Source organism: Physella acuta, unplaced genomic scaffold, assembly GCF_028476545.2.
Source record: "Physella acuta isolate Inbredline_101_S28 unplaced genomic scaffold, ASM2847654v3 ptg000543l, whole genome shotgun sequence".
Classification (NCBI taxonomy): Eukaryota; Metazoa; Mollusca; class Gastropoda; family Physidae; genus Physella; species Physella acuta.
In genome coordinates, this window is record NW_026732062.1 from 360,536 (window position 1) to 421,483 (window position 60,948).

The window sequence follows — 60,948 nt, forward strand, 5'->3', positions numbered from 1 at the left end:
TGTTCAGAGAGGACAACATGGGTGATGTCAACCATGTTTGCATGTGTTACAAAACATCACGTGACTGCTTCCAAAAACTCCATTCATAGATGACTATACACTTATAAAGAACATAATTGTGTTCTCATTACTGATATTTTCACTTTCTAATGTACCAGATCAACAAAGAAATAAGAATATTGACATGACTCACAACGCAACCTATTTTCGATAATTTTCCCTTGGCGCCCATAGTGACACAAATGTCCCATGCTGTATCTCAAAAACTATTTAAGACATCGAAAAAAAGTTAACATTATTTAATTCTACGTGTCATTTTACTACTAAATGAGAGCACAGATATCTGAAATCATGCGGCCAATCGTTGTGGTCCTTGACTAATGCGAGACTAGCACTATAAAACAGACATTGACTAATGCGAGACTAGCACTATAAAACATACCTTGACTAATGCCATACTAGCAGTATAAAACAGACCTTGACTAATGCGAGACTAGCACTACAAAACAGACCTTGACTAATGCGAGACTAGCACTATAAAACAGACCTTGACTAATGCGAGACTAGCACTATAAAACAGACCTTGACTAATGCGAGACTAGCACTATAAAACAGACATTGACTAATGCCATACTAGCAGTATAAAACAGACCTTGACTAATGCGATACTAGCACTATAAAACAAACATAGACTAATGCGAGACTAGCACTACAAAACAGACCTTGACTAATGCGAGACTAGCACTATAAAACAGACATTGACTAATGCGAGATAAGCAGTATAAAACAGACCTTGACTAATGCGAGACTAGCACTATAAAACAGACATTGACTAATGCCATACTAGCACTATAAAACAGACATTGACTAATGCGAGACTAGCACTATAAAACAAACATAGACTAATGCGAGACTAGCACTACAAAACAGACCTTGACTAATGCGAGACTAGCACTATAAAACAGACATTGACTAATGCGAGATAAGCAGTATAAAACAGACCTTGACTAATGCGAGACTAGCACTATAAAACAGACATTGACTAATGCCATACTAGCACTATAAAACAGACCTTTACTAATGCGAGACTAGCACTATAAAACAGACGTCGACTAATGCGAGACTAGCACTATAAAACATACCTTGACTAATGCGAGACTAGCACTATAAAACAGACCTTGACTAATGCGAGACTAGCACTATAAAACAGACATTGACTAATGCGAGACTAGCATTATAACAAAATAGCTTGACAAATGCGAGACTAGCAGTATAAAACAGACATTGACTAATACGAGACTAGCAGTATAAAACAGACCTTGACATCGCCTAAGACCTGGGATACGAAGCTGACCGCTGGCTCTAGGGGGTGTAGGGTCCCGTCCTCTTGCTCTGATATGTGTAGGATGACGGAGTAGCCCTGGCCGTATTTGTTCTTCAGATGCTGCGGGCTGCCCAGACACAGCATCCGACCTTTCTTGAAGATGGCGATCTTCGTGCATAGCGCTTCACATTCCTCCATGCTGGAAGTAACAGGGGGGGGGCGTTGTGTACACACTTTCATATTGTCAAATGGGCGGCCCGTTTTTTACACACTTTAACATTGTCAACTGGTGAGGTGTTTGCCTACCTGAACAAGATGACGTTTATGGAGGTGTCAGCCAAAGAAGACACCAACATACAGGCTCTCTTAAGTACATTCATCTAGCCCGGGGGTGGGCAGTTGGTTTTTTTTGGGGGGGGGGGGGCGATGCTTTGTCCACAAAGCTCGAATAGTTTCCTTAACCACCATTTCATAGCCAGCTGAAAGTGTTACGCATGAACGATCTAACCATGACACATGCGACGGTGTGGTTATGTAACTTCTTATTGATTATGCAACAGTGTAACCATGCATGATGTAACCGCTTGATTATGTGAAACATGTAACCACTTGATTATGTGAAACATGTAACCACTTGATTATGTGACATTGTAACCATGTAGCCACTTAATTATGTGTGAACCATGTAACCATCTATCATTACTTGCCATATCATATGATATCTATACATACAATAAACAGCTAACGCTGATAAGATTTTGTGGGTTTTTTTCTCTAGTGTATAAAAGTAAGCTGACCAACTTTCAGTGTTTGTTAGCTGACCTACATAGAGCGTCCAAATGCTAGTTGACCTACATAAAGTTTCACTGACCTACATAGAATGTTTAAATGTTAGCTGACCTACATAGATCTATCTACTAAAGTACTACAATAACATAACTGAGTTGATAAAACCTCTAATTTATATTGCCTGTACGTTACCTGCATAACAGCCAAGTTACCTGTATACGCATATTGTGCTATGTGCATCAAAACATATTGAGTAGCAAAGAAAATCTCCACAATAACAAGATTCTGAAATCTGGGCACCACGGGTCAATACCCAGTCACGTGACCGTACTGTGAGAACTCTTTGAGTCACGTGACACTAATTGAAATCCATAGAGTGCCACCCACCTGCTCATATAGAACATTAAGGTCTTTAACTTGTATAACATGTCTACACACAGAGTCGAGATAACATGAAACTGTTGCCGTCAGTACACTTGTGTCAGTTTTTAGGCAAAGTTTAAACTGTTGCCGTCAGTACACTTGTGTCAGTTTTTAGGCAAAGTTTAAACTGTTGCCGTCAGTACACTTGTGTCAGTTTTTAGGCAAAGTTTTAACTGTTGCCGTCAGTACACTTGAGTCAGTTTTTAGGCAAAGTTTAAACTGTTGCCGTCAGTACACTTGAGTCAGTTTTTAGGCAAAGTTTAAACTGTTGCCGTCAGTACACTTGTGTCAGTTTTTAGGCAAAGTTTAAACTGTTGCCGTCAGTACACTTGAGTCAGTTTTTAGGCAAAGTTTAAACTGTTGCCGTCAGTACACTTGAGTCAGTTTTTAGGCAAAGTTTAAACTGTTGCCGTCAGTACACTTGTGACAGTTTTTAGGCAAAGTTTAAACTGCTGGCAATGTCCGTCGGTACAACTTCCCCACACAAATTTTAGCCCAAGTGAAAACTGTGAGAGCTGGCACAGGTGACCGTCCCCCCCCCCTTCCCCCCCCTCACACAGTGTACTCAGACAGTTCCTGCCCGCCCCCCACACAGTGTACTCAGACAGTTCCTGCCCGCCCCCCACACAGTGTACTCAGACAGTTCCTGCCCGCCCCCCACACAGTGTACTCAGACAGTTCCTGCCCCCCCACACACAGTGTACTCAGACAGTTCCTGCCCCCCCCCCCACACAGTGTACTCAGACAGTTCCTGCCCGCCCCCCACACAGTGTACTCAGACAGTTCCTGCCCCCCCCCCCCCCCACACAGTGTACTCAGACAGTTCCTGCCCCCCCCCCCACACAGCGTACTCAGACAGTTCCTGCCCCCCCACACACAGTGTACTCAGACAGTTCCTGCCCCCCCCCCCCACACACAGTGTACTCAGACAGTTCCTGCCCCCCCCCCCCACACACACAGTGTACTCAGACAGTTCCTGCCCGCCCCCCACACAGTGTACTCAGACAGTTCCTGCCCCCCCCCCACACACACAGTGTACTCAGACAGTTCCTGCCCGCCCCCCACACAGTGTACTCAGACAGTTCCTGCCCGCCCCCCCCCCCCCCACACACAGTGTCCTCAGACAGTTACTGCCCGCCCCCCACACAGCGTTCTCAGACAGTTTCTGAACTTAGAGTTAAGCATCCAGTACACGGCTAGGTTCATGGAACAGTTCAAGGTGCCGAAAAAGTCGGACACGTCCCAGATGAAGCCATTCAAGTGCCGGTAGTCGCCGCCGTTAAGGCCGGGGATGAGGTGGTGGGCCGCTAGTCCGATAAACCTGGGCACATTGCAGGCCGTCATGACCAGGGCTAAAAATAGCACGACCTTGACCAGACGCTTCTCGCGGTCAGAAAGTTTTGAGAGTTTGTGAGACGCCGGGAGGTTGGAGTCATTGCCGAGCTGACGCACGGAGTCAGTATTGATCTGACGCACGGTTGTGGATGATTTTAATGAGTAGATCATCCAGAAGGTGCAGACAAGGAGGATAACTTGTGAGAGGATGGACAGACTTACGGCCCCTAGCGTGTCGATGATCACTTCCGCTTGTGCGGACTGGTCGTTGTAGTCCACGGCTAGGACACGTTTATAAATAGACGAGCTATGATTGGTCAGAATCTCAGAGCTGTTCATCCAATCCAATCGCTGGATAACGTACACCGGAAGAACGAGTCCGATATGCGCAATGTAGATCACCATGACAACGAACACACAGCGCGCGCGCGTGAACATGGCCTTGACCTTGAAAGGGGAGACGACGCAGAAGCACCTCTCGACGGCGACCATGGTGGTGACCCAGCAGGAGATGTAGTAGCAGGCGTACCGCAGCCAGCCAATGGTGAACGTGCCCAGGTTCCACAGATCCAGGGGGCTGGCCGGGCACAGGTAGTGGGCCAGGAAACACGAGGACACGCCCAGCTGGAGGCACGTGATCAGGAGGTCGGTCAAGGACAAGCTGAACACGCCCACGGCCATGCTGTTGTTGAGGCCGAGCCTGAGGAAGACCCGGATGTTGATGACGTTGCTGACCAGCCCGAGGCCGGCAACGACCAGGTGGACGGGGATGGTCAGCGCGAGCTCCCAGCGCTTCAGCTGGTCAAGGTCAAGCAGTTCGGCCTCGCTCGCCATCTTGGACGTTAATCTGTTGTATTTTTGGGGAGGGGGGTGGGAGACGGCTTATCCGATGGTTAGGATTAAGGCCAAGTCATTTGCAGGACAACTCTGTCAGAGTCTGGCAGGATTTTTGCGAAATTAAAAACAGGGTTTTAGTGCATAGGCGAGAACTGGGCGATGGTCTACTGGACGATGGTCTATTGGACGATGGTCTACTGGGCGATGGTCTACTGGACGATGGTCTACTGGGCGATGGTCTACTGGACGATGGTCTACTGGACGATGGTCTACTGGACGATGGTCTACTGGGCGAACTTAATGCTTTCGATAGACCAAGGTGTATTAGATGAGATGATATTACCTTTTTAAAAGTTGATCGACTTGAAAGATGCCGTCATAATTCTAATCTAAAAAAAAACACTCTTGTCTTTTTTACTATGGAATAGATTTATTTAAATTGTTTTTAACGTTTTTACTTTTTATGAGTAAAAATGTGGCTATTTCAATCCACACCTTGTAGCCAAATATAAATAGATCATTAGATTTTCATGACTGCTGAGTAGTCATGAAGTGTTATGTGAGAATATTGTGTTTTTGTAATTAAGCCTAGCCTACTCCATTAAAATGTTGGTAAAAAAATTGTTTAAGGATATCGTTTGTTATTATAAAACCTGAGCTCAGTCTTATACACACGCATCTACTAAAATGTGGTTTTAACCACACACACACGCATCAACTAAAATGTGGTTTTAACCACACACACACGCATCTACTAAAATGTGGTTTTAAAGCCACACACACATCTACTAAAATATGGTTTCAACTCCACACAATTATGTACTAAAATATAGTTTTAACGTCACACACACGCATGTACTATGTCTTAAAATCTCTATTCGTATATTATATAAAACATTTTATTTTAAATAACGTGGTCGATGAAAAAGATAAGTATTAACAAAGCAAAGTGGTCATATAAATGTGTATAGCTAAATCACCAACGCTACCACTGATAAATTACAGTTTTAATTAGTTTTAATGAGTCTTAATTTACCCAGCCCACGTATTTAGTACTGACCTTGAAATGTTAAACTCACCCCCCCCCCACGTCATCAGATCTAATGGTACTAGTCGATCAATACTAATTAGTGATAATTGTAATATATTGACAAACGCCGCTATTAATGATAATTATACAAACTAATTGCCTACAATTATGACTATAAGTATTTTTATGTAAACTGTAATAGCATGACTTGTGCCAACTGTAATAAGAGCGTCTACAGGTAAAGCAAATATCTTACATGAAGCTAACTGCTTATACAACATACATGTCAATAGGCTGGATGTAAATAACTGAACAACTATAATTAGAAGTGAGTCATTATTCGATGATCGTCAATGTGTACTCGATGCTGAGTGGATGATCATCTATGTATCCTACATTCCGATTGGCTGTTGATCTGTATGTACTGAGTTCTGATTGGCTAATGAAAAGAATGGTTCTCACAACTTAGAAAAGTCTCAAAAAGTGAGCAAGAGATGCCTAGTCCACGCCTAATCCATGTGTTATGGAATAACTTGGATTATTTATTAATCAATAACCTTTTTTTTTTCAATTATATTTTTCCTAAATGTATTCCAAAAGTTACATGAAATTAATGAGAAATGTAAACGAGTCTATCAAAGACAGACGACTTGTGCTCATTCTCGGGCAGAACCAGGTAAAGCAGACGATCAGACTGCGTTTTTGATGTTGTTTTTGTTTATTTTTGTAACAATGTAAATTATGCATCAAGTCTAACATGTAAAGTATCGACACAATTTTATTTTAACACATATGTATATCCAGCTTGACCGTTAGATAAAAACCACAACCCGACATACATTGTTGACGCTTTATATCAAATCACGCAACTTGTGATGTCAATAAAACATGTGTTAAACCCAAATAGAAAATACTCAGATATATCCTTACATTTTATTGTTTTTCTAATAGAGTTGCCTAGACTTACTGCTTCATATTAACATAGATAAGTTTTAGCTATATATATATATATATATATATATATCAGGGGCGTAGCGAGGGGGGGGGCGGGGGGTGCGGACCGCACCGGGTGACACCATTTAGGGGGGTGACACCAAGGCAAAAAAATAGCAAAATATATAGAGAAAAACTCGAGCGGGGGGTGCAAATCGAAAGTTTGAGGGGGGGGGTGCAAATCGAAAGTTTGAGGGGGGGGGGGTGCAATTTGAAAGTTTGTCCCTGGGAAGGGTCTCTATGCCTCTGGGGGGTGGCACCATTAAGTGCCGCACCGGGTGACACCCGACCTCGCTACGCCACTGATATATATATATATATATATATATATATATATATATATATATATATATATATATATATATATATATATATATACAATTGTGGAGAGGTGCGGTCGCCCCAACGCTACCACGCTGGAATTATTTTTTAAATACAAATACAACTAAAACAAACCAGAGTGAGAGTTTTGTAAAAAAAAAAGTTATTTTGAACACAACAGAAGATAAACGATGTTTATCTGGCAACCAACAAGTGACAGGTAGATAACTCGTACGGCAGTCGGTCTTGTTCTGTGCGAATTGACTACGACAGGCCTCACATTTCAGCTTCCTACGGATTAACTGGCCCTAATCACTGGCAACATTCGATAACAGACTAACTGGACCTACGACTAACTGGACCTACAACAGACGAACTGGACCTGCAGACTACAGTCTAATTGGACCTACAGACTACAGTCTAATTGGACCTACAGACTACAGTCTAATTGGACCTACAGACTACAGTCTAATTGGACCTACGACTACAGATTAGCTGGACCTACGACTACAGACTAACTGGACCCACGACAACAGACTAACTGGACCTACGACTACAGACTAACTAGACCTGCGGCCTACGACTATACAAAATCTACATCAAACAAAGATTGCGCTACAGCTAGACGCTTATTGTACCTACCACTCGACTGGACTAACCCTCGACTGGACTACACCTCGACTGGACTACACCTCGACTGGACTACACCTCGACTCGACTACACCTCGACTGGACTACACCTCGACTGGACTACACCTCGACTGGACTACACCTCGACTGGACTACACCTCGACTGGACTACACCTCGACTGGACTACACCTCGACTCGACTACACCTCGATTGGACTACACCTCGACTGGACTACACCTCGACTGGACTACACCTCGACTGGACTACACCTCGACTGGACTACACCTGGACTGGACTACACCTCGACTCGACTACACCTCGACTGGACCACCTCGACTGGACTACACCTCGACTGGACTACACCTCGACTCGACTACACCTCGACTGGACTACACCTCGACTGGACTACACCTCGACTGGACTACACCTCGATTGGACTACACCTCGACTCGACTACACCTCGACTCGACCACCTCGACTGGCCTTTGACTACAACCGTAGACTAATTTCCCCTACAACATCAACTCGACGTGCATCAGCTGCTGATCCTGTTTGTTCAGCTTTCATTCATGTACTTATTTATTTGTGTGTGTAAGACACACAGGAGATTGTTACGACCCCTTTTCTCTAATCCTTTCGAACTAGTCAGGGAATCGTAAACAAGAAGAAGAAAATAAAAATAGATAAACGCCAACGTCAGTGATCTCTATTTATTGCCACAAAATAAAACACTTAAAATTAACCCGCCACCACATGGAACACAATAGGAAAAATACACAACTATCTACAACAACTAAAGTCCTTAATTCGACTGCCCTACTTGTCCCAAATTGTCAAGCCTAGCCTAGGTCTACTACATGTCGTGGCTTTCCACTAGCCCACAGAGACGACCCATGTCTGTCTCCTCTAGACCTAGCTATCCGAGACGAGTCCGTCCGTCTCCGAGTGTGTCCCGAGTGTGTGTGTCCGCTAGCCTCCTGTCTACCCTCCTAAAGTACTCGTCCCCCGTGCGTCACCGTGGGAACGATTTTAATTAGGGCCTGATCCTAGGTCAGATCCGTCCATGACGGTCCCCTCGGTCCCGTCCGATCTGGAAGGTTTTCCCAGCCGTAAATCACGGGCTGTTGGCCACGTTAATAGCTGGGACCCCAAGACACCAGGTATGCACCGCCCACAGCGTGGAACCCAATCCGCGGTGTGGCCGACACGGCCCAAAGGTTCACACGGCCAGCACTGGTCAGCCTCTGACCACCGCCAGGTTGATGGATGAGCGTGAGATCGCTACCCCAACATACGGGTCAGCCCAGGTCAAACACCAGGTGGTCGTAACAATATGACATAGACAAAAACACATTTTAATGTGAAAAATTATCTCGTCCCTCACCGAACAAAGCAGAAAGGTCATTGGATGGTATTAACATGTCATATTCCATTTAATGGCATTAGTATGTCATATGACAATGAACAAGTCGGGAGTTGACTTTTACATTTCTAAATCTGGAGCATCAATTATGGGCATTTTAGAAAACATTTCTCAGAAAAAGTGAAAAAACACTTAAATAGTAAAGTATACACCAAAATGACAGAGAAAGAAAAAAAAGTGTGATATTTATCGTCTTGTGTGAAGAAACAGTGAACAAAGAAAAGTATAAGGGGTAGTGAATATGTGACCATCAAATGTGACATCTAGGACTCGTATCATACGCCATGTAACGTTATACAACATGTTCATAGAACCAAAGAACACCTTCATACATAGTTGTGTAACATATGTTGGAGTCATCTCTCTTCATTTTAACAAATTAATAAAAATATTTCTAAACAGATTTTTGTGACTTTTTTTCTGTGACTTTATTTCTGATACTTTTTTCCGATAAAATTTTTCCACTGTTACTATTTTCTTTGACTTTTTTCCTAGCAAAAACTGACTTTTTTCTGGGTTTTTTTCCTGTGACTTTTTAGCGCAATTTCCATTCTGGAGAATTGCGTCTATTAACTCGTCATTTCTGGGAATGGATGGATGTCCGCAGCTTTAAGTCGCTTTAAGTCGTATCTCCTCCTCAACGAAGCAATATCGCGCAGATCTCGCGAGGGGGCGGGGACTAGCTCTGCTCGTGTGGTTTAATTTATAATTTATATGAGAGTGATAGGGAGTTACAATCACAAGGTTTTGTTTCGATAGGCCTAATCATTTGTTCACATTTTTAAAAACAAACTTGATCACTATCTATTTTTAGACTATTATTTGCCCTCAAGGTTCTTTGGCCAAACAAACATGTCTTCCATGGAAGGTTTCATTCCTGATAGACCTGGATAGATAATGTTTTAAAATTATAATTACTTTACGACAGAGCTATTTTTAGATAACACTAGAATACCCGTCATCCGTTGGATAACTGTGGGTTTCGGGGGTCATCCATAAAAAAACATCACGTCTGTCACTCAGAGCATAGCGACCCTTCCCGGCGCCCGGGGACAAACTTTTCGATTTTAACCCCCCCCCCCCCCCCCAAGATTTCGATTTTCAACCCCCCCCCTCAAACTTTTGATGTGCACCCCCCCCCCCCCCACTCAAACTTTCGATTTGAGCCCCCTCAACCTTTCAATTTATTTTTCCAAACCATTTTGGCGCCCCAACATATGTCCCCCCGCCCCCCCCCCTTCCCCCCTCCAACCCCCCCCCCCCCCCGCCTCCCCTCCCGCCCCCCCCCCCTCCTCGCTACGCTACTGCAGTGTCACTTATCGTCACAAAAAACAGACCCCACATTCAAAAATATGTTTCTTATCTGTTAAAAACACCAAAAAACACCGATTTCGGACTATCCCTTCATATACTGACGTCACATGTGACCTACTCAACTCTACTTCACCTGCCCAGTGTCCCGCCAAGTCTCAGACAACATGTTTTTATCGTTTAAAAAACGATTCCAGCCGAGCATGTCTCTGACCACACTATCCTTTCATATGCTTAGGACAAAGAAACAGATGAACTCTACTTCACCTGCCCTGTATCCTGCCAAGTTCAGATAGGCAACTTTATCATTTACATCTAAAAAAAAAATTGAAAAAAAATATCATTGACATATTGGTCTAGAACCTGTGCCACCCGCATGAGAGCGGACTACGCTACCAACTTAGCTATTTACTCGTGACGTCACAAATGAATTTTTATACTATACTTTTGAGTCTCCGCGCATAGATCTAGATCTAAGTCTAGTAGTAGTAACTTTCAAATTAAATTTTATCTTAAATTAGCCAAACAAAGATTTATATAAAATAATTAAGGCCTGAAATAGATTCTAGATGTATTAAGGCCTGAAATAGATTCTAGATGTAGAATTTACATTAAGTCTAGATCTAGAATTTACATTGAGTCTAGTGACCTAGATTCTAGATCTAGGCTAGATCTAGATCTAGGCTAGATTCATAACTTTCCTTCGACAGCTGATCTTTAGATCTAGAGAAATTTATTGTAAAACTAAATGAAAAAAGACAGTTTAAAATTGATATAAGTGTTGGAACGTAATAAATACAGCAAACGGACGTATTGTTAAAGTTATGACCGACAGAAAATTAGATTTAGAACGCGTTAAACTTTTGAATGGGAACACAATTTTCTTCGATAGACGCCGCCATTTTATTGTAAACAAAAACCTGTGACGTCACTATTCCCACAAAGTTTAGTCAATGTTTTAACATTTTAAAAAAATGAGTTACTCTACGTATGAATAAATCAATAAATTAATTAACGTCTTTAAATAAATGTGTGATTAACAGTCTGTCTGCATTAAAAAATTATTCTCTACCTACATACTATTTTACAGCTCTCCAGATAGAGTCGAACATATCACAATACTCGATCGGACAAACAAACAAAAAAATAAATATTCAAACATGTAAACAAACTTGACTTTTAGTAGTATTAGATAAGGAAATTGCGCTTAAATTGTCACTAGACTTTTTAATAACTTGTTTTCCGTTCACCATTTTACAGAGTTTCTTCCAGGCATCTCTTCGGGGGGGGCGAAGCCCCCTCGAAAAAAATTTACCGCCCCCCCCCCCCCCCCCCCCCCGAACGAAATGAAATTTATATAATTTATATATATAAAATATATACTTTTAACAGTGTCCGCCCCCCCCCCCCGAAGAAAGTCTACCGCCCCCCCCCCCCCCGAAAATTTCAAGTGCCCCCCCCCCGGAGAAAAAAGTCTGGAAGACCACTTAAATTAAATCCCCCTCCCATCACCACCCACCCCAGGCTACTCGTTTCTCATTGATTTGCAAAGGGTATTATTAATTTTATAACTGACAGACTCTTTTATAGTCTTTATACTTTATAGATTTATAATCTAGATAGTAGAACTGTCTTCAGTCTTCTTTTAATTGTTTTAATTTCATTGAATCTACAAAAAAGGTTAGAATATATTACTTTGAGTAGTTTTCCTTTTTATAAAAATTCGGTGCTAGAGTCTGGTAGAAAAATGTATTTCATTGAGAAAGATAATCGACGAAATTTTACAAAAGCGAAATTCCCCGGTTGCCGTTCTTTAAAACAAGATGGTGGTGATGCCGACAACGATACGGTGAGAGATCAAATAAATCTAGATTCTAGAATCTAGATCTAGATTTTGTAAACACTTAGATCTGGCCTATCGCTCGTTCTCTAGATGTGAAGAATCTATTCTAGATTACCAGATCTAGTAATAGACTAGTATAATTATTAATTCAGTTAAAATTAAGCAGAATCTATAAATAGATCTATATAAACTAGGCGCCTTTTACGTCCGAGAAATTGGTTGAATCCAGATTTTTTGGCCTTTTATGTGTCTTTGACCACCTGCTTACGTCAAGCCCACGTGGTATCAGCTATGGTGTTCTTCCTATGGTTTACGGTGGGGTGGGTATTTTAGTGCTATTTCTGGAGTCACCAGAGGCGAAGCTAGTCATCTCGTCTTGCCACCTGCAAGGAAAACCTTGCGGAGATCAAGCGGGATTTCTAGTGACATCATCCCATGGCCCGGATTTAGCCCTAAAGTACACACCCCAGAACACTCTAATGCTAAACACTAAGCTTGCCGATTACTACAGGGATTTTTGTTTAAGTATTTTTGGTTAATCTACTTTCAATGTTTAGGTCTATATTATCCTCATTTCAAGCCGTCCAAAAAGGTTTTCAACCCCCAACCAATCAAACGCGAGGTTTCTCGTGTTTTGGTTGGCGGCTGACAACACGCAATGCGTTTTTGGAGCTAAAATGGGCAGATAAAGTATCATAAAGCCTTTTTTTTACGTTTTTAAAATTGGCCTGAAAAAAAATGACTTATAAAAAGGGGCCGTTTTGAGACCATGTCAACACGTGACGGTGTCAAACCACGTGAGATCTCGGTCATGCATGAGTGGTTTTTGCATGTTCTCGTGAACTAAATACCAGGTTCCTGACTAATTGGAATCGTGAAAATAACGACCCTAGGGGAATGGCTTTTGAAGATTATTAAATAAAAATCAATGTATTGGGTACATGTGTTGGAAGTGCTTATTTTGGTCAACAGTGATCTAAATTTAGATTTTATTTGTAGGCAAATCTATTTTTTTGAACTTTGGAACAGAATTTTTACTGATTTCGGAAACATAATTTACTGTCTAAATGAAGCTAACTGAAACTGAATTAATGAAATAAGCGTTTGTTGTAGCATCTACCTTAAGAACATATAAGCACAATGTTTGTTTCCTTGAAAGCCCATTCTTGGAAATAAGTGTATCATTTATTTTGTTTGCCATTTACAGAAAAAAGCACTACCTCATTTAAGTATTAAACAGGCCAGATAAACAATCTATATTTAATTCAGTAGTTGCTTTCAATAAATAATGTGATTCTTGTCCAGATTTTTAACCTAAACTAAAAATGTGTTTTATCAACTTTCTTTATGTTTGTGTTTACTTTTTGCAATTTTAGGCAACTATGTTTTCCATAATTAACTTTAATTTAAAAATACCTATTCAATTACCAGCTCTCTATATTAAATTTTGCTATTTAGTTTGTCCTTGATATAAATGTTAATATAATTTGATATGTAAAGAATATATTTATCTAATTTAAATTTTTTCTTAAAGTGTTTTAAAGTAACAAAAAATCTGGTGATGGAGTTGGTCCAGAACTTTTGGGTGGAATCAGAGATGCTTTTAAAACAGCCGGTGTGCTGAAAAAAAAAGATGTCCAGCATCTTGCGCAGCTGGACAGGTTGACCAAGGGAACTTACTCAGTGCAGCTTCACCAAACAAAGCAACAAAACTGGCCACAGGTTTGACTGAGAACTTACTCAGTGCAGCTTCACCAAACAAAGCAACAAAACTGGCCACAGGTTGGACTGAGAACTTACTCAGTGCAGCTTCACCAAACAAAGCAACAAAACTGGCCACAGGTGTGACGGTAAAACCGTTTAGGCTTACATATATTTTATTCTTCCACCACCCTCTACCGGCTCTATTACTCTCCCCACCCCCCTACAACTACGTACATTCTTATCTTTCGTCCCCCTCACAGGCTCCTCTCTAGTTGGCTAGATTGTCCACGTGACACACCGCCAATGTTTTAATGCATATAAGGGGATGCAACAAAGGGATTCTCGCACTCTTCCAGCACTGAGCTCAGCTGGTGGTGTCGCACGCGGCGTTGGGGCCGTCGGCCCGACCTCCACGTGTTTTCTCTGGGTTTGGTTTTACTAATTATTTCTTACTTTTACTTAACTTTACTTTTTATATGCATATTTGATTAACAGTGTAACAAGGAGTTTTAATAAATACTATATATAAATATCATCTTGCTGTCATGTATTTTTACATAAACACTTTACATTGTTACTTTACATTGTGACAGTCGATAACTTACCTGATTTACGTAACTAAACTTTACACTGTCCGTGTCTTAGCACACAAGGCATTTAAATACTTATTTGACCTAAGCTATTCCTGCCTGTGACGTAATTCCACGTGGCAGTTGAGTAGATATTTCAGTACCTTTTGTCCTACTTTTATCCTGCACGTGTATCAGCCACGGAGCAGTAGATATAATATTATATACTGCATCATTCTATTTTACTACAGGCCGTAAACTGCGGGCATTGAGTTGACCCGTAGTCATCGGACCTGCTATTTTATTTTATTCACCGGCCGTAAACCCTTGCCTGAGACAAGAGGTCATCGGACCTGGTAAAACCCATTATTATTCAAATAAGGCTGTAAACTTTGGGCATTGAATTGACCCTTAGTCATCAGACCTTAATGATATTACCTCTAGTAAAACTATACTAGAATCTATATTCCCGGTAAAGAAGCGGCGCAGACCCTCTTACCGGTTGAATACCAGCCTTTTACTGATTATCCCAATTCATACGCTACCAATATTAACACTTTATTTCCCAATACCGTTAACAACAGGTTGGACTGAGAACTTACTCAGTGCAGCTTCACCAAACAAAGCAACAAAACTGGCCACAGGTTGGACTGAGAACTTACTCGTGCAGCTTCACCAAACAAAGCAACAAAACTGGCCACAGGTTGGACTGAGAACTTACTCAGTGCAGCTTCACCAAACAAAGCAACAAAACTGGCCACAGGTTGGACTGAGAACTTACTTAGTGCAGCTTCACCAAACAAAGCAACAAAACTGGCCACAGATTGGACTGAGAACTTACTCAGTGCAGCTTCACCAAACAAAGCAACAAAACTGGCCACAGGTTTGACTGAGAACTTACTCAGTGCAGCTTCACCAAACAAAGCAACAAAACTGGTCACAGGTTTGACTGAGAACTTACTCAGTGCAGCTTCACCAAACAAAGCAACAAAACTGGCCACAGGTTGGACTGAGAACTTACTCAGTGCAGCTTCACCAAACAAAGCAACAAAACTGGCCACAGGTTTGACTGAGAACTTACTCAGTGCAGCTTCACCAAACAAAGCAACAAAACTGGTCACAGGTTTGACTGAGAACTTACTCAGTGCAGCTTCACCAAACAAAGCAACAAAACTGGCCACAGGTTGGACTGAGAACTTACTCAGTGCAGCTTCACCAAACAAAGCAACAAAACTGGCCACAGGTTGGACTGAGAACTTACTCAGTGCAGCTTCACCAAACAAAGCAACAAAACTGGCCACAGGTTGGACTGAGAACTTACTCAGTGCAGCTTCACCAAACAAAGCAACAACACTGGCCACAGGTTGGACTGAGAACTTACTCAGTGCAGCTTCACCAAACAAAGCAACAAAACTGGCCACAGATTGGACTGAGAACTTACTCAGTGCAGCTTCACCAAACAAAGCAACAAAACTGGCCACAGGTTTGACTGAGAACTTACTCAGTGCAGCTTCACCAAACAAAGCAACAAAACTGGCCACAGGTTGGACTGAGAACTTACTCGTGCAGCTTCACCAAACAAAGCAACAAAACTGGCCACAGGTTGGACTGAGAACTTACTCAGTGCAGCTTCACCAAACAAAGCAACAAAACTGGCCACAGGTTGGACTGAGAACTTACTCGTGCAGCTTCACCAAACAAAGCAACAAAACTGGCCACAGGTTGGACTGAGAACTTACTCAGTGCAGCTTCACCAAACAAAGCAACAAAACTGGCCACAGGTTGGACTGAGAACTTACTCAGTGCAGCTTCACCAAACAAAGCAACAACACTGGCCACAGGTTGGACTGAGAACTTACTCAGTGCAGCTTCACCAAACAAAGCAACAAAACTGGCCACAGGTTGGACTGTAGAGGAACACACCCCACCTCCATCCACATGTTCTGTTGCCCCAATTTCCCTGGCAGGGGTGGGAAGGGAACTGAAATTGTCAGAATACAACCCTACCAGTGCCCTGACCTTGAAGAATGACAACCCCACCAGTACCCTGACCTTGAAGAATGACAACCCTACCTGTGCCCTGACCTTGAAGAACAACAACCCTATCCATGCCCTGACCTTGAAGAATGACAACCCTACCAGTGCCCTGACCTTGAAGAATGACAACACTACCAGTGCCCTGACCTTGAAAAATGAGGTAGAGCAAACAACTGGGTCTAAAGGTTTTATGACTTCAAATGACCTAAGAGAAAATACAGGCACCCGAACCAAATATTCTGAAATCTCTATCTACCCTACTAGGCTTATCTAACTAACTATTGTCCGGTCAGTGCAAGCCCGGATAAACCCAGACTGGTTAATAACCTAACCTTAGTCTAAATAATGAAAACAAAAAAAGCTTTAACAATATAATAAAATTTATTAAACAAAATATGGAACCAAAAGTTATTATAAAAAAAAAACTAGAATCTAGATCTAGACAAAATAAAACACTCAAGACATACAAGACAAACAGAACTCAACGAAACAAAACACCCAATCTCGGACCACCGTCACCACATAAACGTGACACAGAAACTCTTCAACACACAGGCCTCGACATTCCAGCAGAATGTCCCTCCCTGTCCACACACCAAAAGACAGAGTTGAACCCGCCGGAAATCGACTTCCACACGCCTCACACACTACACGTAAACAAATAGTCCCTAATTCACGGATAACAAACCAAACGCCACGAAACATGCAACAGAAATATATCAAAAGACACTTAATATAAACAATGACAACAATATAAACGAAATATATACAAACTAGCTATAAACAGGGACATAAACAGTGAGACAGCGGCGCCATAATACGGGACTAGACAACTAAAAACTACGAACAATTTACGACATGAAACGAAACGATACATTCGCCTTCTAAGTTACAAATAATAATAATACACTCCAGCCGCTCACATACACGCCCCTTAAAGCTTGCGGTCACCGCAAGCTAACAAACCTGAAAAAAATCAGCCCACAGGGCACAATCATAAATGTTACAAAAAAACAAAAAAACTTTGCCAAAAAACACAGCCCACAGGGCACAATCACAATTTTTGCAAAACACAATTTTGAAAGAACTTGCAAAAAAATCAGCCCACAGGGCACAATCATAAATGTTACAAAAAACAAAATCCTGCAAAAAAATCAGACGATGTGGCTGTAGCAGCCGGCGGTACAACTTTGACCGGCCTTGGGGAGGGCGGTTGAGCCTTGGGAGGCACATATCTCATAATCTGTGTGCTGGCCACCCGGCGGGTGCCAGAAGGGCCATCTTTCTTTTTAATGGCGTAACCTCCGCCGGTGATCGGAGGTAATTCGACCACGACATGAACTGTCGGACCGTCCAGGTCTGCCATTTTGCGTCTGCCTAGTGGGGGTTGTCTCAGAAGGACCAGGTCGCCTATGGCCAGTTCAGCTACAGGTGCCTTTTTGACCTGTTTGTCCTTCTTGCTTGACTCTGTCTGGGGGCATGCCCCAGCACCACCACCCGGTACCTTAATTAAGGATGGGTTAGGTGGAACCATTGCCTCTAGTTCCTCAGATTGGTCCACCTTTACACTGGTTATGCTGGCGCGTAGGCAGGATGTTGGGCCTGATACCACTGACGGATCTGGGTGAAAAGGTTGGTCTAATGGCTGTACCACCTTGTCGTCCTTCATTCTGGGGTCTCCTTCCGTCGCCTGCATGGTTGGTACACCCTTGGCAGGCACCAGAGTCCTTTCGCGGGGGCGTAGGACCTTGTCCCCTCGCCATACCTTCGGTGTCACTTGATTCCCTTTGGGCTCATATTTCTTTGCCATATGGCAATGACGGGCGAGGTGACCCCTCTGGTGACAGTTATAGCAGCCCTTTGATTGGACCTCCGTGCGCTTGCGAGGTGCTTGGCGCACATTGGACAATTTGGTGTCCCGCGTAAAGTGCTTCAGCAGAGCAGCTATCTGCTCTGTGAGCCTGTTGACTTTGTCCTCCAGCTTGGACCTGAACGAACATTTTTCGATTGGCCTGGCATTTATTGCTGCCACGTAGGCAGGTTCAGCAAGAGGGTCCTCGTCTCCAGACCATCGAATGGCCGCATCCCGTATGGCCAGGAAGGGGATCTTAGGGTCCCGGAAAATCAGCTCGTGCAGATGGCGTCTGACTCTGGCCTGGCCCAGGTTTTCCACGAACTGGTCTCGAAGAAACCCTGCATCAGTGTGGGACCTGCAGGGCACTCTGCCTCGTAACCAGGGTCTTGAAGGCCCTGTGCAGTCGGTGCGAGTAGGCCCTCACCGACTCGTGTTGGCCCTGTACAACCATCTGAAACTGGGCCATGAGCTGCGGTACTCTCCTCTTCTCGCCGTACACCTCTCTGAGGAGCCTGAGGGTGGCTTCTGGGTCATGCTGCAGGTCATCACCCCTGCAGCTCAGCTCCTCTCTCACCGCTTCCCCCAGGTACTGCCAGAGGAGGTCCTTCCTCTCTTCTACTGAGAGGTCTCCCCTGGCCCTCCAGAGGGACTGGACCTCTTTGATGAACCGGTCCACCTCATAGCCATGGCTGTCCCCATGAAACTTCCTGATGAGGATCTCCCTGGGTGGAACGAGGATGATGGTTGGTGCCACCTCAGCCATCTCGTCCGAATTGGGTGTTTTAAACAACAAACGGTTCCTACACTAAACAAAAACTAAACACAAATGGTTCCATAAAGGGCCTATCAAGAAAAAAATTTATCTAAGCTACACTAGCCCTAACAGAAAAACAAAAATTTAACTAGACTAAAGCACTGACCCCACTCGTGCTACCAATTTGTAAGCCCTGCTAGGTGGGGGGGGGGATACCTAAAATCTCTATCTACCCTACTAGGCTTATCTAACTAACTATTGTCCGGTCAGTGCAAGCCCGGATAAACCCAGACTGGTTAATAACCTAACCTTAGTCTAAATAATGAAAACAAAAAAAGCTTTAACAATATAATAAAATTTATTAAACAAAATATGGAACCAAAAGTTATTATAAAAAAAACTAGAATCTAGATCTAGACAAAATAAAACACTCAAGACATACAAGACAAACAGAACTCAACGAAACAAAACACCCAATCTCGGACCACCGTCACCACATAAACGTGACACAGAAACTCTTCAACACACAGGCCTCGACATTCCAGCAGAATGTCCCTCCCTGTCCACACACCAAAAGACAGAGTTGAACCCGCCGGAAATCGACTTCCACACGCCTCACACACTACACGTAAACAAATAGTCCCTAATTCACGGATAACAAACCAAACGCCACGAAATATGCAACAGAAATATATCAAAAGACACTTAATATAAACAATGACAACAATATAAACGAAATATATACAAACTAGCTATAAACATGGACATAAACAGTGAGACAGCGGCGCCATAATACGGGACTAGACAACTAAAAACTACGAACAATTTACGACATGAAACGAAACGATACATTCGCCTTCTAAGTTACAAATAATAATAATACACTCCAGCCGCTCACACTAAGAAAAGCTACAGGCACCAAAACCAAATATTCTGATGACCATACAGGCACCCAAACCAAATATTCTGATGACCATACAGGCACCCAAACCAAATATTCTGATGATCATACAGGCACCCAAACCAAATATGCTGATGACCTAAGAAAAGCTACAGGCACCCAAACCAAATATTCTGATGATCATACAGGCACCCAAACCAAATATTCTGATGACCATACAGGCACCCAAACCAAATATTCTGATGACCATACAGGCACCCAAACCAAATATTCTGATGACCATACAGGCACCCAAACCAAATATTCTGATGACCTAAGAAAAGCTACAGGCACCCAAACCAAATATTCTGATGACCATACAGGCACCCAAACCAAATATTCTGATGACCTAAGAAAAGCTACAGGCACCCAAACCAAATATTCTGATGACCATACAGGCACCCAAACCAAATATTCTGATGACCATACAGGCACCCAAACCAAATATTATGATGACCATACAGGCACCCAAACCAAATATTCTGATGACCTAAGAAAAGCTACAGGCACCCAAACCAAATATTCTGATGACCATACAGGCACCCAAACCAAATATTATGATGACCATACAGGCACCCAAACCAAATATTCTGATGACCATACAGGCACCCAAACCAAATATTCTGATGACCTAAGAAAAGCTACAGGCACCCAAACCAAATATTCTGATGACCATACAGGCACCCAAACCAAATATTCTGATGACCATACAGGCACCCAAACCAAATATTCTGATGACCATACAGGCACCCAAACCAAATATTCTGATGACCATACAGGCACCCAAACCAAATATTCTGATGACCATACAGGCACCCAAACCAAATATTCTGATGACCTAAGAGAAAATACATCCAGTCTATTGACATATAGTTTCTATTCCAATGTGGAAAAGTCTGATTCCAATGTGGAAAAGTCTGATTCCAATGTGGAAAAGTCTGATTCCAATGTGGAAAAGTCTGATTCCAATGTGGAAAAGTCTGATTCCAATGTGGAAAAGTCTGATTCCAATGTGGAAAAGTCTGATTCCAATGTGGAAAAGTCTGAACACAATGTGAAAAAGGTCTTGTAACTGTGATAATCAAATCTAACGACAAAAGAGGTTAAAATCCCGAGAAATCCAATGGTAAGAAATCCTACAAATTGAGTGAGATTTACCGTGCTGTTTTGCCAGTCCCCCTTAATTTTGTCACACAGCCGAGGATGACTGTCTGACTTTGTTAAAGATAATCCAGTAAATGGTGTGATGAAAAAGCTCTGCCACTTACAGAAATAGATCCCATGTATTGACTTGGCTTAATCCTCTTTTCTCCATGTGGAACATAGGGCCTTCACCATATCCTTCCATTTCATCTGATTCCTTTATCCCAAACATACACATAGGCATACATAGTATGTCATTTTGGGGAACAGAGCATTCCCTCCCCCTGCCAAGTAAGATATTACCCCCTCTTCCCCCCCCCCCCCGGCAATAGCTTAAGGTACAGTTTAGGATCAGCGTTAGGTTTAAACTAATGTGTAGGGTTGGGGTTGGGTTTAATTTTAGGCTGAGGTGAATGCTTAGGTTTAGGATTTTTCTTAAGGTTAGAATCAAGGTAAGATATATGTCTAGAATCAGAATTGGGGGTCAGGATCCTTGAGCTTGGAGAGGGGTAATTCCCCCGGGGGGTAAGTGACTGGGATAATTGCTCCAAAGAGGGGGGATGTCCTGGGTGGATAATTTGACTGGGGGGGGGGTGGGTAATGTCCTGTAGCCATTATTTTATTATGAGAAAAGGGCCATTATGAAAAATCAATCCACTGATTCAAATATTATGTAACAGTTGATGTGATAGCTCCATGCAGCTTTGAGTATGTTGTAGCCTTGTGTTCAGTTTGACAGTGTTACCTTGAGCGGCAGTCACTGAGATAGCAAATACCTAATGATGACAGTCGTAGGGGGAGGGAAGTGTGATGTCATTATGGGGGGGGGGGGATCTGACAGTAGCAGAGCCGGCGTTAGGAATATGCGGGGCCTAGGGCCAACTTTCCAACTTTTGTGTGTGTTTCAATAGAGATGGATATATTTAAAAAGATATACACGTTGCTGTATACCTCTTACATCAATTTTATTAGCAAAGCTTATTTAAATCAAACTGACTTATGTTAAAGAAGATGAACATAATTGTTCATCCCAACAGTAGTTTGTGTATGGGGGTTAAGTTTGCATTAAAATTTTATCACTTTTATTAATTTTGTCAAGCCAAAAAGTAATTTTTTTAATGCAAGTTTCTTTGTAAATGGGTCATATTTTTTAACAGTAATTTTGCCATATTTTGTAGTACAATTTTAAATAATAAATGTGCCATATTTTATTACCAGATTACTCTTTGCATGTTTCTATTTATCTAAAAATATACAAAATGTTTTTGATAATTAAATTCATATTTGATTAGATGATAACATCAGGTTGAAAGCCATAAAAGTGTGTATGTATCTGTCATACCTAAGATACACATTTGTGTAGATGGTTAATAGCAAAAGCATAAGATTATTATCATAATGTATTAGCTGCAAATTGAATGTTTACTGCAGTAACAAAAGTTTTGACACTTGACTAGAATGGCTACACTTGCTCCTACTTTCTGTCAAGCTTGTTTTTATTTTAAGAATCCATGTTTTCGTGATAACATTTTTTGGACCTTTTTACTTTCTCGTATATACGTAGTATAGAGAAAGTATTGTAATCGTGCAAAAAAAAAATCGAGATTTTTACAAATCTCGACGTTTTACACCTCACTGATACGGAAAAACATAATTTTGCAATCTTGTCCGTATGTCTGTGTGTGTGTGTGTGTGTCTGTGTGTCTGTCCGTGTGTAAACACGATAACTTGAGTACCGTTACAGCTAGGTTGATGAAATTTCATGTAAAAGTATTATATCAAAATCGTAGATCCGTATCAACTTTTGAGCGATTTCCGACAACCGGAAGTGGTACTTTTTCTACTTTGAATTTTTCAAAAGCCTATAACTTGAGTACTATTTCAGATAGATAAATGAAATTTTACATGTAAGTAAAAGATCTAATTCTCTACCTTCTGTTAAATTTTGAGTAATTTCCGTTGACCGGAAGTAGTAATTTACGCTACTTCCGATTTCTCAAAAAACTAATGTAAATTTATTAAGTACTAATACTATTGCGCACTATTATACACACCTTTATTAGGCGTTCGCTTGGTGCGCAATTGTTTTTTACTGAGATTCTATTCTATTTTTAAAAGTTTCAGTATTTAAAATGGATTAAAAATCATAACTATATCCCCAGTTACCATCCCCTGTTGTTTTATCCTAATATATAATTCCCCATGTGCGCACTTCTCTCTCTCTCTCTCTCTCTCTCTCTCTCTGTCTGTCCGCAAAATATTTTCGCCGGACATCACGTCAGAAACGGCAGCGATATATGGAGAACTTTATACGGACTTTTGTTGAAAATAATATGTTAGATGTTTTAAATGTATAACCACAATTTTATTTAAAGAAGAAAAATAAAAATTAAAGGCGTATTCGAATGTAGAGAAACAGTATTATTTATGCAACCGGAAAAGCATTAATAGATGTGAAAAAGAACGCATAAAACTGTGACGTCACTATTGCTTATACATTAACTAATGACGTCATCTGCCGTGTTTAGAATAAAAAGAAATGAACTATTTCATTCAAATTTGATTTAGATCTACGTACACTATGAAATGTATACAATACAATTTTTCCGGCCTAAACTCATAAAATTTATTTTATTTATTTGGATTCTAGATCTAGATATTCTAGATTCATCTATTCAAATAATACATTTCTATACTAAAGTATTTCAGGCCTTAATTACTTTATTGAAATCTTTGTTTATCTATGCAATTTGCTAATCTCTATAATATATAAAGCAAAGTTGTCGGGTGCCCGATAGGGCACTTCCCGGCGCCGCAGGCGCTTCAAATTTGGCAGGATCTTGCCTTGGGGCGACAGAACACGGTGGCCGGTTGGCCGAAAAGTCTACGATGATGGGGTCAAAACTGACCTCGACTGACCGGCGCCTTATATGAGCTATAAATCGAAAAAAAAAATGTCCACGGAGGAACCTCTTTTTTTTTTTTTTTTTTTTTTTTTAGCGTGTGATTGATTCAATTTATTCAATTTATTCAAACAACGGTTACAATTGTAGGCACAAAGGCCTTTTTTCACATTGGCCGTTTAAACAAACAAAACAATTCAATAACACATAGCAGTAACACATAGCATTAAAAATGTGGAATAAAGAAACAATGGTACATAGCTATCATACATAATGAGATAGCAAAGAGAATATAATAGATGAATGAGAAATGTTACAATGAGTCAGTTAGGTCATTAAATAATTTTAGTTTTAGTTTAGATTTGACCCTCGGGCGAATTAATTAAGCATTCAAATTCTCAATGTTTTCGAAAGCCTAAGCAAAGCTTGGCAGCATGCCTAGTATAAGAATATTCGAGAAAGTTTAGGGGAGATCACTACCGGTTTATTTCAATAAGATTTTTTAATATAAACATTTGTCCACCAAGCATTGCCTCCATCTCAACTTCCACTCTTCCTTGTTCAAGAGCTAATGACAATACAATCTGACATCAAATTTGATTGGATGCTTGATTCCTTTTTAAAGAATTAATTAAAATTTCCTATTTAAAGTACTATTTACCACACTATTATTTATACACACATTTTTCTCTTTCATTGAGTGCTCAATTCTTTTTAATCATGCAACTCTATTGCATTAAAAATTTTAAAATACTGGGGGAAAAAAAGCATCAAAACCTTTTAATAACAAGCTTTTATGAAATAAACCGGGAGTGATCTCCCCTACACTTTCTCGAATATTCTTATATAAAATAACAGGGGATGGGAACTCGGGCTATAGACATGATCTTTAATCCATTTTAAATACTTAAAGTTTTAAAAATAGAATAAAATCTCGTAGACAAAAGAATTGCACATCAAGTGAACGCCAAATAAAAAAAAGTGCATAATAGTGCGCAATGTTATTAGTACTTTAAAAATTTACATTAGTTTTTTGAGAAATCGGAAGTAGCGTAAATTAGTACTTCCGGTCAACGGAAATTACTCAAAATTTGACAGAAGGTAGAGAATTAGATTTTATACTTAAATTTGAAATTTCATTTATCTATCTGAAATAGTACTCAAGTTATAGGCTTTTGAAAAATTCAAAGTAGAAAAAGTACCACTTCCGGTTATCGGAAATCGCTCAAAAGTTGATACGGATCTACGATTTTGATAATATACTTATATATGAAATTTCATCAACCTAGCTGTAACGGTACTCAAGTTATCGTGTTTACACACGGACACACAGACACACAGAATACGGACAGAATTGCAAAGCCCAGTTTTTCAGACTGGATTACGCATAAAACCTCTTAATTTTGATAAATCTGGATTGATAATTTTTGCCCGATTAAAATAAGTCCTCTATACTCCGGATGTGATGAAGGACTGAGGAGTAAAACGGTGAAAACTGTCAAAATTTCATGTTATTTTTGTGCACGATTACCATTCTTTCTCTATACTTCGTATATACGAGAAAGTGAAAAATGCACTAAAAGAAATAAAATACTTTAAAAAAACTTTTTAAAAAACCACGTTTTTCTTGTGGACTAAAAAGTAGAAAATAAATTTTTCTTTTGTGCTTCCTCGAGCTGTGCAGATTCTTGTGATGACTGACAAAAAACGTGGGTACGTTCACCATCAAATTTCCCGACCCATCTGCCCGACCCACGTTTTTTGTCAGTCATCACAAGAATCTGCACAGCTCGAGGAAGCACAAAAGAAAAATTTATTTCCTACTTTTTAGTCCACAAGAAAAACGTGGTTTTTTAAAAAGTTTTTTTTAAGTATTTTATTTTCTCCTTTTTAGTCCGTTGCTACACATGAAAAACGTGGTTTTTAAAAAAGTTTTTTATATAGTTTATTTTCTACTTTATCTAATGACTTGATTAGTATGACTTGACTAAGTGTTTATAAATACACGGACTAAAAATCTTGAGCGACCAGGATTCGAACCTGGGTTGTCGCGGCCACAACTCGAAGTACTAGCCACTATACGATCACGGCCAGCGCGCTCGCATTGGGGCCGAAGTAACTGTGTCAATAGGCCTCCAGTCTTGTCGGTATCTTTAGAAATCATGTCCTCAATTTTATGGTCCTTGGGGCGTAATTAAATTAAGCTAATTACGGTCTCTAATTGCTAGTTTTTATGATTGCATCTGAAATTGTTAGGCGAAAGTAGCCTGCATGCCAAATTTCAGATCTCTAAAGCAATCAGAAGTGGGCTAATTTTCGATGTCAATTTTAACAACAAACAAATCCACAAACGCGAAGCTGAGTTAAGAAAAACGTGTTAAAAAAAGAAATGATCTATCTATATACTACTAAAACTCAAGTTTGTTTACATGTTTGAATATTTTATTTTTTTTTGTTTTTTTGTTTGTCTGATTGAGTATTGTGAATACTTCTATTCATCGTGGACAGCTGTAAAATAGTATGTAGGTAGAGAATAATTTTTTATTGCAGACAGACTGTTAATCACAAATTTATTTAAAGACGTTAATTAATTTATTGATTTATTCATAGGTAGATTAACCACATTTTTTAAAAAAGATTACAAAAACCACTAGACTCGACGGAAACAGTGACGTCACATGTGTTCATTTTTTTACATCAATAATGGCGGCCTATCGAAGAAGATTGTGTTCCCATTCCAATGTTTAACGCGTTCTAAAGCTAATTTTCTGTCGGCTTTAACTTTAACAATACATCCGTTTGCTGTATTTATTATGTTCCAACACTTATATCATTTTTCAACTGTCTTTTTCATTTAGTTTTACGATAAATTTCTCTAGATCTACAATCTGTCCTAGAAAGTTATTTATAGATCTAGAATATAGGTCAAATCAAAGATTTATTAGTTATAAATACAATCCAAAAAAAAACGAGACTTAAGCAAACCAGTCGTAGATCTAGAATATAGATAATTCTATCTAGATTTAGATAATAATGATTTTCTATATACTAAACTATTTTAGACCTTTATTATTTTATATAAATCTTTGTTTGGAATATTCTAATTTTGAAATGCTTGCTCCAGGGCCTATTAGCGTAGCTAATGATTAGATCTAGATTCTAGATCTAGCAAGAAAAACTAAACTTAAGACTTAAGCAAACGAGTCGTAGAATCTAGATCTAGATAATTCTATCTAGATCTAGATAATTTCAGACCTTCTTTATTTTATATAAATCTTTGTTTGGCTAATTTAAGATAAAATTTAATTTGAAAGTTACTACTACTAGACTTAGATCTAGATCTATGCGCGTAAATCAAGTTGCATAAGGAGACTCAAAGTATCAAAGTATAGTATAAAAATTCACTTGTGTCACGAGTAAGTAGCTAAGTTGGTAGTGTAATCGGCTCTCATGCGGGTGGCACAGGTTCTAGACCAATACAACAATGATATATTTTTTTTCATTTTTTTTTTTTTTTAGATGTGAATGATAAAGTTGCCTATCTGAACTTGGCAGGATACAGGGCAGGTGAAGTAGAGTTCATCTGTTTCTTTGTCCTAAGCATATGAAAGGATAGTGTGGTCAGAGACATGCTCGGCTGGAATCGTTTTTTAAACGATAAAAACGTGTTGTCTGAGACTTGGCGGGACACTGGGCAGGTGAAGTGGAGTTGAGTAGGTCACCTGTGAAGTCAGTATATGAAGGGATAGTCCGAAATAGATGTTTTCGGTGTTTTTAAAAGATAAAAAACATGTTTGAATGTGGGGTCTGTTTTTTGTGACGATAAGTGACACTGCAGTAGAGGAGCGGGGGGGAGGGGGGACATATGTCCCCGGGCGCCGACCTTAGGGGGCGCCAAAATGGGTTGGAAAAATAAATTGAAAGGTTGAGGGGGGTGCAAATCGAAAGTTTGAGGGGGGGGGGTAGTCAAATCGAAATCTTGAGGGGGGGGGTTCGAATTGAAAAGTTTGTCCCCGGGCACCGGGAAGGATCGCTATGCCTCTGAGTGACAGACGTGATGTTTTTTGATGGATGACCCCCCGAAACCCACAGTTATCCAACGGGTAGTCTAGTTTTCTTTAAAAGTATATAAAATATAATGAACTACTGTTTAAATAACTAAAAATTAAAGCGTGGGTCGCTTCTTGAATTCTAGTAAAGCTATTCAAAAAAGCTTCTTATTTTTGTTTATTTTTTCACTTCACTTTTTAGTGATTTGTTCCAAATGAAATTTTGCTTCATATTAATTCTAAAACTTGATGAAATTTTTGCTTCAACTTCAACTTAATTCTAAAACTTGATCAGTAGATTGTGGTCTCTATTCTCTCATTAAGTGGTATAAAGGGTAGTGGTAAATATTTATTTCTCTGGCTGGTGGGCCATTATTCAATTATTCTACTAAAACAAACATCCACGAATTTAACAAGTCTAAAATTCTTTATTTCTGATTACAAATTTTAATACACCAAGAGAAGAGTACATTTCAATAGCATTTAATAATTAATTTTTTATATAATAATTTCAATAGTATTAAATAATTATTTTTTAATAATAATTTCAAATGAATTAATCATTGGACTAATGAAATTTGTAAACAATTGAGTTCTAAAATTTGAAAGCATTTCATTTCTGTATTTAGAAAATGTGATGTAGATGTTTATATAAAGTGTGTGTGAGAGTGGTCTCCCCTTGTGGTGTGCAAGTGAGGAAAGAAGTGTGTGAACTGTAGTGTGTATGGCATGTGTGGTGTAGAGCGTAGCGAGTAGGCAGTGGTTTTTTGTTTCAATGTTCACTGTTTCTCTGTTGTAGTTGGAAAATTGTATTGGACTGTTACATTTGAACTGTGTTTTCATTTGTGTTATATCTGGTTCCAAAACGAAATGGAAAGCTGAGCATAACAACGTATTCTGTGGACTTGACACTGCATAAACCTGCCACTGCTACCTTAACCCTAGTACCAACCAGTAAACGTCAACTACTCTAACCTTAACCCTAGTACCAACCAGTAAACATCAACTACCCTAACCTTAACCCTAGTACCAACCAGTAAATGTCAACCACCCTAACCTTAACCCTAGTACCAGCCAGTAAACGTCAACTACCCTAACCTTAACCCTAGTACCAACCAGTAAATGTCAACTACCCTAACCGTAACCCTAGTACCAGCCAGTAAACGTCAACTACCCTAACCGTAACCCTAGTACCAGCCAATAAACGTCTACTAATCTAACCTTAACCCTAGTACCAACCAGTAAACGTCAACCACCCTGTGATGACGCAAGATTACGTCAGACATGTTGAGCAGATATAGTTTAGCAGAAACAGACTATAGGCCTAGTTGGTTGGTTAGAGAGGCCAATGGGCGCACAGGGCTGACCGGTCACGTGGGACGGTCAGCTGACCACTGAGGCGTAGGGCAGTAGAGCGATAGGCAGGAGTTGTTAGGAAGCGGTTAGAGACGGTTGTAATTTGCATAGCTAGAGAACAGTTAGTGTTAGGATTGGTCACGGGAGTGTGTAGTTAGTAGTATAGTGAACAGTTAGTAGTAGTAGTAAACAGTAGAGAGTGTAGAATAGGCTGGTTAGATAGAACTGATTATAATTTTAATAAAGAACAATTATAGTTGAACTTGCACTGTGTGTTATTGGATTCATTCGTTCCGCCCTCTTAAAAATCCCCACCCTCACAACTGGTGGAGCGCGGGTCGAGGACAGGAAAGACAGTATATCGGTTACTCATGACGGAGTGTACTGGTGTACAGCTTCCTATAACTCAACACAACAGCGGGTTTCTTCAACCGGAACGAGTGGATTACCAATACTAGGGAACAGTCACCATGTTCAAAAAGATAAGTACCTTCCAACATTTTTTTAAACGTTTGGGTTTATACCCGTGCTGGATAGTTTGTGCCAGCGGTTTTTTCTGCCTTACACATTCTTATGTTGCGCCCTGTTGCCTTAGTTATTTTGACTTTCCTCAACACACACACATACACATCCATGGAGGCAGAGTTTCAATGCTATAAACAGGGCATACCATTAGATAAAACAGGAGAAGAAGTTGAAACATTTGTAGAGAATAAGTTAGAAAACAAGATAGTCAAGATAGTAAGACATGTCAAGAACAAAAGCAGAGTTAGCGATAGAATTAGTGAAACTGGAAGTACAGCACATAGATAACACGCAACTGCCCTAGAACATCAACCCCATGACCAAGAATGTGACCCGGACCACCCCCATAAATGATTTTGAACAACGGACATAATAGTGAAGTCAAGTCGAGTTTTGTGTTGATCTAAAATCTAAGTCGAGAACATCGACGTGAAGTCGATACAAGTTGAAGTTGAAGTCGGTGTAGTCAAACTGAAGTCAATTGTGTTATTGAAGTCAGTGAAGTATAAGTCAGAACTGAAGTCAAAGAAGTTATTTGAAGTCAGTCAAGTCAGTCAATAAGTTATTGAAGTCGTAGTTGAGGTCATAGTGACGTAGTTGAAGTCATGTTGCAGTAAAAGAAAAGTCTTTGAAGTTATATTAAAGTCGTTGAGGTCATAGTGAAGTATTTGAAGTCATATTGAAGTTGTTGAAGTCAAAGTGAAGTATTTGAAGTCATATTGAAGTCGTTGAAGTCAAGGAAAAGTCATTGAAGTCAAAGTGAAGACGTTTAAGTCGTCGAAGTTTAAGTCAGTCAGTGAAGTCTTTTAAGTTGAATTGAAGTCAGTCAGTGAAATCTGTCGTCTAGGTCAAGTTAGTCGGCAAATGGAAGTAGTTGAAATCGTCGAAGTAAAGTTAATCGTGAATGGGAAATAAGTCGTAAATTGAAGTCAGTGAAGTTACTGAAGTCAGTTAAAGTGAAATAAGTCAAGTTACTGAAGTCAAAAGTGAAGTCAGTCATTAAGTCAAGCCAGCCAGTTTTTGTCAGAAGTCAGATAGTGAGAGCTGCTCCACTATATGATTACGCATTCAAATGTTGATTTGAAACGGCACTATAGTATTGATATACACTTACATGTCTATTCTTTTTGTGAAGCTATTTCTATGCTCTAGTAGTGTTTACGTCTATTGAGTTTATTAGGCTTTACAGATTGTTGTTAGATTAGAGTGTACTGATTTTTTATTTGGTTATGTTGTAATGTTATTTTTATATGTTGTTATGCTGCCAGACAAATGTTCAGCACGTATAAATTTGGGATTGAGGTTTTTTTAATGGAAGGTACCTCTGTCTGAATACTTGTCTGCGCGGGCAATAAATTGTTCACGTAAAGCCATTGCTTATGGTCTCGTAATACCATTTCAGACCCACTACGCTTATTCAGAATGAGACGAGATGAAGCACACACTTCAAAGAATGCCGCCACCTGAAGCCCTGATTACGTTGAATTACCTGGACAGCGAACAGCCTTGCTTAACAGAGAATTGCCCTGGTCAAGACAGCGGACGCATCGCCACCGCTTCGCCCCCGCACTGGGGTTGAATAACAGACCGCCAGCTACATACACCTACGTCGGCACATACAAAGGGTAGAAGACCCATCGTCCAAGTTCCCAGCGTCGGAACGTTACGTCATTGTTCGCCACCGCATCAGATAGCTCCAGTTCATCGTATAACCACTCTACGTGGACATCTCAGCCAGCGTTGAGTTTGTTGCGCCATCACATTGACCAACGAAAGTTACGCCTACACCCGCCTCACGGGAATTTACATCAAAACTCGCCACAACCCACCCACCACAGAGGAACGCCAGCAATTACATAACACATACACTTACACTGCTCGCAGAGCCCGTTCAACCAGTTACACATTCTACTAAGATTAGCTCAAGGCCAGTACACGACAACCGAGCCAGAACTGAGTTTCACATGATTGGATTCACACATACCATGAAACATAGACATACATTATCAAGCAGAGACACCACAGACGTCAGGATACCTACACAAGAACGAAAACAATGACATTTTTTTTTCAAGAACACAGACACAAGATTTTATGTTTTTGTAAACTGTGCTGTCCCATTTTGTATTTGATTTACATGATTGATGTTAGGGATAGAATAGAGTAGTAAGATAGATAGTTGTTGATGTATTAGATTAGTAGTAGACGCTGAAAAATATAATTTGTCAGCTACAGAAAGGGAGGGAGATATGTGATGACGCAAGATTACGTCAGACATGTTGAGCAGATATAGTTTAGCAGAAACAGACTATAGGCCTAGTTGGTTGGTTAGAGAGGCCAATGGGCGCACAGGGCTGACCGGTCACGTGGGACGGTCAGCTGACCACTGAGGCGTGGGGCAGTAGAGCGATAGGCAGGAGTTGTTAGGAAGCGGTTAGAGACGGTTGTAATTTGCATAGCTAGAGAACAGTTAGTGTTAGGATTGGTCACGGGAGTGTGTAGTTAGTAGTATAGTGAACAGTTAGTAGTAGTAGTAAACAGTAGAGAGTGTAGAATAGGCTGGTTAGATAGAACTGATTATAATTTTAATAAAGAACAATTATAGTTGAACTTGCACTGTGTGTTATTGGATTCATTCGTTCCGCCCTCTTAAAAATCCCCACCCTCACACACCCTAACCTTAACCCTAGTACCAACCAGTAAATGTCAACCACCCTAACCCTAGTACCAGCCAGTAAACGTCTACTAATCTAACCTTAACCCTAGTACCAACCAGTAACTGTCAACTACCCTAACCTTAACCCTAGTACCAACCAGTAACTGTCAACTACCCTAACCTTAACCCTAGTACCAACCAGTAACATTCCAGCAAGAAGAATGAGGCCGCCTCCTATGCCAACAACACAGCCAACAATAATTTTATCTCTGGCAGACAAGCCCTCAGTGCTGGCGTGTTTGTCTGGCACACCATCATCTGTTGGCAGGACAGTGAGACTTGTCCAGTCAATATCCAGCTCTAAAGTTTCATTCCCAGCAACAATAGTCCAGTTGGTTTGAAGCTAAGTCAAATGGGTAACAGTAACTTTCAGATATATTCAAGAAAACATCTTGACCACAACAAACACCTTGTACACAACAAACACCTTGACTTGTACACAACAAACGCCTTGTACACAACAAACACCTTGACTTGTACACAACAAACACCTTGTACACAACAAACACCTTGACTTGTACACAACAAACACCTTGTACACAACAAACACCTTGACTTGTACACAACAAACACCTTGTACACAACAAACACCTTGACTTGTACACAACAAACACCTTGTACACAACAAACACCTTGACTTGTACACAACAAACACCTTGACTTGTACACAACAAACACCTTGTACACAACAAACACCTTGACTTGTACACAACAAACACCTTGTACACCTCAAGACACTTACAGAATACATTAGGGCCAAGTAGACAGCAATCATATATATATATATATATATATAACGTCTCGCGTTTCTATAGCGACAGCCAATCTGAAACTCTAGATGACTGATTGGTTACTGTCCCCAGCAAGCTACTGTAGACCTTCGTAAAGGCAGAATAAATCGTGTTGAACAGAAGAGTGCTTGTTTTGTTGCCATTATTTGCTTGAGAATAAAAATGTGTACATCTTTAAAAGTTTACCTCTTTCTTATACTCTGTGGGTTGCTTGAATTTGAATGAACAAAAAGATGAAACAAACTTGAAACATGTTCATACAAACAAATTTAGTAATCTAAAAAAATAACTATTTAAAATATAAATAAAACATTAATACATTTCAAAAAATTAAAAAATAAAATCATACACTATTTATTAAAAATAAGTTCACAATCTTTGAAAAAAAAATTTGGAAAAAGAAATCAAGTTAAAAATCTTGAAATTAACTTTTAAATATACCAAAGAAATCAAAGATCACAATTTAAAAACAACTCCCAACATGTGAACAACGCTTTGATAGGTAATCTTAAGACAAATCTTCAATTTAAAAAAGATTTCAAATTTTACAACCCTGAAAAAAAAACCTTAATTTTTTTTTAAAGAAATCATAAAAATATAAATTTTACGAACTTAAAAAAATTCAAATTCAAAAGGAATTGAAAGTTCACAACCTCGAAAATACATTTTTTAAAGAGAATTTGAAATTCACAATCATGAAAAAAAAATCAATTTCCAGAATTAAACATGAAATAAGAGATCACAATCTTACAAAAAAAAAACTTGCCAATCTTGATAAAAAGCAAACCTTTAAAAAATATTTAAAAAACTAGAAAACAAAAAAACAAAACAACATTCACTTTCAAAGAGAAACAAATTTTAAAAGTCTTGAAACATACAATTTTAAAATTTAAAAGGATTGAAAATTCCCATTCTTGCCAAAGCATTTTCAATTATAAAAACCACAAGAAACATTATTAAAGATAGAAAATTTTAAAGGTGGTGTGGTCAAAAGGTAGAGCGTTTGACTGCTAGCCCGAAGGTATCGATCTAGACTCGTGACTACATGACGTCATTGAGTCCACCCAGCTCTGACCGAGGTTAGAGGAGCACATTCTTCTAGGCTTAGTGGTCATCACACTATCCCTTCAGATGGCGAGTTCTTTGAAATAGACGACTCTACTTCATCTGCCCTATGTGTCTTGGGTACGAACCTCAAAAGATGATGAGAAATTAAAGACAGCAACAAAATGCTAAGCAAGACTTTAGCCAGGAGATGACTGAACTAACAGACCTAACCAAATTTCATCCACAAACGAAGGCTGATAAAAATATAAATGGAAGTTAACAAAGAAAAGCAGATACCATTCATTTTATTGGCTAAAATTACATGATCGTAAGACACAGTGATGCTAAAATTATCGCAAGACCTTTGCCACTGGAAGGCCGACATTTTAGAAACAATCAGGTGCATGATGGAATTTACTTAAGAACAAACAAGGTGTATACACGGGAAACAGAAACTACAAATGGTACGATGCCTTGCTGTTGCATTGGAATATATGACACATTTATAAAAAAAATCAATAAGCTTTTCTGAAGCAATTTAACTCAAAGAAAAATCAATCATAGGCCTACCTAATAATCGCTAAGATTTTAATCCTAATGAGATAATTCAAAGAGTTAATTGAATGGCAGTCCGGCATTTTGTAGTCTGCGTTGTAGAATTCTTAAATGCATGGTTTCAATGTCTCGAAGACTTACTGTTTCAATAAAAAAAACGTAATTAGATGTAATTTTTTTTTCAAAATAAGTATTAGTAATGCGGAACAAATAAATGTTTCATACCTACTCTGAGCAGCCAGCCGAGCTTGCAAAGTGTTTATTATTATTGGTTGGCTGAAGCATTACCACGAGCTGTTTTCTCTGCTGTGTCTAAACTCCATATTTTCCTAAGCATCAAACCAAACACCATGATCATGACTAACCTAAACCCTAACACTAATACCATCATGACTAATCTAAACCCTAAAACTAATACCATCATGACTAATCTAAACACTAAAACTAATACCATCATGACTAATCTAAACCCTAACACTAATACCATCATGACTAATCTAAACCCTAACACTAATACCATCATGACTAATCTAAACACTAATACCATCATGACTAACCTAAACACCAACACTAATACCATCATGACTAATCTAAACCCTAACACTAATACCATCATGACTAATCTAAACCCTAACACTAATACCATCATGACTAACCTAAACACTAATACCATCATGACTAACCTAAACACCAACACTAATACCATCATTACTAATCTAAACCCTAACACTAATACCATCATGACTAATCTAAACCCTAACACTAATACCATCATGACTAATCTAAACCCTAACACTAATACCATCATGACTAATCTAAACCCTAACACTAATACCATCATGACTAATCTAAACCCTAACACTAATACCATCATGACTAATCTAAACCCTAACACTACCATCATGACTAACCCTGACCTTTTTGACCAGCTGCAAGTTGCGAGCTGTCTTCTCCTCGTGCAGGTAGGCGTGCATCCTGCGGGAAATGTTCAGCCAGACGGTGGCGTAGTTACTGATCAGATCAACAAAGGCTATGGTGGTGTTGGCCTGAAAACATCAGTTTAAGGTGGGATTTTTTATGTGGGTTAGGTTTTTAGGTTAAGTTCATAAAACTAGTCAATGATTAGTAAAGATTTCAACGACAAAATTTAGGCATAGACACAAAGTACATTTTAGTTTTGATCCTTAAATTTTAGGAAAGATAAAACATATGGTAACTAAGAGAAAATGGTTAAAATATGTAAGTTTTAAATCTGATGTTTTTAAGCATATTTCATTTAAGCTGTTTTGGAGATTTGTGTATTTTATTTATTTAAATTTTAAATATAGAAACTTTTTATAAAACACAGTATTCCAAAAAACTATACTTGTATCTAGAATGTTTCTAAAAATAATGAATAAAAAAAACTCTAGTTATATTTAGATTGGCTTTAAAAAAGGAGGTAACAAAAAATTTTAAAAATTAAATTAGGTAACAAACTTTTTCAATGATTTTGTCAGCAGCTGTGCCATTGGGTGCGTAGAGCACAGTGGGGTTGTAGTAGAGGTAGTGCTGTATGATGCTCAACTTGTCTCGCTGAGCTTGGGTCATCCCTAGGGCATCTGAGACAAGTTATATTACATGTTTAGCTATGGTGGGGGAATTAGGGAATGGTTACATTAAATGTTTTACTTAGGTGGTGGGGTTGTAGTAGAGGTAGTGCTGTATGATGCTTAACTTGTCTCGCTGAGCTTGGGTCATCCCCAGGGCATCTGAGACAAGTTATATCACATGTTTAGCTATGGTGGGGGAACAGTTACATTAAATGTTTAGCTCAGGCAGGGGATTACTGCTAAGAAGAAGTAAGTAACAGTAGGAATAAAGCAATTTTAAAATTTCTTCCTGTTGATCCAAAGAATGGGAGTGATTAAACTTGGTGGTGCTGGACAGGTAATACAAGGACTGCTGGGGTCAGTGTAGGGTGCTGGACTTTAAAGTGAACAACTGGCCAGGTAATACAAGGACTGCTGGGGTCAGTGTTGGGTGCTGGACTTTAAAGTGAACAACTGACCAGGTAATACAAGGACTGCTGGGGTCAGTGTTGGGTGCTGGACTTTAAAGTGAACAACTGGCCAGGTAATACAAGGACTGCTGGGGTCAGTGTTGGGTGCTGGACCTTGGAGTGAACAACTGGCCAGGTAATACAAGGACTGCTGGGATCAGTGTTGGGTGCTGGACTTTAAAGTGAACAACTGGCCAGGTAATACAAGGACTGCTGGGGTCAGTGTTGGGTGCTGGACCTTGGAGTGAACAACTGGCCAGGTAATACAAGGACTGCTGGGATCAGTGTTGGGTGCTGGACTTTGGAGTGAACAACTGGCCAGGTAATACAAGGACTGCTGGGGGCAGTGTAGGGTTATATAGGGAAAGATAAAGACAATATCTATGGGGTGGCAAGTAAGGAAAGTACAGCCCATAAGTGCTAACTCAAAAGTCTTGAGTTCAGATCCTGGAGTCCACCCAACTCTGACAAGTACCTGACTCTAGTTTAGGAAAGTAAAGGTAGCCGGGCATAGTGCTGAGCACGCTATCACTTCATATGCCAAAGTACAGGAAACAGGTGGACTCTACTTCAGCAGCCCCATGGATCATTAGGTCCAAAAGGGAAACTTTTAAGCACTAATTTATGTTGAATAGCGTTGTGATGCTCTGACTTCAACCATCGCTTAGAAAAGAAAATGTCACAAACCCTCATCAACTTTCTCTTTATATTCTTCATCTCCACCATCCTTGTCTTTCTTCCCCTTTCCTTTGGGTTGGTGTGGAGTAGTGGGGGGCGGGACCACCTTCTTGCCACACACAGTCTGGTGGAGGAAGTCCCACATCTTCATCCAGCCACTCTTCTTTCTTCTGTCTTCGCTCTAAACACACAGGTACACATTAGATACATTAGATAGTGGGGTACACATTAGATAGTGGTGTACACATTAGATAGTGGTGTACACGTTAGATAGTAGTGTACACATTAGATAGTGGTGTACACATTAGATAGTGGTGTACACATTAGATAGTCGTGTACACATTAGATAGTGGTGTACACGTTAGATAATGATGTACACGTTAGATAGTGGTGTACACGTTTGATAGTGGTGTACACATTAGATAGTGGTGTACACATTAGATAGTGGTGTACACATTAGATAGTGGTGTACACATTAGATACATTAGATAATGGTGTACACATTAGATAGTGGTGTACACATTAGATAGTGGCGTACACATTAGATAGCGGTGTACACGTTAGATAGTGATGTACACGTTAGATAGTGGTGTACACATTAGATAGCGGTGTACCCGTTAGATAGTGGTGTACACGTTAGATAGTGGTGTACACATTTGATAGTGGTGTACACATTAGATAGTGGTGTACACATTAGATAGTGGCGTACACATTAGATAGTGGTGTACACGTTAGATAGTGGTGTACACGTTAGATAGTGGTGTACACATTTGATAGTGGTGTACACATTAGATAGTGGTGTACACATTAGATAGTGGTGTACACGTTAGATAGTGGTGTACACATTAGATACATTAGATAGTGGTGTACACATTAGACAGTGGTGTACACGTTAGATAGTGATGTACACATTAGATAGTGGTGTACGCATTAGATACATTAGATAATGGTGTACACATTAGATAGTGGTGTACACATTAGATAGTGGCGTACACATTAGATAGCGGTGTACACGTTAGATAGTGATGTACACGTTAGATAGCGGTGTACACATTAGATAGCGGTGTACCCGTTAGATAGTGGTGTACACGTTAGATAGTGGTGTACACATTTGATAGTGGTGTACACATTAGATAGTGGTGTACACATTAGATAGTGGCGTACACATTAGATAGTGGTGTACACGTTAGATAGTGGTGTACACGTTAGATAGTGGTGTACACATTTGATAGTGGTGTACACATTAGATAGTGGTGTACACATTAGATAGTGGTGTACACGTTAGATAGTGGTGTACACATTAGATACATTAGATAGTGGTGTACACATTAGACAGTGGTGTACACGTTAGATAGTGATGTACACGTTAGATAGTGGTGTACACATTTGATAGTGGTGTACAAATTAGATAGTGGTGTACACATTAGATAGTGGCGTACACATTAGATAGCGGTGTACACGTTAGATAGTGATGTACACGTTAGATAGTGGTGTACACATTAGATAGTGGTGTACACATAAGATAATGGTGTACCCGTTAGATAGTGGTGTACACATTAGATAGTGGTGTACACATTAGATAGTTGCGTACACATTAGATGATGGCGTACACGATTGTGTTGGCTGTGGTTGGTAGGTAGGTGATTGTGTTGGCTGTGTTGGTAGGTAGGAGATTGTCTTGGCTGAAGTAGGTAGGTAGGTGATTGTGTTGGCTGTGGTTGGTAGGTAGGTGATTGTGTTGGCTTTAGTTGGTAGGTAGGTGATTGTGTTGGCTTTAGTTGGTAGGTAGGTGATTGTGTTGGCTTTAGTTGGTAGCTAGGTGATTGTGTTGGCTGAAGGTGGTAGGTAGGTGATTGTGTTGGCTGTGGTAGGTAGGTAGGTGATTGTGTTGGGTTAAGTTGTTAGGTAGGTGATTGTGTTGGCTGTGTTGTTAGGTAGGTGATTGTGTTGGCTGTGGTTGGTAGGTAGGTGATTGTGTTGGCTGTGGTTGGTAGGTAGGTGATTGTGTTGGCTGTGGTTGGTAGGTAGGTGATTGTGTTGGCTGTGTTGTTAGGTAGATGATTGTGTTGGGTTAAGTTGTTAGGTAGGTGATTGTGTTGGCTGTGTTGTTAGGTAGGTGATTGTGTTGGCTGTGGTTGGTAGGTAGGTGATTGTGTTGGCTGTGTTGTTAGGTAGGTGATTGTGTTGGCTGACGTTGTTAGGTAAGTGATTGTGTTTGCTGAAGGTTGTAGGTAGGAGATTGTGTTGGCTGTGTTGTTAGGTAGGTGATTGTGTTGGCTGTGTTGGTAGGTAGGTGATTGTGTTGGCTGTGTTGGTAGGTAGGTGATTGTGTTGGCTGTGGTTGGTAGGTAGTAGGTGATTGTGTTGGCTGACGTTGTTAGGTAAGTGATTGTGTTTGCTGAAGGTTGTAGGTAGGAGATTGTGTTGGCTGTGTTGTTAGGTAGGTGATTGTGTTGGCTGTGTTGGTAGGTAGGTGATTGTGTTGGCTGTGTTGTTAGGTAGGTGATTGTGTTGGCTTAAGTTGGTAGGTAGGTGATTGTGTTGGCTGTGGTTGGTAGGTAGGTGATTGTGTTGGCTGTGGTTGGTAGGTAGGTGATTGTATTGGCTGAAGTTGGTAGGTAGGAGATTGTGTTGGCTGAAGTTGGTAGGTAGGTGATTGTGTTGGCTGGAGTTGGTAGGTAGGTGATTGTGTTGGCTGTGGTTGGTAGGTAGGTGATTGTATTGGCTGAAGTTGGTAGGTAGGTGATTGTGTTGGCTGGAGTTGGTAGGTAGGTAGGTGATTGTGTTGGCTGTGGTTGGTAGGTAGTTGATTGTGTTGGCTGACGTTGGTAGGTAGGTGATTGTGTTGGCTGTGGTTGGTAGGTAGGTGATTGTGTTGGCTGTGTTGGTAGGTAGGTGATTGTGTTGGCTTAAGTAGGTAGGTAGTTGATTGTGTTGGCTGAAGTTGGTAGGTAGGTGATTGTGTTGGCTGAATTAGTTAGGTCGTTGATTGTGTTGGCTGAAGTTCTTTCTTCTGGTCACAGATGTGATAAATTGTTGTTTGTGTTATGAAGTATTAAATACATGCATGAACTAAACTTTACTTAAATTCTGTTTGAAATGTATTATGTATTTAGATTTTAACGAATATATTAAGTGACGACATTTACTGTTACGCTTCACAAATTGAAAGAAGAGTTTGTGTTCCGTTTCTTAAGCATAAAGTATATCTTATCTGGTATATGATATATCTCAACTAATTTTATTTTACAACTCTCTTGCTATTGCTATACTAATATTAGAGGGATTGATTTCTGTTTTAATGCTGCTGATTGGTATACGTCTCACACAGATCTGACGCTGGTTAGTGCTGGAGTACTACTCGCAGTCTGCTGGGCCAAGCAAATCTTTTCTTAGATGTTTTTTATGGAGAAAACTTCAAACCATCGGCTGATGATGATTCGTTTCATGAATGATTCGAAAAGAGTTTCTGGCAGTCGTTAAATAAATATAAGTAATACAAAATATTTTTTATGTAAAATTATATTTTACAATTTGTTACGTTAATCTAATTAATAATTTAATAAGGAACTTAAAATGTCTTTATATTGGTTATTAATTACTGAATTGGAAAATATGGAGTAGTGTAATTAATTTTGAGAAATTTTCTTCATTACTTACGTCACACCTTCAATGTTAGATTCTTTTGAATCTAGAGATCGTAATTAGAATCTACTTAAAATTAATCTTAAGGTTGTCAGAGTTTTGTGTTTTTCTGTCCCTGGCACTCATCATATTGGCCTACCTCGTCACTTTCTGGTACATGAGGGTTTTTTAAATCTAGTGTTATGGCGTTAGACCTGTTTCATACCTCGTTACTTTCTGGTACATGAGGGTTTTTTTTAAATCTAGTGTTATGGCGTTAGACCTGTTTCATGTACGGAAATTTGTTCTTTAGGAAATAATTTCGCATTAATATATAAAATGTTTAAATGTTCCCTGAATTTGTAGTTTTATCTAATGATTGCCAAAGTTTTACCAATTCCATGTTGCACAAAAACTAATTGCAAATGTTGCCTCTAATTAAGAGATGTCATTTCTTTATGTAGTAAAACAACCAATTGGAACAGTTACCATCTTGTGAAGATTTATTCGATTTGTCTCAACTTTTCTAACAACGAATCATATGTTTAATAAACACATAGAATGCTAAATAAACATAACGAATGTTTAATAAACACATCGAATGCTAAATAAACACATCGAATGTTTAATAAACACATCGAATGCTAAATAAACACATCGAAATGCAAACAGAACGTCCGAGTTTTCTCTGTATGCGTGGTGGTCATGTGAACGTGTTTTCTCTGTATAAGTGGTGGTCATGTGAATGTGTTTTCTCTGTATGAGTGGTGGTCATGTGAACGTGTTTTCTCTGTATGAGTGGTGGTCATGTGAACGTGTTTTCTCTGTATGAGTGGTGGTCATGTGAACGTGTTTTCTCTGTATGAGTGGTGGTCATGTGAACGTGTTTTCTCTGTATGAGTGGTGGTCATGTGAACGTGTTTTCTCTGTGTGAGTGGTGGTCATGTGAACGTGTTTTCTCTGTGTGAGTGTTGGTCATGTAAACGTGTTTTCTCTGTATGAGTGGTGGTCATGTGAACGTGTTTTCTCTGTTTGAGTGGTGGTCATGTGAACGTGTTTTCTCTGTATGAGTGGTGGTCATGTGAATGTGTTTTCTCTGTATGAGTGGTGGTCATGTGAACGTGTTTTCTCTGTATGAGTAATGGTCATGTGAACGTGTTTTCTCTGTATGAGTGGTGGTCATGTGAACGTGTTTTCTCTGTATGAGTGGTGGTCATGTGAACGTGTTTTCTCTGTGTGAGTGGTGGTCATGTGAACGTGTTTTCTCTGTATGAGTGGTGGTCATGTGAACGTGTTTTCTCTGTTTGAGTGGTGGTCATGTGAACGTGTTTTCTCTGTATGAGTGGTGGTCATGTGAACGTGTTTTCTCTGTATGAGTGGTGGTCATGTGAACGTGTTTTCTCTGTGTGAGTGGTGGTCATGTGAACGTGTTTTCTCTGTATGAGTGGTGGTCATGTGAACGTGTTTTCTCTGTATGAGTGGTGGTCATGTGAACGTGTTTTCTCTGTATGAGTGGTGGTCATGTGAACGTGTTTCCTCTGTATGAGTGGTGGTCATGTGAACGTGTTTTCTCTGTATGAGTGGTGGTCATGTGAACGTGTTTTCTCTGTGTGAGTGGTGGTCATGTGAACGTGTTTTCTCTGTATGAGTGGTGGTCATGTGAACGTGTTTTCTCTGTTTGAGTGGTGGTCATGTGAACGTGTTTTCTCTGTATGAGTGGTGGTCATGTGAACTTGTTTTCTCTGTATGAGTGGTGGTCATGTGAACGTGTTTTCTCTGTATGAGTGGTGGTCATGTGAACGTGTTTTGATGTTTATTTACAGCCTTACGTCAATGTGTTGTTATAGCAGGTAGTTGGAACAACATCAACTGACACTCAATTGGAATTGAAACGGGATTATCATACTGAGAGTGGGGCGACTTTGTCGGAAAGGGGGGAAAGAGTAGCTAGAATGGGGGTATATTATATATATATATATATATACAGCCACAAGTAGGATTAGACCTTGGTCTTCGTCTCCCGCTCCTCAACAATGGCTGAGGCGGTGAAGCTGAAGATGCCGATAAACATCATAGGATAGATCAAGGTGTAGTCCAAGAACAGGTCGCGCACCAGCAGGTGGTCAAGCTCGCTGGGCATTCTCTGCACGTGGACCTCTGGCAGCTGGTACGGTTCGTGCTGTTGCTGCTTCCTCCAGTAGTTGATGAAGATGTGGGTCAGCTGGTACGGTGGTTGTTGTTGCTGCTTCCTCCAGTAGTTGATGAAGATGCGGGTCAGCTGGTACGGTGCTTGCTGTTGCTGCTTCCTCCAGTAGTTGATGAAGATGCGGGTCAGCTGGTACGGTGCTTGCTGTTGCTGCTTCCTCCAGTAGTTGATGAAGATGCGGGTCAGCTGGTACGGTTCGTGCTGTTGCTGCTTCCTCCAGTAGTTGATGAAGATGCGGGTCAGCTGGTACTGCAGCTCAATCAGCTTATTTCTACTAATTTGATAATTTTCTTTTTCCAACTAAATCGTTGTTTTTTTAAATATAAAATTATTTGAAATAAATCTGTAAGTTTATAATATGAGCAGTATAGACAATGCACTGCAAAAATGTTAAGCTCTGGAGGTTGCGTATGATGTTGACATTTTGAGACAGTTCCTTTTCTTCATTTGAAAAAATCCAACTGTGGTTATTACACCACAACTAAAGCGTACTTGTACAGATACACTTTCTTCAAACGACCTCCGGAAGTTCCCGAAATCTCGAGCCAAATAGTTTTTCATTCAACACAACAGACCGCGCAAAAGACGCGTATTATCGCTAACATGGTGCATGCAGTCCGAGAAACAAAACATTACAATTCAGGGATTAAAGCATCATAAATCAAGGATAAAACATCATAATGTTATAACCATTGAAGAAGGCACAACTGGTTAGGTAAACTACTTAATTAGCCACGAATGCTGGATTCTTGAAACTCAGTTGCTAAAATACTATTTTAAAAACACTTAACCCAATAAACTTAATCCATAATTATTAAATCTATCAAAACTAATAAAACCCACACTTAAACTAAACCACTAATACAACATCATTTAATCTCTAGCACTGGAAGTATATGACATAATCATCTATATACTACTAAAACTCAAGTTTGTTTACATGTTTGAATATTTATTTGTTTGTTTGTCTGATTGACTACTGTAGAGGATCTACGCTATATGGAGAACTTTAAAATAGTATGTAGGTAGAGAACAATTTATGTTTTCAGACAGACTGTTAATAAAAAATTTATTTAAAGACGTTAATTAATTTATTGATTTATTCATTGGTAGATTAACCACATTAATTTTAAATTTTTCAAACAATGGCTTTACCTTGACTGAATAGTGACGTCACAAGTTTTGTTTACTTTTTAGTACAATAAGATAGTGGCTTCCATCATAGAATTTAACGCATTCTAAAGCTAATTTTCTGTCGGCCATAACTTTAACAATACGTCCGTTTGCTGTTTTTATTAAGTTCCAACACTTATATAAATTTTCAACTGTCTTTTTCATTTAGCTTTACAATAAATTTCTCTAGCTCTACAATCTGTCCAAGGAAGCTATTTATAGATCTAAAAATATCAGGTGGCCAAGAAAGTTATTTATAGATCTAGATCTAGAATATAGGTCAATCCAAAGATTAATTAGATACATAACAAAGATTAATTAGATAAAAATACAATCCATGTTATAATCATAATACATTTTTTAGTCCTTAAATACTTGATATAAATCTTTGTGATTTATCTATTTAGATCTAGATCTATCTAGCTAGAATAGGTCTAATAATGAGATCTATATTCTAGATCTAGCAAGAGTTACACAAAAACTAGACTTAAGACTAAAATTAAGCAAACGAGTCGTAGAATCTAGATCTAGATAATTCTATCTAGATCTAGATAATTTCAGACCTTCATTATTTTATATAAATATTTGTTTAGCTATGTAATTGGCTAATTTAAGATAAAATTTAATTTGAAAGTTACTACTACTAGACTTAGATCTAGATCTTCGCGCGTAAATCAAGTTGCATAAGGAGACTCAAAGTATTAAACTATACTATTAAAAAAATCATCAGTGACATCACGAGTTAAATAGCTAAGTTATAAATGTAATCAGCTTGCATGCGGTTCTAGACCAATACGTCAATGTTAATTTTTTTTTAATTTTTTTTTTAGATGTGAATGATAAATTTACTTATCTGAACTTGGCGGGATACAGGACAGGTGAAGTAGAGTTCATCTGTTTCTTTGTCATAAGCATATGAAGGGATAGTGTGGCCAGAGACATGCTCGGCTGAAATCATTTTTTTTAAACGATAAAAACATGTCTGCAACTTGGCGGCACACTGGGCAGGTGAAGTAGAGTTGAGTAGGTCACCTGTGACGTCAGTATATGAAGGGATAGTCCGAAATTGGTGTTTTCGATAAAAAACATCCTTTTGAATGTGAGGTCTGGTTTTTTGTGACGATAAGTGACAGACGTGATGTTTTTTATGGATGACCCTCGAAACCCACAGTTATCTAACTAGATAACGGGTAGTCTAGTTATATATTTAAAGCAAAACTGTTAATCATCAGACACGTAAATCACATCACTTAATCCAAACTTAATGCTAATCCCTATATTATCTTAACACTGCGCTTATATACTAACGCCATGTACATCATATGCCCAACATGCTAATGGAATAAAACTATAGGCCCACTATACTAGAGGAATAAATCTATAGGCCCACCATGCTAGATGAATAAACATATAGGCTCACAATGCTAGATAAATAAATCTATAGGCCCACAATGCTAGAGGAATAAATCTATAGGCTCACAATGCTAGAGAAATAAATCTATAGGCCCACCATGCTAGAGAAATAAATCTATAGGCCCACCATGCTAGAGAAATAAATCTATAGGCCCACCATGCTAGAGGAATAAATCTATAGGCCCACCATGCTAGAGAAATAAATCGATAGGTCCACCAAACTGGATATAGTGCTGATTACAGTGTGGACCAAATTAACACTTTAATTCTTTACTATAATTTTCTAGATTTTGGTGGGCGACAACTCTGGTTACAAGACGTGAACTCATGGAGAAAATGTTCAAGTTTGCTCTGCTCATCTGCCTTGGTTTTCTACCCGGTATGTGAGTTTCATGTAGTCAGATAGTGAATATGTGGGACACATTTTAAACTATATGTAAGTGTACTCAGATACAGAAAATGTAGGACATATTTTATACTGTATGTAAGTGTAATCAGATACTGAAAATGTAGGACATATTTTATACTGTATGTAAGTGTAATCAGATACTGAAAATGTAGGACAGATTTTATACTGTATGTAAGTGTAATCAGATACTGAAAATGTAGGACAGATTTTATACTGTATGTAAGTGTAATCAGATACTGAAAATGTAGGACATATTTTATACTGTATGTAAGTGTAATCAGATACTGAAAATGTAGGACAGATTTTATACTGTATGTAAGTGTAGTCAGATACAGAAAATGTAGGACACATTTTATACTGTATGTAAGTGTACTCAGATACAGAAAATGTAGGACAGATTTTATACTGTATGTAAATGACTTTAATTCAGAAAAAAATATTGTCAGAATAAAAGGCTGATATCACAATTCATATAGGTGATGTTCTTTTTAAACTTAACCGAAATCTGACTGAAGCTCCAACGCTAAACTAGACAACGATTTAACTCCTAAAGTTATACATAACAATATTCATACACTAAAGTTAAACATAACAATATTCCTATACTAAAGTTAAACATAACAATATACCTACACTAAAGTTAAACATAACAATACTCCTACACTAAAGTTAAACATAACAATATTACTACACAAAAGTTAAACATAACAATACTCCTACACTACATTAAACATAACAAAATTCCTATACTAAAGTGTTAAACATAACAATATTCTTACACTAAAGTTAAACATTACAATACTCATACGCTACAGTTAGACATAACAATATTCTTACACTAAAGTTAAACATTACAATACTCATACGCTAAAGTTAAACATAACAATACTCCTACACTAAAGTTAAACTGAGAAGTAGTCTAGACCTGATCCGTTACGTTAAACCTCGCCATAATTCAAGCCCAGCCCTATAAGTTAAACCTCGTCATAACTCTAGCCCAGCCCTAACAGTTAAACCTCGCCATAATTCTAGCTCAGCCAGTGGCGTAGGCAGGGGGAGTTAGGGGTTCTGACCCCCCCCCCCCCCCCACCCATAGACCCTAGGTAGATACATTAAGGTTGAGCGGGGGGTGCAAAATCGAAAGTCTGAGGGGGAGGGAGCAAATGAAAAGTTTGATGGAGGGGGGGTGCAAATGAAAAGTTTGAGGGGGTGCAAATGAAAATTTTGAGGGGGGTGCAAATGAAAAGTTTGAGGGGGGTGCAAATGAAAAGTTTGAGGAGGGTGCAAATGAAAATTTTGAGGGGGGGTGCAAATCAAAAGTTTGTCCTCGGGGGCCAGGGAGGGACGCTACGCCTCTGATATATACATTTATATTGCGGGAAAAAATTTGAGCCCCACACCCCATGAGACGATCCTGGCTACGCCACTGAGCCCAGCCCCATAAGTATTTGATGTTGTTATACACAGATGTCGTCAGTAGCACTGGTTCCCTTGATCTGAGTATTGTCGGCTATGAGAAGGAATGCACGAACGACTCCAACTGCAAGAACACTGGCTTAGTGATTGGGACTTTCAAAGACAGAGCTGCGAGCAAAGAGGGCAGGTGCACCCACGTCACTTTGCTTCAATGTGATCCAAGTGCGGACTGTCGCCAATCGTCATCATGGCAAGAGGTGGGTAGCCATTTGTGACATTTCTAGTTAGCGTGTTTGTGACATTTCTAGTTGGCGTGTTTGTGACATTTTTAGTTAGCGAGTTTGTGACATTTCTAGTTGGCGAGTTTGTGACATTTCTAGTTGACGTGTTTGTGACATTTTTAGTTGGCGAGATTGTGACATTTCTAGTTTTTGTGTTTGTGACATTTCTAGTTTTTGTGTTTGTGACATTTCTAGTTGGCGTGTTTGTGACATTTCTAGTTGGCGTGTTTGTGACATTTCTAGTTGGCGTGTTTGGCTAATGCTTTGTTCTCCCGAAACTTCAACTTTCCATAATCCTAGCGTTAATCTTCTTGATCCCAAGACTACACAATATATGCCCCGTGTATATTCTGCTCTCTGTATTATCCCAAGCTACACAATATATGCCCCGTGTATATTCTGCTCTCTGTATTATCCCAAGCTACACAATATATGCCCCGTGTATGTTCTGCTCTCTGTATCATCCCAAGGCTTCACAATATATGCCCCGTGTATATTCTGCTCTCTGTATTATCCCAAGCTACACAATATATGCCCCGTGTATGTTCTGCTCTCTATATCATCCCAAGGCTACACAATATATGCCCCGTGTATACTCTGCTCTCTATATCATCCCAAGGCTACACAATATATGCCCCGTGTATACTCTGCTCTCTATATCATCCCAAGGCTACACAATATATGCCCCGTGTATACTCTGCTCTCTATATCATCCCAAGGCTACACAATATATGCCCCGTGTATACTCTGCTCTCTATATCATCCCAAGGCTACACAATATATGCCCCGTGTATATTCTGCTCTCTATATCATCCCAAGGCTACACAATATATGCCCCGTGTATATTCTGCTCTCTATATCATCCCAAGGCTACACAATATATGCCCCGTGTATATTCTGCTCTCTGTATTATCCCAAGCTACACAATATATGCCCCGTGTATGTTCTGCTCTCTGTATCATCCCAAGGCTACACAATATATGCCCCGTGTATACTCTGCTCTCTATATCATCCCAAGGCTACACAATATATGCCCCGTGTATACTCTGCTCTCTATATCATACCAAGGCTACACAATATATGCCCCGTGTATACTCTGCTCTCTATATCATCCCAAGGCTACACAATATATGCCCCGTGTATATTCTGCTCTCTATATCATCCCAAGGCTACACAATATATGCCCCGTGTATATTCTGCTCTCTATATCATCCCAAGGCTACACAATATATGCCCCGTGTATATTCTGCTCTCTATATCATCCCAAGGCTACACAATATATGCCCCGTGTATATTCTGCTCTCTATATCATCCCAAGGCTACACAATATATGCCCCGTGTATACTCTGCTCTCTATATCATCCCAAGGCTACACAATATATGCCCCGTGTATATTCTGCTCTCTGTATCATCCCAAGGCTACACAATATATGCCCCGTGTATATTCTGCTCTCTGTATCATCCCAAGACTACACAATATATGCCCCGTGTATATCCTGCTCTCTGTATCATCCCAAGACTACACAATATATGCCCCGTGTATATTCTGCTCTCTGTATCATCCCAAGGCTACACAATATATGCCCCGTGTATGTTCTGCTCTCTGTATCATCCCAAGGCTACACAATATATGCCCCGTGTATATCCTGCTCTCTGTATCATCCCAAGGCTACACAATATATGCCCCGTGTATATCCTGCTCTCTGTATCATCCAAGGGCTACACAATATATGCCCCGTGTATGTTCTGCTCTCTGTATCATCCCAAGGCTACACAATATATGCCCCGTGTATACACTGCTCTCTGTATCATCCCAAGGCTACACAATATATGCCCCGTATATACTCTGCTCACTGTATCATCCCAAGACTACACAATATATGCCCCGTATATATTCTGCTACACAATATATGCCCCGTGTATACCCTGCTCTCTGTATCATCCCAAGGCTACACAATATATGCCCCGTGTATACTCTGCTCTCTGTATCATCCCAAGGCTACACAATATATGCCCCGTGTATACACTGCTCTCTGTATCATCCCAAGGCTACACAATATATGCCCCGTATATACTCTGCTCACTGTATCATCCCAAGACTACACAATATATGCCCCGTATATATTCTGCTACACAATATATGCCCCGTGTATACCCTGCTCTCTGTATCATCCCAAGGCTACACAATATATGCCCCGTGTATACTCTGCTCTCTGTATCATCCCAAGGCTACACAATATATGCCCCGTGTATATTCTGCTCTCTGTATCATCCCAAGGCTACACAATATATGCCCCGTGTATACCCTGCTCTCTGTATCATCCCAAGGCTACACAATATATGCCCCGTGTATATCCTGCTCTCTGTATCATCCCAAGGCTACACAATATATGCCCCGTGTATACTCTGCTCTCTGTATCATCCCAAGGCTACACAATATATGCCCCGTGTATATCCTGCTCTCTGTATCATCCCAAGGCTACACAATATATGCCCCGTGTATACCCTGCTCTCTGTATCATCCAAAGGCTACACAATATATGCCCCGTGTATATCCTGCTCTCTGTATCATCCCAAGGCTACACAATATATGCCCCGTGTATATTCTGCTCTCTGTATCATCCCAAGGCTACACAATATATGCCCCGTGTATACTCTGCTCTCTGTATCATCCCAAGGCTACACAATATATGCCCCGTGTATACTCTGCTCTCTGTATCATCCCAAGGCTACACAATATATGCCCCGTGTATACTCTGCTCTCTGTATCATCCCAAGGCTACACAATATATGCCCCGTGTATACTCTGCTCTCTGTATCATCCCAAGGCTACACAATATATGCCCCGTGTATACTCTGCTCTCTGTATCATCCCAAGGCTACACAATATATGCCCCGTGTATACTCTGCTCTCTGTATCATCCCAAGGCTACACAATATATGCCCCGTGTATATTCTGCTCTCTGTATCATCCCAAGGCTACACAATATATGCCCCGTGTATACCCTGCTCTCTGTATCATCCCAAGGCTACACAATATATGCCCCGTGTATACTCTGCTCTCTGTATCATCCCAAGGCTACACAATATATGCCCCGTGTATATTCTGCTCTCTGTATCATCCCAAGGCTACACAATATATGCCCCGTGTATATTCTGCTCACTGTATCATCCAAAGGCTACACAATATATGCCCCGTATATATTCTGCTCTCTGTATCATCCCAAGGCTACACAAAATATGCCCCGTGTATACTCTGCTCTCTGTATCATCCCAAGGCTACACAATATATGCCCCGTGTATACTCTGCTCTCTGTATCATCCCAATGCTACACAATATATGCCCCGTGTATATCCTGCTCTCTGTATCATCCCAAGGCTACACAATATATGCCCCGTGTATACTCTGCTCTCTGTATCATCCCAAGGCTACACAATATATGCCCCGTGTATATTCTGCTCTCTGTATCATCCAAAGGCTACACAATATATGCCCCGTGTATATCCTGCTCTCTGTATCATCCCAAGGCTACACAATATATGCCTCGTGTATATTCTGCTCTCTGTATCATCCCAAGGCTACACAATATATGCCATGTGTATATTCTGCTCTCTGTATCATCCCAAGGCTACACAATATATGCCCCGTGTATACTCTGCTCTCTATATCATCCCAAGGCTACACAATATATGCCCCGTGTGTACCCTGTGTAACACATCAGAGGCGTAGCGACCCTTCCCGGCGCCCGGGGACAAACTTTTCGATTTGCACCCCCCCCCCTCGTGATTTCGATTTGCACCCCCCCCCCTCAAACTTTCAATTTTCACCCCCCTCAACCTTTCAATTTATTTTTCCAACCCATTTTGGCGCCCACTAAAAAGGTGGGCGCCCGGGGACATATGCCCCCCCGCCCCCCCCCCCCCTCGCTACGCTACCGTGTATCCCGTGTTTCCCCAGACGTGCCAACTGTTCGCGTACCCCTGCCAGATGAGCACCTGTGGGAACAGCTCACTTAACCAGCACAAGTGCGACTGCTCCACTTGTCACCCGACCGTCATCTGGTTCCTTGCCACCCCGACCCTGGCGTATCGACTCACTGCCAAAATCATGGAGAATAATACAGAGTTGGGACAAGTGGTCAGCAATGTCTTTTGGCCTGATGATGTTCATGGTATGGAACAGTTAGCATTGTCTTACGTATTACATATAGTTTAGCTTGGGTAAAACTAGGGGTTATGTCAAGTGTTTTAATTTAATTGAATTATGTTTTTTGACTACTTAAGCAACAGGCTCTATTAATTGGGCGATCAGCACGGAGTTTAAGAGTACTACTTGATTCGGGGATTTCTACTTGATTCAATTGTCAGGAGCTTCTACTTGATTCAGTTGTCAGGAGTTTCTACTTGATTCAGTTGTCAGACATTTATCCTCTATTCAATTGTCAGGAGTTTCTACTTGTTTCAATTGTCAGGAGTTTCTACTTGATTCAATTGTCAGGAGTTTCTAGTTGATTCAATTGTCAGGAGTTTCTACTTGATTCAATTGTCATGAGTTTCTACTTGATGCAATTGTCAGGAGTTTCTACTTGATTCAACTTATCCCCGAGATCCTCGTCATAGATTAAGGACATGGTGGGCTACTAGCGTGGACAAGCCTGGTCCCAACAACAAAGATCCAGGAAATAAAGCGCTGGCAGTGTTTTGATTTAAATAACTCCCTTTTTAAAAAAAAAAATAACAGGTCACACGTCTTTACAGTAATTAACAGTAATATCAAACATAAAAAGTGGGAGAAAAAATACAGGCTAAACTGGGAATTGGCTTATTTCTTGGGGGTGGCAGCTTTCTTTCAATATTATAGTATTTTTCAATATTTTAATAGCTGCAGAAAAAAACAGCTTCTTAATTAAAACCTTTAATTGATTTATAACTTGAGTACTATTTCAGACAGATAAATGAAATTTCACATGTAAGTAAAAGATCTAATTATCTGCCTTGAGGCTAGACACGCCCCTCCACCCCACCCCACCGCGATTCAACATTTCGCGGTTTCCATGGCAACCAGTACTGCTATTGACGGCTATATATTATTTTTGTCTGTAGTTTAACAACTATAAACATATGAACTTATTAAAAACCCCGAAATGTGTTAAAATATTCAATCCGTGGTGCCTATCCTTAATAATACTAGGCCCCCCTACCTTCATTTACATTGTTTTCCTCAGGCAATGGAGGAACAGATATATATATCATTGTATATATATTAATTGGTGTGATCGTTTTATTTGCTGTCACGTTTGGCGTAACATTTACAATGTACGTAAAACTATGCAGAAAGGACTCGAAGTCAACCGTAGCTGCTGGAACAAACACAGAAGGTCTCTCTTTTTGTCTCGATATCTCTAGCAATACAATACAGTACAGTTGTACAGTACACAACACAACAAAATATAATATAATATAATAATAATAATAATTTTTTTAGCAGAACCGCAGAATGAATTAAGGTTGGCACGGATGGAAAAAGAGGTATGTAGCCATTTAACTATTTCTTTTGTGTCTGTTTTTTTGCGTTCTGTTCACATTTTTCTTTGATTTTGTGTTTTCTTTTGTGTTTGCGTTTGTATTTGAATTTGCGTTTGTCCGTTTTTGTTTTCTTTTGTGTTTGTATTTGTGTTTTCGTATGCTTTTGTATTTGTGTTTGCGTTGTGTTTTCTTTTATGTTTCCGCTTATGTTTTTGTTGTGTTTACGTATTGTTTGAGTTTGCGTGTGTTTGCGTTTGTTTTCTTTTGCATTTGTGTTTGTATTTGCTTTGGTGTTTGAGTTTTTGATCTGTTGCCAAATTAATATATATTAAGTATATTAGAGAAACTTCTCTGTTCATGATTTGAATTTTAATATTTTTTTTCCGCTTACTAGATACAAGAATGTTAAGACACCAAATCCTCTCTTCAACAGCAACTTGCAATCGCAATAGAAGGCTTAGAAAGAATTGCACAGGGAGGTAGGTGTTATAACTGAATAAATTATTTGTGTCCCGCCCCCACCTGAATTGTGACAGGAAGGCATTCCCATCCCATGTAACAATTTGCAGGTCGCTTGTTACTGCCCTTAATGTTACAGGTCCAGTCTATGATGAGTTACTGCCCTTAATGTTACAGGTCCAGTCTATGATGAGTTACTGCCCTTAATGTTACAGGTCCAGTCTATGATGAGTTACTGCCCTTAATGTTACAGGTCCAGTCTATGATGAGTTACTGCCCTTAATATTACAGGTCCAGTCTATGATGAGTTACTGCCCTTAATGTTACAGGTCCAGTCTATGATGAGTTACTGCCCTTAATGTTACAGGTCCAGTCTATGATGAGTTACTGCCCTTAATGTTACAGGTCCAGTCTATGATGAGTTACTGCCCTTAATGTTACAGGTCCAGTCTATGATGAGTTACTGCCCTTAATATTACAGGTCCAGTCTATGATGAGTTACTGCCCTTAATGTTACAGGTCCAGTCTATGATGAGTTACTGCCCTTAATGTTACAGGTCCAGTCTATGATGAGTTACTGCCCTTAATGTTACAGGTCCAGTCTATGATGAGTTACTGCCCTTAATGTTACGTGTCCAGTCTATGATGAGTTACTGCCCTTAATGTTACAGGTCCAGTCTATGATGAGTTACTGCCCTTAATGTTACAGGTCCAGTCTATGATGAGTTACTGCCCTTAATGTTACAGGTCCAGTCTATGATGAGTTACTGCCCTTAATGTTACAGGTCCAGTCTATGATGAGTTACTGCCCTTTATGTTACAGGTCCAGTCTATGATGAGTTACTGCCCTTAATGTTACAGGTCCAGTCTATGATGAGTTACTGCCCTTAATGTTACAGGTCCAGTCTATGATGAGTTACTGCCCTTAATGTTACAGGTCCAGTCTATGATGAGTTACTGCCCTTAATGTTACAGGTCCAGTCTATGATGAGTTACTGCCCTTAATGTTACAGGTCCAGTCTATGATGTGTTACTGCCCTTTATGTTACAGGACCAGTCTATGATGAGTTACTACATTATGACACTTAATGTTACATTGTGTGTGATTGGCCTTACAATTGTTATGTTACGGAATATGCGATGTGTTGTAGGGACAAAACGATACATAGTAGTTACTGGTATATGGACACAATTCATTAGGTTATGTCCACTTGTGTTGAATTCTTGCCTTATAAATAACGATGTTTATTTATATATATATATATATATATATATATATATATATATATATATATATATAAATATATATATATATATATATATATATATATATATATATATATATATATATATACATTACGATTTCTAGAACATATTATAGTCGTGATATTTATTTTTAAAATTGTAAGCATAAAGCGACACTAGGCCAATAGCTAGCTTAGCAAACGACTGGTAACTGCTTGCATGTTTCTCGACCAACATTTCCCAAACATCAAGGTATAAGGGGATTCGTGATGCGAACCTAAATCGTTACGTGTTTACATTCAATGTATAGTAGGTTTGGTGCTGCAAACCTAAATCTTGACATAATTACACTGTTGTAGTTAGCTCCCCTAGACTTACTCGTATCCCTCTGTGACAGTAGCGGTTAAGCTTGGACTCCAATAGAATGGGCCATAGAACTGGGACACAAGTCTGGTATAAAAACCGTATCAGTTTTCGAAACAACATACAATCTTCTTAATGAAAATTGTATACACGTATAAAGTTCTCAAGGTTTTTGAGTGACCGGAATAAAGTACCATTTCCGGAAATCGCGCAAAAGCTGAAACATCCGGAATGGATTAAATATATATTATGGATTATATATATATATATATATATATATATATATATATATATATATATATATATGTGTGTGTGTATTTTTTAGTAAAGTGATACTCAAATTACTGGGTTTACTCACATACACAGACACACAAATCACAGATAAAAGTTGTGTTCAGCAACACATACAGACACACAGACACACAGACTCACAAATCACAGATAAAAGTTGTGTTCAGCAACACATACAGACACACAGACACACAGACTCACAAATCACAGATAAAAGTTGTGTTCACCAACTCAGATCTCTGTGTAAAGTGTCAACATTTTGAAAGTTTCTCGATTTCGATCATTCCACAATTACAATGCCACTTCCAGTATGTGATTCAATGTGGCATGTATTAATAGTTAATAGTGACAATTACTACTCATTCACACTCTCCCCTCACCCGATATTACCACCCCGGAGATATTACCACTCGTCCAGTTATGGATAAATTAGGACAAGGGTTATGTTAGGGTTAGGGCTTGTGTTAGGGTTAAATGTAGGTTTAGAGTTTGAGTTAGGGTTAGTTATATGCTTACAGTTTGGGGTTAAGATCAGGGTTCTTCAGCATAAGGGGGGGGGAGGTATTTGACAGGTGGTAATATCCTAGACCCGAAGCTGACACATATCATTATCATCAACAGGTCTAGACTTGCCCAAAACATGAACAACCAAACGTCCCTGTGAGAATTGAAAAAAAACCTAGAGCAAGATATTATTTTCCACTAGAGGCTTCTGAAAACACAGTCTCAAATAAATGTTATTGACAATGGTTATGGAGAATGGACAATAGATATAGATTGAAATAAAGATCCCAATTTTTTCGGCAATTAAACCCTTGTTATTTTGAGTGCTTGGTAGATCTGATTATCGATCATAGTAAACTGTACATGCTACAGTACGGGATTCCTTTTCAACTCATACGCAAGACATCTGTACCATTTTGAGAATAAAACTTGTGATGGGATACCATGTACTTCTAAACTTTGAACACTACTAGTCCACTGAACCTGATCTCCATGTTTCATACGTTGATAATGTGATGCCAAGATAAAGATTTGAAGACAAAAAGCCAATAATACGTAACTGTGACAAGAATTCAACGCTAGCTACAATGCGATGCCAAAATTTAAAAAAAATGCAAAAGATAGCGAGAGCTCCCATGTAGGGATTACATGAAAGAAATATCACCTCATAACGTGAGAGGCAATAAGTTAACTTCAACCCCACAACCTGAACACAGGTTGATAAATGAAAGAAAGAAAAAAATCCATGAGTTAAGCATATGTGCAACAGAAAAGATTGATGTTCAGAGAGGACAACGTGGGTGATGTCAACCATGTTTGCATGTGTTACAAAACATCACGTGACTGCTTCCAAAAACTCCATTCATAGATGACTATACACTTATAAAGAACATACTTGTGTTCTCATTACTGATATTTTCACTTTCTAATGTACCAGATCAACAAAGAAACGCTCTATCACTTTTAAAATAAGAATATTGACATGACTCACAACGCAATAATTTTCCCTTGGCGCCCATAGTGACACAAATGTCCCATGCTGTATCTCAAAAACTATTTAAGACATCGAAAAAAAGTTAACATTCTTAAATTCTACGTGTCATTTTACTACTAAATGAGTGCACAGATATCTGAAATCATGCGGCCAATCTTTGTGGTCCTGAAAGGGTTAAAGGGTTTGTTAGTATGTGGTTCAATGCGGCGTGTATTAAAGGGTTTGTTAGTATGTGGTTCAATGCGGCGTGTATTAAAGGGTTTGTTAGTATGTGGTTCAATGCGGCGTGTATTAAAGGGTTTGTTAGTATGTGGTTCAATGCGGTGTGTATTAAAGGGTTTGTTAGTATGTGGTTCAATGCGGCGTGTATTAAAGGGTTTGTTAGTATGGGGTTCAATGCGGCGTGTATTAAAGGGTTTGTTAGAATGTGGTTCAATGCGGCGTGTATTAAAGGGTTTGTTAGTATGTGGTTCAATGCGGCGTGTATTAAAGGGTTTGTTAGTATGTGGTTCAATGCGGCGTGTATTAAAGGGTTTGTTAGTATGTGGTTCAATGCGGCGTGTATTAAAGGGTTTGTTAGTATGGGGTTCAATGCGGCGTGTATTGAAGGGTTTGTTAGTATGTGGTTCAATGCGGCGTGTATTAAAGGGTTTGTTAGTATGGGGTTCAATGCGGCGTGTATTAAAGGGTTTGTTAGTATGGGGTTCAATGCGGCGTGTATTAAAGGGTTTGTTAGTATGTGGTTCAATGCGGCGTGTATTAAAGGGTTTGTTAGTATGTGGTTCAATGCGGTGTGTATTAAAGGGTTTGTTAGTATGTGGTTCAACGCGGCGTGTATTAAAGGGTTTGTTAGTATGTGGTTCAATGCGGCGTGTATTAAAGGGTTTGTTAGTATGTGGTTCAATGCGGCGTGTATTAAAGGGTTTGTTAGTATGTGGTTCAATGCGGCGTGTATTAAAGGGTTTGTTAGTATGTGGTTCAATGCGGCGTGTATTAAAGGGTTTGTTAGTATGTGGTTCAATGCGGCGTGTATTAAAGGGTTTGTTAGTATGTGGTTCAATGCGGCGTGTATTAAAGGGTTTGTTAGTATGTGGTTCAATGCGGCGTGTATTAAAGGGTTTGTTAGTATGTGGTTCAATGCGGCGTGTATTAAAGGGTTTGTTAGTATGTGGTTCAATGCGGTGTGTATTAAAGGGTTTGTTAGTATGTGGTTCAATGCGGCGTGTATTAAAGGGTTTGTTAGTATGTGGTTCAATGCGGCGTGTATTAAAGGGTTTGTTAGTATGTGGTTCAATGCGGCGTGTATTAAAGGGTTTGTTAGTATGTGGTTCAATGCGGTGTGTATTAAAGGGTTTGTTAGTATGTGGTTCAATGCGGTGTGTATTAAAGGGTTTGTTAGTATGTGGTTCAATGCGGCGTGTATTAAAGGGTTTGTTAGTATGTGGTTCAATGCGGCGTGTATTAAAGGGTTTGTTAGTATGTGGTTCAATGCGGCGTGTATTAAAGGGTTTGTTAGTATGTGGTTCAATGCGGCGTGTATTAGGGTTAGGGTTCGTATATGATTCAATGTGGCGTGTATTAAAGGGTTTGTTAGTATGTGGTTCAATGCGGCGTGTATTAGGGTTAGGGTTCGTATATGATTCAATGTGGCGTGTATTAAAGGGTTTGTTAGTATGTGGTTCAATGCGGCGTGTATTAGGGTTAGGGTTCGTATATGATTCAATGTGGCGTGTATGTCACACAATCGAATCACATACATCAAGATATCACAGCGAATGACATATCACAAGATATCACAAGATAGAAACACATACGTCAAATAATTAATAAAGATATTTTCATTTAAATTTCCTACGTTCCGTTTTTTAAAGAAGGAGCATTGTCCTTGTCCTTGTCTGATTATTGTTTTACTCCTAACGATGTGTGATAATTGTTTACCACCTAATGATGTATGATTATTGTTTACCTACAGGTATTCGACAACCCACCTTACCACAGCCACATGCAGGTATCTGAGGCCACACCCTTGTCAGAAATATTTGAAATACTGTGGAAGCTAAGGCGAAATGTTTAGAACAGTTGTTTTTTTCTTTGTCGTAAAATTGTCAAGACTAAAATAATTTCGAACAGTTTTTAGCGCAATTTCCATTCTGGAGAATTGCGTTTATTAACCCGTCATTTCTGGATGTATGAATGTATGAATGAATGAATGGATGGATGTGTGTCCGCAGCTTTAAGTCGTATCTCCTCCTCAACGAAGCAATATCGATGACTAGTTCCAAAAGCAATTATGTTAAGCAAGTTACGAGGATGAACATAGGCTATAAAAATTCCGGGTTTCTTTCATGGATTTCCCGGAAAAGCCAAAAAACCTCGAAAAAAAGCAGTTTTTAGCCCATATCTCGGCAACCAGACCACTTAGCGACTTGAAACATGTACCAATCGATTCCTGCCATAATTTAGAACAATATTGCCGAAGAAAGTTTTCAAAAATATCCTTTCGTTCGGTCACAAAAAATTTTTTGAATTAATTAAAATTTGGACCGAATTAGTAGGCATTTTTTCCAACCACACCACACGCGTCATCACGTTCAATAGCTGCACCATCACGTTCTATGGCTTCGTCATCACGTTCAGTAGCTAGGCGCGCAATGGTTTTTAGTCATGTAACTCTATTGTAAATAAAACATGTAAAATACTGAAATTTTTTTTTTAATAAAAAACGTTTTAATAACTAACCAATGGTTTTACTAACCCTGCTCTTGATTTACGCTACGACAGAGCTATTTTTAGATAACATAAGGAAATTGCGCTAAAATTGTCACTAGACTTTTTAATTAACTTGTTTGTCTTACATTATCAAAGTTAAAATCATTTAGAACAGTTTTTTTGTCTTAAATTATAAAGAATAAAAATGTTTAGAACAGTTTTTTTTGTTGTTAAATTATCTATCTAATACTACTAAAAGTCAACTTTGTTTACATGTTTGAATATTTATTTGTTAATTTGTCTGATTTCTTACTGTAAGGAAACTGCTTTATATGGGGGGCTGTAAAATAGTATGTAGGTAGAGAATAATTTTTTATTGCAGACAGACTGTTAATCACACATTTATTTAAAG

General features: G+C 39.5%; 5 protein-coding genes across 5 annotated transcripts; 3 read left to right on the forward strand and 2 right to left on the reverse strand.

Moving 5' to 3' along the window:
- Positions 1-3,655: 3,655 nt before the first annotated feature.
- LOC131946013 (uncharacterized) lies at positions 3,656-4,705 on the reverse strand. Its single transcript, XM_059306643.1, has one exon. It carries the CDS (start codon positions 4,703-4,705, stop codon positions 3,656-3,658), a length of 1,050 nt encoding a protein of 349 aa, XP_059162626.1.
- A 1,236-nt stretch (positions 4,706-5,941) lies between these two features.
- LOC131946014 (ice-structuring glycoprotein-like) lies at positions 5,942-16,844 on the forward strand. Its single transcript, XM_059306644.1, has 4 exons — positions 5,942-5,976; positions 13,894-14,102; positions 15,204-16,076; positions 16,222-16,844. Exons 1-4 carry the CDS (start codon positions 5,942-5,944, stop codon positions 16,842-16,844), a joined length of 1,740 nt encoding a protein of 579 aa, XP_059162627.1.
- Positions 16,845-19,939: 3,095 nt separating this feature from the next.
- On the forward strand, positions 19,940-21,191 carry LOC131946015 (protein rtoA-like). Its single transcript, XM_059306645.1, has 2 exons — positions 19,940-19,952; positions 20,128-21,191. Exons 1-2 carry the CDS (start codon positions 19,940-19,942, stop codon positions 21,189-21,191), a joined length of 1,077 nt encoding a protein of 358 aa, XP_059162628.1.
- Positions 21,192-35,488: 14,297 nt separating this feature from the next.
- Positions 35,489-36,913, reverse strand: LOC131946016 (ATP-binding cassette sub-family A member 2). The gene is made up of 3 exons (XM_059306646.1): positions 36,684-36,913; positions 36,122-36,250; positions 35,489-35,533 (listed from the first exon to the last, which is right to left on the reverse strand). Exons 1-3 carry the CDS (start codon positions 36,792-36,794, stop codon positions 35,489-35,491), a joined length of 285 nt encoding a protein of 94 aa, XP_059162629.1. The 5' UTR covers positions 36,795-36,913.
- A 7,425-nt stretch (positions 36,914-44,338) lies between these two features.
- Positions 44,339-53,070, forward strand: LOC131946017 (uncharacterized). The gene is made up of 5 exons (XM_059306647.1): positions 44,339-44,468; positions 46,627-46,718; positions 48,216-48,421; positions 52,404-52,627; positions 53,022-53,070. Exons 2-5 carry the CDS (start codon positions 46,667-46,669, stop codon positions 53,068-53,070), a joined length of 531 nt encoding a protein of 176 aa, XP_059162630.1. The 5' UTR covers positions 44,339-44,468; positions 46,627-46,666.
- Positions 53,071-60,948: the final 7,878 nt, after the last annotated feature.

Excerpts from the sequence above, each read along its gene's own strand:
- LOC131946014 (XM_059306644.1), top strand. The coding sequence starts at position 5,942 with ATGACTTGTGCCAACTGTAATAAGAGCGTCTACAG. Across the intron at positions 14,103-15,203 it reads AGCAACAAAACTGGCCACAG|CTTCACCAAACAAAGCAACA; the intron begins GTGTGACGGTAA and ends TTACTCGTGCAG. Across the intron at positions 16,077-16,221 it reads AGCAACAAAACTGGCCACAG|CTTCACCAAACAAAGCAACA; the intron begins GTTGGACTGAGA and ends TTACTCGTGCAG.
- LOC131946013 (XM_059306643.1), bottom strand. The coding sequence starts at position 4,705 with ATGGCGAGCGAGGCCGAACTGCTTGACCTTGACCAGCTGAAGCGCTGG.
- LOC131946017 (XM_059306647.1), top strand. The coding sequence starts at position 46,667 with ATGGAGAAAATGTTCAAGTTTGCTCTGCTCATCTGCCTTGGTTTTCTA. Across the intron at positions 46,719-48,215 it reads CTGCCTTGGTTTTCTACCCG|ATGTCGTCAGTAGCACTGGT; the intron begins GTATGTGAGTTT and ends TGTTATACACAG. Across the intron at positions 52,628-53,021 it reads GATGTTCATGGTATGGAACA|GAGTTTCTACTTGATTCAAC; the intron begins GTTAGCATTGTC and ends TGCAATTGTCAG.
- LOC131946016 (XM_059306646.1), bottom strand. The coding sequence starts at position 36,794 with ATGACCCAAGCTCAGCGAGACAAGTTGAGCATCATACAGCACTACCTC. Across the intron at positions 36,251-36,683 it reads CTGACAAAATCATTGAAAAA|GCCAACACCACCATAGCCTT; the intron begins GTTTGTTACCTA and ends TGATGTTTTCAG. Across the intron at positions 35,534-36,121 it reads ACTTGCAGCTGGTCAAAAAG|GAAAATATGGAGTTTAGACA; the intron begins GTCAGGGTTAGT and ends TTTGATGCTTAG.